This window comes from Impatiens glandulifera, chromosome 6 (assembly GCF_907164915.1).
Source record: "Impatiens glandulifera chromosome 6, dImpGla2.1, whole genome shotgun sequence".
In the NCBI taxonomy this organism is placed as follows: domain Eukaryota; kingdom Viridiplantae; phylum Streptophyta; class Magnoliopsida; order Ericales; family Balsaminaceae; genus Impatiens; species Impatiens glandulifera.
The window spans coordinates 23,585,698-23,644,996 of NC_061867.1; the positions used below are offsets into that span (position 1 = coordinate 23,585,698).

Sequence of the window (59,299 nt, forward strand, 5' to 3'; positions counted from 1 at the left end):
TATAGTAAGAAACTCATACAAAATGAATTGGCAAAAAGAATCTTCTGATCCTATGTGCATGATTGCCAAGAATGACCAGAAATGGTTATGGCATAAAATGTTAAATCATCTGAATTTCAAAACCATTAACAACATATGTTCAAACAACTTAGTTTTTGGATTACCTAAATTACAGTTTGCTAAGGATAAGGTATGTCCTGCTTTCCAGCTAGGCAAACAGGGCAGATCATCGTTTAAAAGTAAAGGGAAATCTCAATCCAGACGTTGCCTAAAACTGTTACATTTGGATCTATTTGGTCCAATTCCTGTAAAAAGTTTAGGAGGAATGAGATTTTCCCTAATTATTATTGATGACTTTTCTCGATTTACATGGGTTGCTATTTTGCCATCAAAAGATAAAACTGCTGAAAATTTGATTAGAATATTTAAAAGAATTCAGAATCAGAAATCTTTGAATATTGCATGCATTAGAAGTGATCAGGGAACTGAGTTCACTAACACATACTTAACATCTTATCTCGAGGAGACTAGAATTAGGCACGAGTTGTTTAGTGCCAGAACTCCACAGCAGAACGGAATTGCTGAGAGAAGAGTGAGGACTCTGAAGGAAGCAGCGAGATCTATGCTAGCTGAATCCGACGTGCCTCAGAGGTTCTGGGCAGAAGCCATAAGCACTGCTTGCTATACACAAAATCGGTCAATAATCAACAAACGTTTTGATAAAACTCCCTATGAATTGTATTATGAGAGAATTCCCACAGTTTCTTATTTTAAGATATTTGGGTGTAAATGTTTTATTCATAACAATGGAAAGCTTTATCTGAACGCTTTTGATGCTAAAGCATATGAGGGATTCATGTTGGGATATTCGCCATTAAGCAAGGCTTACAGAGTATACAACAAAAGAACACAGACCGTCGAGGAATCCCTCCATGTAGTTTTTGATGAGCCTGTTAAGAGAAAATCCATTGAACCCATTGATCTTGCTGACAGACTAAAAGTGACAAGTCAGGAGTCTGTGAGTGAAGAAGAAGAAACTTTGGATAAACAGATTGCATTGTCTGATCCAGTGGCTGATCCGGTTGAGGTTCAACCAGACGTACAAACTCCTGTTCAACAAGATGTTGAGAGTTTAGACGTCGCGGAGTCACCCGTTCAGATGACCAACCCCCTTGGATTCAACTTCAGATGGAACAGAAATCATCCACCAGAATTGATCATCGGAAATCCCTTCTCTCCTCGAAGGACAAGACGTCAACTGATGGATGAAATGACCAATTCTGCATTTATTTCTCAGATTGAACCCAAGAAAATTGGTGAAGCTGTAGTTGATCCAGATTGGATTAATGCTATGCAGGAGGAGTTAAACCAATTTATGAGAAATAAGGTGTGGCATCTTACTCCTAGACCAACTAATAAGTCAGTTATAGGAACAAGATGGGTCTTTAGAAACAAGCTTAGTGAAGATGGTTTAGTCATTTGAAACAAAGCTCGTTTAGTTGCTCAAGGATACAGACAGGAGGAAGGTATCGACTTTGATGAGTCTTTTGCACCTGTAGCAAGAATTGAGACAATTAGAATCTTCCTATCATATGCATCATTTAAGAACTTTAAGGTCTTTCAAATGGATGTGAAAAGTGCATTCTTAAATGGGAAATTGAGTGAAGAATTATATGTTGAGCAACCCCCTAGGTTTGTAGATCATGTGTCACCTAATCATGTTTATAAGCTTGATAAAGCATTGTATGGTCTGAAACAAGCTCCTAGAGCTTGGTATGACACTTTAACTGAATTTTTGTTTGATCATGATTTTTTTATTGGAACTGTGGATAAAACATTGTTTAGATTCACTAAAAACTCTCACATTCTAATTGTTCAAATATATGTTGATGACATTATTTTCGGTTCAACTAACCCCAAACTATGTGAGAAATTTTCTAAGCTGATACAGGACAGATTTGAAATGAGCATGATGGGAGAATTAACATTCTTCCTTGGGCTTCAAGTCTGTCAGTTAGAAGAAGGGACCCTCATCAATCAGGCCAAATACACCAAAGAACTGCTAAAGAAGTTTGGTATGGAGAACTGTTCTGCTGCATCCACTCCAATGAGCTCCTCTAGTAAACTGGATAAAGATGAAGGTGGCCAAAGTATCGATGTAACAGCATATAGAGGACTCATCGGATCCTTGTTATATGTTACTGCTAGCAGGCCAGACATTCAGTTTGTCGTTGGAGTTTGTGGCAGATTTTAGGCTAATCTTAAACTTTCTCACTTTACTGCTGCTAAATGTATTCTTAAATACTTAAAGGGAACTCAAAATGTGAGACTGTGGTATCCGAAAGATTCCAGTTTCAATTTGACTAGTCTCTCAGATGCAGATTATGCAGGGTACAAAATTGATATAAAAAGCACGAGTGGAACTTGCCAGTTCCTTGGAGATCGTTTATTCTCATGGTTCAGCAAGAAGTAGACGTCAGTTGCTACGTCTACAATAGAAGTAGAGTATCTTACAGCTGGTAGTTGTTGCTCTCAGCTCTTGTGGATTCAACAACAGCTCAGGGACTATGGGATTGAGGCTGAAAAATCTCCAATTTTCTGCGACAACACTAGTGCTATTGCAATCACCTACAATCCAGTTCTGCATTATCGGACAAAGCATATTGAAATCAGGCATCATTTTATCCGAGAACACGTCAATCAGAAGCAGATTGTCTTGAATATGTTCCCACAGATCAACAAACGACTGACATCTTCACGAAGCCTCTACCCGAAGCTAAGTTTTCTCATTCTAGAAATATGTTAGGTCTTGTTGATCTTGATTGATGTTATTACGTGCATAAATTGAGGGGAAAAGTATTGTTCAAAACGTAACTGAACAAACATGAAAAACAGAGGTCTAAATACGTCCTAAGGATTAGGGTTTGAGAAACACAATTATTTAGACGTACGTCTACTCTAGCAGTTTAATCTTCCTTTGGAATATTTGTCTTGGTTATTTAACCTGCATGGTTAGACGCATACGTCTAATAGACGTTAGACGTTCTTACGTCATGAGCAAGAGGATGCTCACGTCTAACCAGACACACGTGTTGCACATGTTGTTCTTGTATAGTTAGATGCATACGTCTAATAGACGGATTTCCAAGTAGAAGTTGAAAATGTGAAAAGTAGAATAAACGCCTAACTACTTGTGTAAATTGAACCTTCCATCTTCTGGCTATTTCGATTATGTATCCGTTCATGTACTTATTCCCGCCAAAAATTAAATCAGTCATTTCTTAAAAGGATTGAAGACACGTGTCTTTCAATACATGAAAAATGACTAATATTTCTAATAACTTTAATCTGTACGTTTAGTATTAACTGTGCATTTTCATGATTAATATTAAATGATGCGTCTCTTGGGAACAGATGTCTGAGCTTTTGACGGTAGGTATGATCATTGCAAATTAACTACATGATAGGTTTTTAATATTTAATGAGTGGGATTACTCAAATGGTTGAGTATTTCCAAATATGTGTCTCTCTCTGGAATTTGAACCGACTAGTTTCTCTTCACCTAGTCGAAATGTCATCCTTCTCTCCGTCTCCTAAATCTCTTCAAGTGGATTTCAGATCTGTATCCACGTTGAAATCTCTTGGAATGTATAAAATGTTCGAATCGTTGAAAGCCTTTGGGCTGCGAAAGTTCCTCACCCCTCATCCTATCTATCATGAACAGATAATCCATGAGTTCTTTGAAACGGAAAATTTCTATCAGGATAAGTATATTGTTGGGATCGTTATGGGCAGGATGATCTACTTTACTGAAAGCTCGTTCGGTATGTTCTTTCAACTTCCCAATGTAGGTATTCATGAGTTTTCACCCTCTCAGTCTGAAATCATGTTTACAATGATGAAAGTCTTCTCTGATTCTCCCCTTATGGACATTCACGGTAAGAAAAGCCTCATGAAAGATGAGTTTACTCTTCTAAGCGAAATCATTTCCAAATCTCTTCTCGCCAAAGAATCCTCCTACAAGTATTGTACGAAAGTTTTTGAGATAATGGTAGCCATCACCAGGGGCGTACATGTCAACTGGACTAGTTTTCTCTTCAAAAATCTGGTCAGAATGATTTGCGCTCGGAAGAGAATCTTTGGCTTTAACGATCCTCTTGGCGCCTTCCTTTGTTTCCTTCTCGATGATCCCGGAAAAGGATATCACCTTACTTCTAAAACTCTGAACAAACAGATGGTTTTTGAATATGTTCTTAGGTTGAAGAGGCTCAAGTCTAAGAAAAGAAAAAGAGATGTTTCCAACCCTCCTCTAACCGCAGTCTTAGAGAATTCCTAGGTTGAAGACTATCCTTTCCATAAAAATGATTAAGAAGAAGAAGAAGAAGATTATAATAGAATCTATTTTCATTTAAGATGAAGTTTTTGAAGATCTTTTGATGATGTTTTGTTATGAACTTATTTCGGTTATTTTTGGAACAATGTTTTGTGTGTTTCTTCTGAAAACACTCATATTTATGTGCTTATGAATTTGATATTTTGAATGTTGTGTGTTTGAAAATATATGCATGTAAACAGGGGTTTGTTTACATTTATATGATGGATACGCTAATCTGTTGTCTATGCAGGATTTCAATATCATCATCAAAAAGGGGGAAATTGTTGGGTCAAATTATTTTGACCAAGGGTTGAAATAGTTTGACTATTGGAATATTGATGATGAAATGATGAATGGATTATATATGCGTCTAATTGTTTTTGATGCAGGTGTATCGAAGTCAGATTTCATAAGACTTGGTTCAAATGAGGTTCATTAGACCGATTTGGTATTAGATGCATGATATGAGACGTGCAGTCTAATGGATCCGTAATTAGACGTGCAGTCTAACTCATGGAGTTAGACGTGCAGTCTAATGAATCCGTAATTATACGTGCAGTCTAACTCGTGGAGTTAGACGTGCAGTCTAATGGAATCGTAATTAGACGTGCAGTCTAACTCGTGGAGTTAGACGTATAGTCTAATAAATTGTGAAAGTTAGACGTGTAGTCTAACTCTTTCAGACTAGTCTGAAGTGGAACCGTAATTAGACGTGCAGTCTAACTCATGGAGTTAAACGTGCAGTCTAATAGAAAGAGAAAGTTAGACGTGCAGTCTAACTCGTGGAGTTAGACGTGCAGTCTAACTGGTGAAAGTTAGATGTGCAGTCTAATTGGTGAGAATTAGACGTGCAGTCTAACTCTTTCAGATTAGTCTGAAGTGATTGTAATTAGACGTAAGTATAATCCCATTAGACCAGGTGGTCTAATGGATTTTGTTATTAGACGGAGACGTTTGATTTCATTATACGAGATCATCTAATTGAAATACGTCTAATGCCTTACTTAAGCAGTTGCTTGAAACTAGCACCTGCCTACCCACGTGCTATAGTTGTACGTTACTCCTGCTCCATTTTCTAGTGAAGATCAGTACGACAGCCCGATGCAACCAATCAACCAATGACACGTAAGCGAATATCCTTCCCATTACTTGTTTTGCAGGTAAATCTCTGAAGAATATTCGGCACACTACCTGTTGTGTACGGTCACGATCCTTGTATTCAGAGTCTGTTGTGTACAATGGAGGCGTTCCTATATAAGAGTGTCACGTATCATTATGAAGATTCGACCGTTGGTACCTGCTCATATTTAAAGATTCTTAAGGACAATGGACGAACTGCCGGAATTGTAGAGAGAGAATTCAATCAATCATTTTGATATCCAGATTACTAAAACTGTTAGTTGCTTTCTTGTTTTACTGTTTGTTAGTCAAGAAAGAGTTAGAATCAAAAGCATTCTTTAGCTGAGTGATATTCTTCATCTTGTAAGTTGAACAGAGTGTGTTATGTTCAACAGTGAGCTAAGTGTGTGCAAACTGTATTTGATTCAAATCATATTATAGTGAATCCTTCCGGTGGTTGGAAGAAGGGGTGACGTAGGAGGGTTTGCTCTGAACATCCATAAACAAACTACTGTGTTTTTGAAAAGAATGTTACAGAGATCTCGTCTGAGAATGAGATGCTCCAAGAACAGATTTAAACTATTTCTGTTGAAAACAAGAGGCTAAACTGTGTTGTCAGTGCATGGACAAGGTCTGAAGAAGCTGTTAAATATCAGATCAGCATGTTAAAACCTGTTGGATCTAGATCCGGTTTAGGATTTGATGGCAATGACTCAAACCTGTCGTGCAAAAAGTCAAACTCATCGAATAACAAGCTTAAGCCAATAATCTTTGTTAAAGGAAGCTTGACTGATATTGAATCTGATCCCATTCAAGAAGAAGTAGCTGTTAAGAATGAAATAATTTATGTTTCGCCGACTGTTAGCTGGATGAAAAATAAGTTAGAAGCAGCTAACAAGTCTGGAAATCTGAAACCTGACTCAAAGTCAAGGAATTTTAAAAGAAAGTCCTCTTCAAAAATTAAGGGATCAGTGGCTAGCAGGAAATCGTCTGCTAAGTCAAAATCATACGCATTAATCACAAAACAAAATGGGAAATCCATTAGAATATCTCAGATATGGATTCCTAAGGAACTAATTGATCGAGGACCCAATTGAATATGGGTACCAAAGTTTGTAAATAGTTTCTTATGTAGGTGATGCAGGAGGGCTGCAGGAAGGAAGCATGGAGAATACTCTTTTGAGTATACATCTTAGAAGATCAACAATGGCCTTTGCCAATCCAGAAGACTAAATGTTTCTCTTTGTTTATGTATTAAAAATATTTTTGGTCCTAAGGACCTCAAAACATTTGTTTATTCATTTTGTACATGCACAAAATGAGAGGGAGAAATTATTTTGAAAATAAAGATACACTCAGACGAAAGGCCTTAATCGGTCTATTAGACGAGGTCGTCTAAAAGAAAAAGCGTGTACTTAGACGTATTTTTGCTCACACTCTATGCATCTAAGTCTATGTGTATTGATTTATAACCTGCGCGGTTAGACGTATACGTCTAATAGACGTTAGACGTTTTTACGTCAAGAGCAAGTGGATGCTCACGTCTAACCAAACACACATCTAATACGTGTTGTTCATGCGTAATTAGACGTACACATCTAATAGACATTAGACGTTTTTAAGACATGTTATTAGACGCTCGCGTCTAATAGACCCATGCGTCTAATAGGCGTTTAGATTTCATAGATCGGTGCAGTAAGAAAAACGTCTAACTACGTGTGTATTAGACCAATCAAGGACAGTTGTCCCACGTGAGGAGATATCTATTTTTCCCGCTCAAACATAAAAACAGTCATCTCCGAATAACATGAAGACACGTGTCTTTCAGAGTTAAGAGAGATTGACTAATATACCCTCAATATAATGATGACTCTTTGGAAAGGACGTCTAAAATTAATTAATGGGCCATACCCCTACGAAAAACGACGGTTATCATATATGACTCTTGGTAGTCTATATAAGGATGGTTTTGCATGAGATTGAAAACTTTTTCTCACTCAAGTGTTTTTTTTTAACCCTGGATTTCTTTGATCTTCTCTCTCAAAAATCTTTGTTCTCTGCGTGACTGTTCATAAACTTCTGAAAATGGGAAACAAGAGAATCACGCTCGGTCATTGTACTCTGCATGTGGATTTTCTTTCTGTGTACACGTTCGATCAGCAAGAGGTGGTCGAAGTGTTCAGATCCCTTGAATATTCATGTCTGGGAAAGTATCTTGGAGGGTCGTTCAGCTTCCACGAAAAAGAAGTTAGGGAGTTCTTCAAATCTGCAACAATGGTGGGGGATTCTATTGTAGCAATTGTGAATGGAACCGAAATCTCCTTCAACGAAGCGGTCCATGTGGAGTTCTTTGAACTTCCATCAGAAGGCATACTTTCAACCGGCATTTGCCATCGGAGGTGACGGAAGAAATGAAGAAGGTTTTCTCTGTTGACGGTTCGGCGATTCGACTGAGCAAGAAGGCTCTCAAACCACAATTAATTATGTTAAATAACATTGTGGCTAAAGATCTTCAAGGGAAGTCGGGGTCCTTCCACTTATATAGTCAAGATCGATTCGACTATATGTCTGCCATATCAAAAGGGATTTAGGTCAACTGGGTCTCAACGCTGTTCCAGAATCTCTGTTTTGCAATCAATTAGGAGAACAAGGAGAGCATAAACTTTGTTGCTCAGCTAAGTCAATTGTTGGAGCATTTGGAGGTCCCGATGGAGGATTCTGAACCTATCAACTCGACCAGGGTATATATTGTCTTCATAGTTTTTAACACCCTTGTCAGAATGAAGAACAACAAAGAGTCGCTCTCGGGAGCCTCAAGTCAACAGACAGCAAGAAGGTCTATGACCCGGTCCTAACATCCAGCGGCTTCTGTCCTGTCTATAGGAGCCAAACGAACCAAAACTGTCAACGAGTCTGAGGCTAGTTCTTCCAGTCTTAAGAGCTCCTCGAAGAAGGATTCTGGAATAGTTGATTCTAGAGTCAGGCAAGGTCATGTCGAACTTACCACCATTCTCATGTCTCCCCTGTCTCCGGATGCAAGTCTGTTGCGAAGATCATCAAGGTCCTCTGTTTCAAGAGGAGAAAAGTCAAAGGCGCGCGTCTAAATCGATGAAAGCGTCATCGAAGGTAACCTCTCCTCAATCTCTGTTCGGAGTGCCTAAATTCAATGTTCCTGAGATGGAACAAGATAAATCTGATCTTATTTCTGTTGAGGAATCTTCTGCTGGGACAACTGTTGAGCCAGTTGGTCCAGTCAATGAAAATTTTCACAGGGTTGCGTCTCCTGTTCGTCAACCTGATCTTGTAGTCGCGGGTGCTACAGAACGTGTTGAACTAGAGCAAGGTGCTGCTCCTACCTCTGTTGCTGGTGGTGAATCCGAAAAGGCTAATTCTATGTTAATAGAACTACCTCGTGTTCCGAATATTGTCCCAACGGAGTCTTTAGTGACAGGCAAGATTATTTCAGCCAAACCCTCGTCAGGACTCTTCGTCAAACCCCTGTTTGCCCATGAAATCATGTGTTCCACAAGAAAATCTGCTGGAATAGTTTTGGGGGAACTAAGACCCTTTCCAAAACCTGTCGAAGTGATCGGAAAAGGGAAGGATGTTGTTATTAATCATGATGAGGAAGTTTCTGAGGCAACGTGCATTGTTGACCTCATGATGGATCAGGCCAAGGCTACTGCTGCTGAAAAGATAGAGATCTTTGATACTTGGGTTCTGAATAGAATGTCTATCAAGTACATCAGGGTCATCAAAGGCAAAGGCATAACCAGTCAATGGTTGCAGCTCGTCAAAAATGAGAAAAGAGTCTTGAAGTGGGCCAAGACTTCAGAAGTGTATGAAGCTCTTAAGAGAAAAGATCTAGTGGAAGCACACTTGAGAGGAATAGTTCTTTTTCCTATTCTGCAGGCAAGAAGAGCAAATTTTAACCCTCTAGAGAAGAGTGCCAAAGCTGAAGAGAAAGCCTTGAAGAGATTGGACGAGATCATTGAGGATTACATTTCAGTTGTTACCCGATACGTTCATGGCGCAAGCTACTCAGAAGCTAGCCCATTTGGTAGTTCCTCAGATGAGGATGAACGAATGGTCATCTCATATGATTCTGCTGCAGATAAAGATGAGTAAGCTGCTGCTCATCTAATTGAACTTGGAAGTTTTTCTGCAGAAGAAAAACGTCTAATGGCCCAACCCTCTATTGAGCAAGCCGAGGAACCTATTCAATCGAACCCATCTATTGAAGAAGAAAAAGAAGTTATTCAAGAGCCTATTCAAGCTCTTATTTCGAAAGAAAAAGAAATTGTTGAAGAGCCTGTTCAAGCTCTTATTACCCATGAAGAAGAAGTGGTGGAATCCCCTGTTGTCAGAACAGAGGCATCTCAAGAAAAAGAGGCTGAAGTCAATCAGCCTAATGTTACCAGATCGGAGGGAGAACCCTCAAAAGACAAAGAAGTAGAGAAGAGTTCCTCATCTGAGGGGGAACGAGTTAATGCTAATTCATCCAAGCCTCTACCATTTCCAGATATAAATGCTGCAAACATTTATGATAATATTCTCCACCCTTATCACAATTCAGGAAATTTGTTAGAAAGAATTGACAGGGCATATGAAGAAATGGAGAATGAAGAAGAAGAAAAATCTGAAAGTAAGTCAGATGAACCGGAGAAGTCTATGCAAGTTCATGATCACATCAGTCCTATTCAGACCTTTGCAGCAGATTCGTAAGAGAACTCATCTAATAAAGGATCTTTGGCTGATGGTACAAAGCTCATAAAGTCCATGTCAACTTTGTTATCAACGCTTCAGAAGAATGTGTCAGTAATGCAATCTAATATGATGAAAATCATGAAGACCCAGAAGGAGGACAAGAAGAACTTTGTTGATCTTGTTAAAACTCATAAAGAGTTGGAGCAAACGTGGAAGAAGAACACGTACGAGGTTCAAGTCTCCAATACGAACTTTTCAAGATTTGAAAAGAAACTCTTCAATCGACAATCCGAAATGATGAACGTTGAAAGACAAATCTATGTTGATCTTCAACGTGAGGTTATGGAAGGAATAAGCTTGGTTCAAAATCATATGGTTGAAATTCAAGGCAGCATGAGAAGATCTAATACTGAAAGACTAGAGTATGCTGATTCCATTGCAAAGAAATTTCAAGCCGAAGAGAATGCTAATGCGGCTGCTGAGAAAGAGTAGAATCTCATTACTCAGGGCGAGGCAGAAAGAGATAGAAGAGGTGATTGTGTTTCAACCGGCACCAGATCCAAGGAAAAGCAAACCAGTGATGATAGCGGCAGACCGACTAAAAGAGGCAGAGGTCGCAGTAGTGATCGCGGTGGCAGAAGCACTAGCGGCGCTCATGGTGGCCGAAGTGATGGAGCCACTCGTGGTGACAGAAGTGATGGAGCCGCTCAGGGTGGTTGTTCTCTTCCTCCCCTTCACAATCTTCTAACTGGACAAGAGTTGACTGGTGAAGGGATGAGCGGTAAAGGTTTTACCTATCCAATTTATCCAAGCGTAAAAAGAGAAGGATAATAATCTCTTCTTTTGTTAGTTTATGAACTCTGTTTCTTGAAATTTTGTTTTTGAATATTGGTTTTGGAAAATGTTTGTGTAAGATGGATGAACAAGTTTAACTCTGCATTTTATATGATGGGTGTTTAATTTGTTACTTATGCTAAGTTTTAACATCATCATCAAAAAGGGGGAAATTGTTGGGTCAAATTATTTTAACTAAATGTCAAAGTACTTTGACTATTGGAATTTTGATGATGAATGTATATAAAACTCAATCTATGCCGTCTAATTATTTTTGGTGCAGGTGTATCGAAAACAGGTTATATTAGACTTATTCTTAATGAGGTTCATTAGACTGATTTGGCATTAGATGCATTGAGTTAGACGGAGTTAGACGTGCAGTCTAACAGACGTAGTTAGACGTGCAGTCTAACAGACGTAGTTAGACGTGCAGTCTAACAGACGTAGTTAGACGTGCAGTCTAACAAACGTAGTTAGACGTGCAGTCTAACAGACGTAGTTACACGTGCAGTCTAACAGACGAAGTTACACGTGCAGTCTAACAGACGTAGTTACACGTGCAGTCTAACAGACTTAGTTAAACGTGTAGTCTAACAGACGTAGTTAGACGTGCAGTCTAACACACGTAGTTAGACGTGCAGTCTAACTAATGGAAGTTAGACATGTAGTCTAACTCCTTCGGATTAGTCTGAAGGGATGTATAGTTAGACGTGCGGTCTAACTAATGGAAGTTAGACGTTCAGTCTAACTCCTTCAGATTAGTCTGAAGGGATGTGGTATTAGACGTGTTGTCTAATCCCATTAGACCAGGTGGTCTAATGGATTATGTTATTAGACGGGGGCGTCTAATTTCATTAGACGAGGTCGTCTAAGTGAAATACGTCTAATGTTAGGCTTAAGCAGTTGCTTGAAGCTAGCACATGTCTACCCACGATCAACTAGTTGTATGCTACACCTGCTCCACTTTCTAGTGAAGAACAGTACGACAGCAAGTTGCAACCAATTGATTAATGTCACGTAAGCAAATATTCTTCCCACTACTCGTTTTTGCAGGAATATTCTTGAAGAATATTTTGCGCACTACCAGATCGGTACGGCCACGATCCTAGTGCTTAGAGTCTGTTGTGTACTATGGAGGCATTCCAATGGAAGCTCGCCACGTGTCATTATGAAAGATTCAACCGTTGGTACCTGCTCCTTATTTAAAGATTCTGAAGGACAACGGAAGAACTGCCGGAACAAGAGAATTTGTTGAACACTACTGTAATTACAGAGTATTCAATCTAAGCATACAAACTGTCATATTGAGTGAGATGCTTTCTTGTTTTCTACTAAGTGTTCAATCAAGAGAGAGTTAGAATCAAAGTATTGTTTTAGCAAAGTGATATTCTTCATGTTGTAAGTTGAATATAGTCTGTTCTGTTCAACAGTGAGCTATTTCGTGCAACTATATTTGATTCGAAAGTATAGTGAATCATTCTGGTGGTTGGAAGAAGGGGTGACGTAGGAGATTTAGCTCCGAACATTCATAAACAAATTGCTGTGTTCTTTCGTTTTATCATATTTTCATTCTTGGTACTTTGCTTCAAACCCAAGCAAACACTTCCGCACTTGAATCGTTCAAGAGTTTGCAAGGGTTTGTGCAGAATAGAAAGTGATCTAAATCCTTAACATGATTTCTATCAAATCGTTTGTCCTAAGTCGTCATCAATTGTCAGACCCCCTGTCTCTATTGATTACGCTGATCCTATCAGTAAATATTAATGCGGGTTGTTTGACATCTTATTAGAAAGATGAAAGTATCCAATAAAACTTGGATGAGCTTACGTCGAGATCATCTTGAATATGAGGAAGGGGTTGAAAAATTCCTCGACTTTGTAGTGAGTCGTACAAGACGACAAACAGTGAAATGTCCTTGCATGAAATTCTTGAACATAACTTTTATGGAAATAGTCGATGTGAAGAATCACCTCATCATTTATGGAATAAATCTTAATTATGAATTCTGGTATTTTCATGGAGAAAATACACTTACTACTAACGTGGTTAATGAAGATGATGATGCCTATGACTTTGATGATGATGATGATGGTCAATCGAATGATGGCGTTCTAGAATTCAAAGATGCTAGAACGGAGTTTAATAATACATTCAATGAAGAGGTCAATGAAGAACATTATATGCAAAATTTTATACACAATATGTTCTCCAACGTTAATGATGGCCTGAACAAGCATGAACCAGTCGAAGATGTGCTGAGATTCTATAAATTTATTGATGATTCTAAACAACCATTGTATGAAGGTGCTCAAATAACGAAATCATTAGCACTACTAAAACTCCTTCACATAAAGAATGACGGTCAATGGACAAACGCTTCGTTCGATATGTTATTGCATCTACTTAAAGAAGACATATTATCGATGGACGCTCAATTTCCAAACTCATACTACGAATGTAAGAAATTCATTACAGATATTGTGCTTAAGTATGAGAAGATAGATGTATGTAAGAACAATTGTATGCTATTTTAGAAGGACGGCAAAAATTTGGAGTCTTACAGAGTTTGTGGCCTTTTTAGATGACCTTTTTGAGAGTTGACTGAACTGTGGCATAATAGTGTGAGAACGTTTAACGCACACACATTGTAATACTTTAACATGCGAGCGACGTTTCTATGGACCATTAACAACTTTCTAGCGTACGCGAATTTTTTAGGGTGGAGTACAAAAGGGAAATTTGTGTGTCCTTATTGTAACAATGATACCACATCTCTTCGATTAATTAATGGTTAGAAACAATATTACATGGGTCACAAGCGCTTTCTTAATCAAACCACAAATATAGAAGGGATAAAGAGTCGTTTAATGGTCAAACAGATTATAGAGAGACCTCAAAATTGTTAACAGGGCAAGAAATTTACGAGCAAGCATGAGACCTAGAAGGCGTAGTTCTTACAACGGATATAAGTAAGAAAACCAAGATATGTCATGAAACACAGGGAGACAATTGGAACAAACTTAACATTTTTTTATGTTTGCCTTATTGGAGATCACAATTATTGAGTCATAATTTGGATGTGATGCATATTGAGAAAAATATTTGTGATAGCGTGTTGGGAATAATTATGAAAGTGAAAGAGAAGACTAAGGATGGTCCTAAAGCACGTAAAGATTTACAACTCTTAGGCATAAAACACTAGTTACATCCTGTAAATGATGGAGGAGTGGTTCATTATCCAGAAGCGCCTTTCATTTTTTCCTTTAATCATAAAAAATGTGTTTGTAATTTCTTGAAGGATTTTAAGTTCCTTGATGGTTTTTACTCAAATATTGGAGTTTGTGTATATTTGGAAGAGAAGAGGATTACGGGATTAAAGAGTTATGATTGTCACATTTTTATTGGAATATCTTATTCCTTTAGAAACTCGTGGATTACTTCCAGATCATGTGTATGATGCTATAGTAAATTTGTCAGAGTTCTTTCATTTGTTGTGCTCCAAAGAGTTGACTACAGTGAATCTCGAACAATTGTACTTGGATATTATAATGACACTTTGCAAATTTGAAATGATTTTCCCACCATCAATCTTTGACATCATGATGCATCTCCCAGTTCACTTATCATTTAAGGCTTTGCTTGGGAGTTGTCCAGTATCGATGGATATATCCGATAGAACATTACATGGGTACAATGAAAAGATATTTGCAGAATAAAAATCACCTCGAAGCCTCAATAAGTGAGAGTTATCTTCTAATTGCGAGTATTAGCTTGTGTCAGGTATCTGGAGGAGGAAGACCAAGACAATCTCGGGTCTTTCAATATTTTTATCGTTGGAAGAACTATCCAACAGAAAAATATACAACTTGGATTATAGTGATCGAGTGACAACTCATTCATATATTTTGAAAATTTATCCTGAAGTAGAACCTTTTTACATGTAAGATTCAATATTTATTTGTTATAGTACGTCTTATTAATTAGCATTAAAGAGTATGTTATTTAATATTCAACCTATTTATAACGATTATATGCAAGATTGCAATAACAATGAGTCTCGTAGAGAAACGTATGTCACCTATTTTAAGCATAGAGTGTGTAGATTCAGAATCATATCTTATAACTTTATTTTGATTTTACAATTTACAAATAAATTTCTGGAAGGTATATATAGGTCGCCCAATTAGGAGAAGATAACGATATATCAAGAGACCTTAAGATCTTAGGCGAAGGTCCAACTATGTACTCATTATGTATGTTTGGTGTAAAATAAACTGATACAAATTCTGTACAGAAAAATACGACGAAGGTTTGAGCACTAAAAATAGAGGAGTGGTTGTTGAAAGGTACAACGGGTCAGATATTATGTCATACTACGGAGTTTTAACGAATATTATCTAAGTACAATACTTTTCTCACAAACATGTTATAGTATTCAAGTGAAAGTGGTTTGATACACATTCTGAGGAACGAGGAGTGAAAGTGGATAAATATGGCTTCATAAGTATCAATATAAACCGGATTTTGAAAACCCATTTCCAGGACCCATATATATTGGCGAGTAAAGAAAAACAAGTATTCTACGCCCCTGATATGACATCAAGACCCGGTTGGAAGATTATGACAAAAATAAATCAACGGTTTACAAATATTTAGTTAAAATTAATTAGATAGATTAATATTTTTATTTTAATTATTCTCCAATTTATTAATGATATGTGTTTGCAGGATGGATGGTGGTCGCAAAAAAATTGTTTAAGGGAGTATACGGAAAACATCGAAGAAACTAAACAAGTCATTCCAGAACCTGCTTGCACATGCATATCACCTTAAGTTCAGAGGAGACTCTTCCTCTTCTAGAGACATATTATATGTTATGGACCCGTTAGCTATTGCTGACCTAATAGGTGATACACATGAGGATGAGGATGAAGAGTTTATTGAGAGTATGTTTGCTAATCGGGAGTGTCATGAGGAGGATCATGAGAACCACTCAACTCATGACGCATCAACAGGTAATATTTTTACACATATTTATTACTTATATTGATTTACACATAATATTGAATTAGCTACTTTTGTAGAATCTTCTACTAGGAAGAGATGGGGGATGAACAAGAATATCTCTCTATTGAGGAGGCCACCGGGGTCGAAGGTTGCTCTGATTTTCAAATATGTAGATGGGAGGCCAATCGGCGAAGGTAGACGCATGTGGTCTAGACATTTGGGGTTGGTGGTGCGGGCCCCCTTAGCCATCTCGCACCGTCTGCTCAAGTGGAAGGCATTAAGTGCTGACTAATTGGATTCACTTTGGCTTGCTATGACTATGATAAATTAAATATGCATTTAACATTTAAATACAATTTTATAACATTTGAATGTTTTATATTTTATCCATTCAAGAGTACAGATGGTCCTATTAATCAATATCGAGCGACCGGATTGGCACACGCCAAACATATATGAGATAGGTGGTGCTCTGATTTGAAAGGGATTATATCTGGGTTCATCATGGAGATGAGAAAGTGGTACTTACTAATCCCCCATGAGACTATGATTCAACTGATTGGGAGTTCGTGTGTAGACATCATTATTTCACGGATAAATTTAAGGTACGGTTTCATAATTGAAATAAAAAATAAAACACTAATTCTAACTTATTTTTTATTTCAAATGTAGAGAAACAGTGGTATCAATGTTGAGAATATAATTAAAACACTACCATTTTTTATTTTCAAGTTACTTTAAATATAATTTTGTATTCCATGAACAACTCACTAAATAAAACATATCTTGTATATTATCATGGAGAGATTGCTCTTAAATTTTGCTATGGTATTAGCTATTCTAATTTTTCGTAAGTTTATTAAATATATTTTTATTAAAATTTAGTTAAAATACAACAATATAGTGAATAATTAAAATAAGTTTTCTAACCTATATTTGCATAGAATGGTAAAGTGATGTCAATATGTGAAGTTGGTAGTGGTACTTTTTAAAAAATTTGTTACTTTGGTTTCAAACAATACAATAATAAATGTATTAGTGAAGGCCATAAATTAGGTGGATCTTGCCAGACATTTAGATGTGTTTGTTGGGTACCATGCCCATCCTAAATTCATAATCTTCAAAGAAAAAGTTCCACCATTTTTTATTGTAATTGATTGTATTTGAAAAGGTAACAAAAATCAATTCTATATAAATGAAATATTTTTTCCTTACTTATTTTGTGATTATAATTTTTTTATAATATAGGATAAAATTATAACACAATTATCACATTAATTACATTAAAAGAAATGTTTTATAATAAAATTAATTAAGATCTCATTAAAATTAAAATTTTAAAATCTCATCTATTTAGAAAAAAAATAAAGTAAACTGAATATTTATTTAGTTGGTAAAATTATTATTCTTAATTGTTTTTCAAATATATAATCTACTAATAATTATTATTAATAAATATATATTTGTGTTATTATCTGAATCTAAATTAAAGCACACAAGAAATGAGTTTAGAATTAGTTATTGTCAAAAAAAAATGATACTCATTTTTGTGATTCAACTTTAGTTTTAATCCTAAACATAGTAATAGATTATCTATCTTCATCTAGTTTATTTTAATAAATATAAATTCCAATAATTTTAATTTTTGTTAGTTTAATTTTGCAAGAAAACTTCAACTTATCATATGCAAAGTGTATTAAAGGAAAGATTATTCACATACAAATTATTAAATTCAAATTATCAAATTAATTTTTTTATTTATTTATTAATAATCAAAACCATTGAAGAAAATATTATTTATTCTCACAAACCAATTTATTTTCTATATAAAAATTTCAATACATATAGAAATAAATAAATATAATTATTTGTTATTAAAAATTATATTAATGAATTGTTATTCAAAATTGTATGTTTAACCTTATAATATATACATATATATTCATATAAATATATAAATGTAAAATTAATAAGAATATATTTATTCACATTTTAATTATATAAAAGGAACAACAATTCAAAATTACAATGGTAAAAATTAAAATCTTTAATCAATAAAATAAAATAAATATATTTTATTTTATTATACACAAGAAAACTAAAATCAGTAATTAAATAAATAAGATTTATATTTATAAATTTGTAAGATCTAGTGTTTTCTTAAAACGGTAATATTATACTTTAAAATTTTATTCACTATATTATTATATAAAATATAAAAGCAAATTAAAGACTAATAATAAATAAATGACATTAAAAAAAGTAATGTTTTACAAAAATCAATTATATTATTTTATTTTATTTGAATAAGTAATTTGTTTTTATTAATATCACTTTATTTTCTAAAATCAATAAAATCGTGAAGTAAAATTATGATAATTTATAAATTACTAAGATCATAAAATCTAACGATTATAAATTAAAAATCTATGTTTTTACTTGTTAAAAATTTAACTAATATCATAATGGTTAAAATAATTAAAAAAATTATTAAATCGTTAAATTTGTACCGTTATATCATAGACTACTATAATTAAAATTAAAATTGACAATAATCTTTTATCAATTTCTTCTTTGATTTTTATTTCTTAATAGTTTTATTTTCACTCAAACACAAGTCAATTGTAGTATATCAAGAAAAAAAATTTTCTAAATCACACTTATTTTTAGTTAGATAAATTAACTAAATAGTAAATTAAACATATTAAAAGTGTATAAAATATTTTAATTTATTATTTAAATAATAAGATTACAAAACATTTGCCATTATGAAATAACAAATAAGATTTGAGGAAGTAAATTCAAAGTCTAAATTTTAATATATATATCTTCTTAAAACTAATTAATTACTATACACTATCTTATTAAAACCTATTTGCTTTCCATTTAAAGATAAGAGATGTGTATTGAAAAAATATTAAAATGTTTAATAACTAGATTATAGTATTATTATGAAAAAATCTTATTCATAAATAAAATTACATGATGTACCATTTTTTTCATTTTCAAGTTAGTTTAAATATAATATGAACAACTCATCAAGTAAAACATACTATCATGGACAAATTACTCTTAAATTTTACTTTGTTGTTAGCTCTTCTAATTTCTCATAAATTTATTCAATATATTTTTATTAAAATTTAATTAAAATATGATAATATAGTGAATAATTAAAATAATTTTTCCAACTTAGTAGAGAACGGTCAAGTGATGTTTATATCTAAAGTTGGTAGCGGTACTTTCAAAGGAATTTATTATTTTGCACTAAGCAATGCAATAATAAATGTGTTAGTGAAGGTCATGAATTAGGAGGAACTTGAATGTTGGGTACCATGCCCACCCTCAATTCATAATCTTTAAAGAAAAAAATTCCACCATTTGATATTATAATTGGTTGTATTTGAGAAAGTAACAAATATCAACTCTATATAAATGAAATATTTTTTCCTTAATTATTTTGTGTTTATGATTTTTTTACAATTTAAGATAAAATTATAACCTGATTATCACATTAATTACATAAAAAGAAATATTTTGTAATAAAATTAATTAAGGTCTGATTAAAAAACAAATTTTAAAATCTTCTCTATTTAGAAAAAAATAAAGTAAACTGAATATTTTATTTAATAAGTAAAATTATTATTCTTAATTAGTAAAATTATTATTCTTAATTTTTTTTCAAATATATAATCTATTAATAATTATTATTAATATATATGTTATCTTGTGAATCTAAATTAAAAGCACACAAGAAATGAATTTTAGATTTAGAATTAGTTATTATCAAAAGAAATGATGCTCATTTTTGTAATTCATCTTTTATTTTTATCCTAAACATAATAATAGATTATCTATCTTCTAGAGCTAGTTTATTTCAATAAATATAAATTTCAACAATTTTATTTTTTGTTAGTTTAATTTTACAAGAAAACTTCCAACTTTATCCTATGCAAAAGTGTAGGGAAAGAGTATTCACATACAAATTATTAAATTCAAATTATCAAATTAATATTTTTATTTATTTATTAATAATCTAAACCATTTAAGAAAATATTATTTTATTCTCACAAATCAATTTATTTTATATATAAAAAAATTAATAAATAAAAATAAATAAATATAATTAGTTTTTATTAAAAATTATATTAATGAATTGTTATTCAAAATTGTATGTTTAACCTTATAATGAATATATAAATGTAAAATTAATAAGAATATATTTATTCACATTTTAATTATATAATAGGAACAACAATCTAAAATTAAAATGGTAAAAATTAAAATCTTTTATCAATAAAATCAAATAAATATATTTTAATTTATTATAATAAAAAATTAAAATCAATAATTAATTAAAATAGTTTCATATTTATAAAATCATAAGATCTAGTGTTTTCTTAAAACTGTAATATTATACTTTAAAATTTTATTCACTATATTATTATATCAAATATAATATCAATTTAAAGACTAATAATAAATAAATGACATTAAAAAAAGTAATGTTTAACAAAATCAATTATATTATTTTATTTTATTTTAATGAGTAATTTGTTTTTATTAATATCACTTTATTTTCTAAAATCAATAACACCGTGAAGTAAAGTTATAATAATTTAAAAATTACTAACATCATAACATCTAACAATTATAAATTAAAAATCTATGTTTTACTTGTTAAAAAATTAACTAATATCAGAATCGTTAAAATAATTAAAAATTATTAAATCATTAAATTTGTACCGTTATATCATAATTTTGACTACTATAATTAAAATTAGAATTGACAATAATCTTTCATCAATTTCTTCTTCCATTTTTATTTCTTAATAATTTAATTTTCATTCAAACACAAGTCAATTATAGTATATCAAGAAAATCTTTTTCTAAATCACACTTATTTTTAGTTAGATAAATTAATTAAATAGTAAAATAAACATATTAAAAATGTATGAAATATTTTAATTTATTATTTAAATAATAAGATTACAAAACATTTGCTATTATGAAATAACAAATAAGATTTCAGGAAGTAAATTCAAATTCTAAATTTTAATATATATCTTCTTAAAACTAATTGATTACTATACACTATCTTATTAAAACCTATTTGCTTTCCCTTTCTATTTAAAGATAAGAGATGTGTATTGAAAAAATATTAAAATGTTTAATAACTAGATTATAATATTATTATGAAAAAATCTTATTCATAAATACAATTACATGATCTACCATTTTTTTATTTTCAAGTTAGTTTAAATATAATATGAACAACTCATCAAGTAAAACATATCATCATTATATATTATCATGGACAAATTACTCTTAAATTTTGTTTTGGTGTTAGCTCTTCTAATTTCTCGTAAGTTTATTTAATATATTTTTATTAAAATTTAATTAAAATATGTTAATATAGTGAATAATTATAATAATTTTTCTAACTTATGTTTGTAGAGAATGGTCAAGTGATGTCCATATGTGAAGTTGGTAGCGGTACTTTCAAAGGAATTTGTTATTTTGCGATTAAACAATGCAATAATAAATGTATTAGTGAAGGTCATGAATTAGGAGGAACTTGTAACACATTCAAATGTGTTTGTTGGGTACCATGCCCACCCTCAATTCATAATCTTTAAAGAAAAAATTCCACCATTTGATATTACAACTGATTGTATTTGAGAAAGTAACAAAAATCAGTTCTATATAAATGAAATATTTTTCTTTAATTATTTTGTGATTATGATTTTTTTACAATTTAAGATAAAATTGTAACCCAATTATCACATTAATTCATAAAAAGAAACGTTTCTTAATAAAATTAATTAAGGTCTCATTAAAAACCAAACTTTAAAATCTCCTCTATTTAGAAAAAAATAAAATAAACTGAATATTTTATTTAATTAGTAAAATTATTATTCTTATATAATAAAATTATTATTATTATTATTATTTCAAATATATAATCTATTAATAATTATTATTAATATATATGTTATCTTCTGAATCTAAAATAAAAGCACACAAGAAATTAATTTTAGAATTAGGCCTCGTTTGATCTTTGGGTTTTTGGGATAAAACCCAGGTTTTATCCCAAAACCCAACAATCCCATCATCAATCAAATCAACACTTTTATTAATTAAAATACCCATATTACCCTTACTTAAATATTTTATTTTATATTTATAAATATATATATATATATTATTTTATTACATTATAAAATTTATTTTTATATAAATTAAATTAATAAATTATTTTATTTTAAAAAATTATATTAAATATAAATAAATTTAAAATATAAATAAAATTATAACAATCTATATTATTTAATATACCATTTAAATTTTAAATAGTGTAAATAAATAATTATATTAGAAAATAAAGTGACATATATTTAAATAAAAATATTTATAACATTAATTTTATGTAAAAAATTATATTAATTATATTAAATAAAAATAAATACACAATATAAATAAAATTATAATCTATTATATTATTTTATGTAATATTTGAATTATAATAACAGTTATTTATAAGTATTTATAAAAAAATTATTTATATATTAATAAAAGTTAATATTAATATATATATATATATAGTTTTTTAATATTTATTTTATTATATTTAAAATTTTATTTAATATAATATTATTTTATTTTATATATATATATATATATATAGGAAGAGAGGAAGAGAGGGAGAGAGGGAGAGAGAGAGGGAGAGAGGGAGAGAGGGAGGGGTATAATAGGAATAAAATTTAAAAAACCTGATTTTTTATCCTTTTCATCACACAAGGGTTATTTGGAAAAAACACAGACTTTATCCAAATAACCCATACATCAAACAAGGCCTTAGTTATTGTCAAGAGAGATGATGCTCATTTTTGTGATTAAACTTTTATTTTTATCCTAAACATAATAATAAACTTTTATCTTCTAGAGCTAGTTTATTTCAATGAATACAAATTCCAACAATTTTAATTTTTGTTAATTTAATTTTACAAGAAAACTTCCAACTTATTCTATGCAAAGTGTATGGAAAGAGTATTCACATACAAATTATTAAATTCAAATTATCAAATTAATTTTTTTATTTATTTATTAATAATCGAAATCATTGAAGAAAATATTATTTTATTCTCACAAATCAATTTATTTTATATATAAAAATTTTAATAAATAAAAATAAATAAATATAATTATTTTTTATTAAAAATTATATTAATGAATTGTTATTCAAAATTGTATGTTTAACCTTATAATGAATATATAAATGTAAAATTAATAAGAATATATTTATTCACATTTTAATTATATAAAAGGAACAACAATCTAAAATTAAAATGATAAAAATTAAAATCTTTCATCAATAAAATAAAATTAATATATTTTAATTTATTATAATAAAAAATTAAAATCAATAATTAAATAAAATAGTTTCATATTTATAAAATCGTAATATTTTACTTTAAAAAATTATTCACTATATATTATTATATAAAATATAAAAGCAATTTAAAGACGAATAATAAATAAATGACATTAAAAAAAAAATACTATTTTACATAATTGATTATATTATTTTATTCTCTTAATAAGTAATCGGTTTTATTTAATATCACTTTATTTTCTAAAATCTATAAAATCATGAAATAAAGATATAATAATTTAAGAAAGGGCTAGATGAGAAGTTCGATCAATTCAAATGGAATGATATTCAATTTCTTTCAAAGAAGCTATAGATAATCATTTGAAGAATTGGTGAAGACAATTGAAGAGATAGTGAATCTTGAAATAATATTCTTGGATTACTAGTCGTTTTGGATTCAAGAAACTAGTAAATTGTAAGTTAATTTGTTAAAGGAGAATTATGAGGTTCAAGTTCGTTGAGCAACGTTCAAGGCAAGATGGGTGATAAATATTTTGTCAGATCTTGAGCTTGAGAAAAGAGATGTCGTGATAAACTAATTTATTTGTTATGAAGTAGACGATAAAAGTTTGTCTTGGGTTTTTCGCTTTCAATCAATATCTTATTTGAGAAAGTAAACGATAGAAGTTCTTTTTAGGTGTTCTCAGTTTTCGATATATATCTGATTTTGAAATAATAGACGATAAAAGTTCGTCTCGGGTCTAATCGGTATTTTGGTTTCAGTCGATTGTTAGACTTGAAAAATAAGACACTCATTTTGTGGCAAACAAATGTAAAAATTATTTTTGACATAATAAAGAATTGTTAATTCTAGTTTCCGCATATATATCAACGGGTATGAACAAAGATTGGGAAGAGTTGTTGAATGTCTATCGTCGTTGAAATAACGTGGTTACCCAAATTTACGTAGTGTTATAAACTCTATGATTTTATCTTATAAGGGCTTTTGAGCGGAAATGGAGGTATAATGATTTATCTCATGAATGGCTCGAGCAATGAAGATTGATGTGTGACTCATAACCTTTTGATGGCGCAATATACGTGATGGTGGAGATTGTTATTCTTCTAAGGGCTCTTGAGTGGAAGTGGTGGTACGAAAAGTTATATCATGAATGGCTCGAGCAAAGGTGAAGATTGAAGTGTTGAACCCACTTATTTCTTGATAGCTTGACTTTTGTCAAAGTGGAGATTAATGGGTACAACTCGTGTATTTCTTAAGGGATGTAAAATTCGTCAACGTGGAGATTGTTGAATTTGTAATTTATTCATCAAATCTCAATAAGTATTAGCCCAAGGTGGAGATTGTTAGGTTTTAGGCTCATATTTTATTAGAGTTTATATATTGTGATGGGCTTTAACCTTTTATTGGGCTTACGAGTAATAGTTTAGTCTTTTGATGTACTCATATACATAGAGACATTGTAATATAGGGTTACTTGAACTATTATTCCATGGAAAATGAATAGACGACTCCTCGAGGTTGTAGGCATTGTTGGCCGAACCTCGTTATATCTTGTGTTTTTTATTATTTTTTACCACTTTATCTTTATATTTTTTTATCAATTGTTCAGATTAATTTTTTTCTCAACACGATTAACTATTTTAAATAACAGTGTTATTACTGAAAATAAACTTAACTTAATAATAAATTTTATGTAAAAATTATAAAATGAGCCCTTGAAAGTTATGTAGACTTTTTATATGATACCTCATTATTCCAAATCAAGTTATTGAATAATTTACATCCTGAATATGATAAAATACGATGAATTGAGACGGTATTTTATAAATACGTAATTATCTTGAATATATTAACTATTTATTTCTTTTCCGAGTAATGATTCATAAACTTCCTACTTTTTATGAAACACAAACGGGAAAATTTATCCTGGAAGCGGAAGAACTGCTGAAACTATGAGATCAAAACTATTATTCAATATCAACTTCATTATTCAATATCAACTTCATTATTCAATATCAAGTTATTAAATATTTCGAATAAATCCTGAAATTCCAAAACCCCTTTTTCTTTTTTATCGCAATTTTTAGATTATTATATGATGATTTTTGAATTTCCATATATAAAGAATAGTCAAGCGTGTAACAATATAATTTTCATTCTTTTGCTTAAATTATAGCATATGATTAACCATCTATACAATTATCATGAGAGGCTTATGACTAATAACAAATTATTGTTTCTTTCTTATGTCCCAGACAAAATTTAAAAACCAAACAAACAAAAATATACGCCGAACCAAGACTAAAAATCGGATATCTTGAAAATAACTTTCGAAATTTCAACCAATTTGCACAAACCCTTTATTATATATCTCTCTTAATCTAGTGTCCAAGATCAACCCTCGAACTCGTCTCATCAGAACTACTCAACCTCTCCTTATTAGCTTCCATTCCCCTCTCCGCGCTCGCCTTCTTCCGAGCAGTATACTCCTCCGCACTAGCACTCGCATCCTTTGCCGCCGCAGCTTTCTCTTTAACATAATCCGCAACCGTACCCCAATTCCCCGCCGCCGCCTTCCCTTCGATAAACCCCGCCGCACCCCCAGCCACCTCAACTGTGTAATGCGCCACGCCCCATCCCGCCACCACCGCTCTGTCTTTAGCCTCAACAGTCACTTTCTCCGAGAACACAACCGCGTTTATTCCTGCCTCAACCGCCACTTCTTTCGCCACCACTGCCTTTTCTCCGACGTAACTTCCGACTTTCTTAGCCTCAACCGCCGCCTTCTCGCTGTATTCTGCTGCCACGATGGTTTTTTCTTCGACGAAGGTGCCAACTTTCTTTGCGGTGTCTACCGTTGTGTCCTTCACGCACTCGGCTGCTGATGATATTAGTTCGCAAGCTTCCGAGTTTTGTGTGGCGTAATTGGTAGATGATTGTGCCTTCATTTGTAGATTTCAAAATTAACAAATGCTTTGTTTACTCAATTAATATTCACGAGAAAGAAAAACATGCTTTATTATGGGAGATTTCATTTCACCTGCTCATCTGCTACAATAGTATTTGCTGCAATGGTGTTGGTGAGTGTTTCTATGACAGGCTTTGCTTTCTCGGAGAGTGTTTCAATAACGGGTTTTGCTTTCTCGGAGAGTGTTTCTATGACAGGTTTTGCTCTCTCCGATAAGTATTGCGATGTCCTTCCGACTGCGTCGGCCAATTTCTGATACGTCGGGCTGCTGACAGCTTCTGTTATCTCCTTCTTTCCTGCTGCTTCTTCATCCACAAGATGATTATTATTATTATTAGCGTTGCCTTTAAAGGAGGATGAGGTCGTGAGCTGATTGGTGGGGCTGAACGGAAAGTCGGAGCCTTGGTTCTCATCATGTAAGGACTCAAAATGGGTTGCAATTCGGGTAACTACTCCGGTGTGGGCTTCGACGGAGTTCTTCTCCAACGATTGGTCGTGTTTTTCAACCACGTCTTCTCTCCTAAGCTGTTCGGAAGCCATGTCTCTATCTTGGTGTCGGATAAATTTTCCTAATTCTTCTTTATGCAGATGATTTAGGGAAGGGAAGGGTATAGGCTATATCAAACCAACAAGAGAAAAGGAGAGAAAGAAGGGGAAGCCTGTCGTTTTCTTGCTCAAATAATCAGATTTTGATTCTGAGGTTGTCCATTTAACTTAGAATAATAATTGTTTAATATTAGTGGATTTTTTTTTTTGCATTATTAAATCAGCCAATTAAAAGGCTAATCATGATTTATGCATTCCTTGTTTTTAGCAGTAAACACCTTCTTTGGAATTGGTTACAAATGTTTTTATATTATTCTCAAACTGGTCCTCAAATGTAGCATAACAACACTAGTTCAACTGGCTCAAGAACAGAATGTTTTAGGGTTTTTTTTGTCATTTTTGATTAATTATGTTAACTTATTACTATGAACTTTATAAATGAAAGAATACAATAGTCAATTAGAATTAAGGTGTTGCAACAATTGTATAGAGATTAATTATAAAAAAATAATTCAATGGGGTTAAACAATTAAAAGACAATAGTAACAAATGTTGGTGATCTATTTTGATGTCTCATTGTATTCTAATTAATTTATATCATAACTTACTTTACATTGATTTTCATTCATATGTTACAAGCAATTTCAAGTGCATCAATTAAAAAAGTCACATTATTAAAAAATAAATTGGCACTTCTAACAATCAATGAAGTAAAACAATTGCTTGAATTGAAAAAGCAAAATAAACATTTGATTCAACTTAAGAAATCCATAATTATTTTCATGTGAAAGGATTTTGGAGCCTAGTTGTCAACCACATGAGTGTAAAGTTATAATAATAGCCAAATGTTGAATTAATTTAACAAAATTTAACTTAAGAACATTATTTTTTTAATCAGATTTATTTCCGAGGTGGCTATCATGATCCCAGTCACGCCCATCATATAATCAAAATTTTATGAGCGAGAATCGAGCATGAAACCTATAGTTTTTGTAAGTAAGACATTTTGTCACTTGAAGTTAAAGAACATGTTATAAAAAAGAAAACTAAAATCATGTGCTTAGTAAAGTTAAGGTTAATAGATTGATATGATGGAAAATATACCTAATTGTAAAATCCTATCATCCATGGAAAAGTGGCATACTGTTTTGTGAGTCAAAAACACTTCCCATCTAGTTAGGGTATGCCCTCCAGGGTAACATTATGTGAGTCATAAGTTGGTTTAATGGGCAGCTCTCCTAGGGTTCCCCTCATATGAGATCATTGAGGAAGAAGATCTAAGTGCCCTATTTATTTGAGGTATTTCTCAACTGTCTACCATATAAACCAAATTGACTGTTAATTACTCAATTATGCCTAAGAAAAAATCAAATCAATAAATAGTTGAAATTAAACCACCAATAAAAGGACAGGCGAGAAAATCATGCAAGGCACCATCCACAAGCGAGAATAAGGAAGCAAGTCAAACTTCTCACTGTTCTAAAATTACACACTATATCATAATAAAGGCAGGCTGAGGAACAAGTACATATAAAGTTCAATGATATGAAATCAAACACAATCACTAATCATATGCCAACTGAAAAAAAAAATCACAGAAGAAAACAGTACCCGCCCTTCGTGCAAATGTTCAAATGGGCTCGACCTGTTGCTATCAGATTCACTGCAAATAAACGTTTGGAAATTTTCATTAATATAAGAAGGGGAATGCTATGAAAACAATTTCATGTGTGAGTAGGTGTGGGATAGGAATGCTTACTTCATCATCAACATTTCCAGCTTTAGAAGCAGCAGCTTCATACCTCGTTTCTTCTGCCGGTTAAAGAAAACATTATTAAGAAAACGAAGCTACATATAGCAAGCAAGCTTTAAAGAACATGAATCTCATCTAAGGAACATATGCAAGCAAAAGATGCACAATTTAGGCCTTGTTTGATGAAGGGTTTAACCCATTATCCCATCAATGGTAAAATGATAGTTGAGATGTAACTGCCAGGAGTATGACCAATGAGAAAATTGATGATCCGTCATTCCAATTTATATTTTCTAATCAAAATTGCTACTGTTTGAAAAACAAATTTGAACACAAAGCAAAGTTTTCAGTTTTTTTGCTTTCCTTTTGTAGAAACCGGAATTTTTTTGGAGGAAGCTAGCACAAGCCACCAAGGTGTTTACAGTGGGAATCGAACTTAAAACTTCAAGATTTTGAAGTTCAAGATTCCTCCACACAAAGCAAAGTTTTCACCATTTTTTTTACTGAGACAAGGGTTTTTTCGCACAATCATGACCATCATCACTTCAATCAAGGGGTTTTCAGTGTGAATCAAACTTAAAACTTCAACTTTTTGAAGTTCAAGATTCCTACACACAAAGCAAAGTTTTCACCATTTTTTTACTGAGACAAGGGTTTTTTCGCACAATCATGACCATCATCACTTCAATCAAGGGGTTTTCAGTGTGAATTGAACTTAGACATCAACCTCCTAAGTTTGATAATCTTACCACTTGAACTACCCTGGTGGGTAACCTTTCAAAGTCTTACTTAAATGAAACAATGATATCTTGACATGATCCCGTAAATTTAAAGAAAGCAAAAAGTTGATTTCTCAATAAATTATCTAAGCACAATGGAATCATCTACTATCATTGCTCACCTCCATCCTCATTGATGTCAGAGGTCCATAGTGTTAGGTTGTCCCTTAGAAGCTGCATAATTAAGGTACTATCCTTGTAGGAGTCTTCATTTAGAGAGTCAAGTTCAGAGATGGCTTCATCAAAAGCTTGCTTTGCAAGATGACAAGCCCTGGAGAATATAGGTTAACCCCAGCATAAATACATTTACCATTAAATTGTTCAAGCAAAATATAATATATATATCTAACCTTTCAGGAGAATTCATAATCTCATAGTAGAAAACTGAGAAATTCAACGCTAACCCCAATCGGATGGGATGTGTGGGAGGCAAATCAGACTCAGCAGTAGTAGTGGCTGCCTGCGGATAGAATGAGAGAGATAAAGGAAAAAAATATAAATAAGAGTTCAGAAGAAGCAAAAGCAATCTTGATAAATAGAAAACCTAAGGAGAAAATACCTCATATGCTTTCAGAGAAAGATCAGCCACTTCTTTCTTATCATTGCTCATCTTAAACTCAGCCAAGTATCGATAGTAATCACCTTTCCTACACCATAATAAGTAGAAGAATATGAGGAAACTTGAACATCCAACCAAATTTCTCAAAAAGTCGAGCAAACTGATCTTAAAAAGTTTATTATCTCTCACATTTTATAGAAAAATACAGTGGATTCTCCCCCGGTGCAAGAGGGAATTAGATGATCATCAATCACAGTCATGATATCATTGCAAATGCTTGACAACTCAGATTCAACCTTCTGTCTATACTCTTTGATCCGTTTTGCATTCACCTCATTCCCTCTCGACTCTTCCTTCTGCTCAATGGATGATAGAATCCTCCATGAAGCTCTTCGAGCACCAACCACGTTCTTGTATCCAACAGAAAGCAAATTTCGCTCCTCTATTGTCAATTCAACATCAAGCTCTGCTACTTTCTTCATAGATTCCACCATTTCTGTCATGATGAAAGAGAAGATCAGTTGAAATCCAGGTTGAAAATGCTAGAACTAGATGATCCAAATATACAGAATCATAAGAAGTTACTAAACAAAAACTGGAAATTGAAGATCCAAGCATACACAAACACAAAGAACTGCTAAACAAAACCTAGAAATAGAGGATCCATATACATGTGAACACACACAATAGAGGATTCAAGTACATATGAACAAAAAAGGATCTTCTAAACAAAACATGAAACTGGAGGATTCAAGTACGTGTGAAGAAAAAGGAGTATCTAAACAAAAGATAGAGTGAGAGATTCCAGTTAAAAGATGAATTATTAAGAGAAGTTGGAGATAGGAAGGAATTTAACCATCATAACGTTCAGCTTGTTCGGCAACCTTGGCGATGTATACGAACGTCTCCCGTTCTTTGGTGGAAGCCATGGCCGATCTGAGACTTGCTGGCTATAGGGTTTTGAGTCTCTCTCTCTCTTCCTCTCGTTGACGATTTTGGAGATAGAAGAAACGCTTTAGACAACACAAATGAATGAAAATATTATATTTACGGAAATGCCCTCCAAAAGTTTGGTAATTATGATTTTTGCACTTTTTTTTCTTTATGCCTTTTTTGTTTGTTTATTTGAATAACTATAAAAAAAAAAATATATATATATATATCACTCATTTTTTCTCTATCACATCATTCAATTTATTAATCTTAAAAATTATTTATATAAAATATATATATATATATATAAAAGTTTTATTAGTGGGTTATACTTGTTATTTCCTCTTCTAGACTAGCGAAAATAAATTTTGTGTCTGGTTAAATGATTAAGTGTGTTTGCGAACGTGCTTAATCCGTTGTCACATTTATTTTATATTTATATATATTAATACTCTTTAAGTCTTTTTTATCAAAAATGATATATTTTCAAAATCAATCACATCATTATTTTTTAAATAATCAGGTTTTCTTAATTGAATTTTTAAACAAATGAGTCGGTTTAAGAGTCCAAAAGGTTACGGATTCGACTTCATTTAGAAGCGCTTTGAATTTAAGCGAGGGCTTGATTGTAAATTGTCATTCAAGTTTTCCTTCATTCCAAAAAATAAATTTGTAAGCACATGAGTGTGAGCCATGGGTACCTAGTAGACGACTTTAGATAGAAGCCTATAGTGCTACATTTACGACCCACAAATACATGTATTCCCTATTTAGACATTCATCGTGTGCTTACAAGCCTAAGCTAAAGTATTAAATGACCAATAATAAACCAAAGAGTAAGAATTTCAGCAAATATGTCGGGCTATTGGATCATCAACGCACTAATCAACTACAGCTGGAGGATTTTATACACTCTTAACATAGACGAGAAATGTCAAATACAATCAAAGAGACCCAAGTTATTAATTCTATGGATTTGCAACATTAATAATTGTACTAATCTTCTCCCCCGTTCTGATAGATTCTTTGCTTTCAAATCATATTGTATTCATAAATACAAACAACCACCTAAATCTAAATCCCTTCAGAGTATATTTTTTACAATTACACCCGACTCTATTTTAATTTAAGATGTGTTTAGGGTTTAATTTCTTAGATGAATATCACAATATTTTATTGTTATTTTTTCTATTTAATAAGTGTGTTTTTATTGCGAATCAAATATGAGACTTCTAATTTGTAAAGTTAAATTTATAGTATGAACTACCTTATTAGATTATATTTGTAATATAAATTGAATTTGAAACTTATCACTTATTAATCACGAATAAAATATATTTGTCAAATTTATACTCTTTTTTTTAATATAATGTTTGAAGTTGATCTTCTAAGTAAAGACAACATCATCAAATTTTTTAGCTTGTAATTTTATTTACAAAGTACTCACACAACATCTCATATGCATCAATTTTCACTTAAGTTAATCCATTTAATTGAGAATTACTTATTGACAAAACTTTGTTTGGGGTTTTATTTTATTGTTTATTTTGAGTTCATTAAGATTATAAATTACTTATAATGTCGATTTCATTGAAAACACATATATTTTTTATAAAAAAAATTGAAATTGCACAATTCCTCAAATTGTTTTCTATTTTTTTTCCAGTCACATTAAAGCAATGCATGACTATTGGATCATATCGTAATTTTATGTTTATTTTTTCAATACTTTTGTTATTATATGTATGAAAATTAAGAGTTTACCTAAAATTGAATAGTTATAAAGTCATACAATTTATAGTTAATTTAAAATCATAAAAAAATTATTTTATAATATTATTAGTTATATATTATTATTATTATTATTACTATTATTTATATATATAATTAAGTATCTTATTAATGAATTATTATTTTAATATATAATTAAATATAAAATTAATTAAGAAAATAATAATAAGTAAATGAAACTATTGGTTATATTTATAAAATTAATTACATTTATTTATTTAAATAAATAATAACCTTTTTTAATTTATAGATATGAATTCACTCTTTTTTTCCTTATAAAATTGTAAAATCAAAATTATTTATAAAATTATAAAATCGTAAAATATTAATATCATAAATTTAAAATTGTAAGATTTTGACTAGGTTAAGAATTGACCTAAATCAAACTTGTTTATCTACTCTATAATTGTAAAATCGTAAAATTTTAAAAATCAACTCGATTTTAACAACGTTCTTCTTAATATTCTTCCATTATTAAAACAATGGCATTGATTTACAATAAGAAAGCTTAATTTATTCTTCTTCTAACATGATCATTGTGGTAATAAATAAGTAAATACTGAATTAAATTAAGAAATTAACAAACTAATCAACAAACCCATCTATATTTTCCCAAGAAGGTTGAACCATTTGTGCACTTTGGTCAGGATGAATCCATTGCTTTTGTTGATGGGCCCATTGAATAGCTAATTGGGCTTGAACTTGGGCCAACTCAGATTGGGCCATAATTAATTGGTTTTGTAATTGGGTAATAAGCCCAGTACAACCATAAACCGGGTCAGCTATCCGCCAACTTGCTTCAATAGTCATGCAGTCCGCAGCCACTGCTCTTGAATACATAGGAAGATCCTGCCATTGTATTTTTTATTATTAATTTTTAGGATGAAACTATTTTATTAATTTTATTTTTAAAATAGTTTGAATTTTAAATTACTAATTATGTGCTAGATTACTAAACTATAAATTTAAACTAGTAAATTCTACAAAATTACATTATTTGGGAAGAAACTAGAGAAAATAAGTAAATAAATTCTACAAAATTACATTGTTTTGAAAGAAAAACTAGAGAAAATAAGTAAACATATATAAAAAACAATCATTGTATTAATTTTCTTAATATTTCGAATTTGAAGACTAGAATAAATAATCGTGTTTATTGTGAGCGTTTAATTATTTGTCTTTTATTTCATTTAAATTAAGGCAAATGTTTATTTTAACGGTGTTTTTTTTTCCTCTTTTTCGAGTTTTTAAGAAAACGACGTTACGTTGTTTTTCAAACAAAACAAAAGTTTATATGCTTTGTTACTAAACTATATATTTAAACTAGTAAATTCTACCAAATTATATCGTTTTGAAAAAACTAGAGAAAATAAGGAAAAAATTCTACAAAATTACATTATTTTGAAAGAAAAATTAGAGAAAAAAGTAAATAAATATAAAAAACAAGCATCTTCTTCTTCATCTTCATGTTCTAGGGAAAACAATTTAAGTAGAGATCTTCAAGGGGTTCATTAAAAATTCAAAATAGTAAAATTATAACAAATGATTGTTCTTTCTAAAGTCATCATGTAAATTAAGTAAATGAAAGTAGATATGATAATATAAATATATATATACCTTCAACGCTTTGGAAACATTGTTTGCTCCAAAGATTTTATGAACAGAATCATATCTCTGAGAATTATTTGCAGGAAAATATGGTGCAAAAATGCAATCTTTGGCACATCTTCTTCTCAAATATTTGCAAGCTGCACATCTAGTAGATTTAGACATTGATCTCCAATATTTTCTAGATTTTTCGGATTCTCGCAATAAAATATTCACAATGATACTCATACAAGATTTGGGTTTTATATTAATATTGTGTTTAGGTTCTTAAGAGAGTTTAAGGGATTTAATTTGAGTATAACGGCTAGTTTTTTAGTGTAAATGGAAAGGATGTAAGTGATGAAGTAGAGATGGTAATTTGTGGGAGATTGACTTTTAAATTCTATTAAAGGGTAGTTTTAATTAATTAATTATTAATTATTCATTCTCCCAAATGAATACATATAAATTAGATTTTTTTATGAAAAAAATAATTATTCACCTTGATTGGATTTAGTGTTTTATATCTTATACATATATAAAAACTATAACGAAATAGATATCACCATTGAATATTCTTTTAGGCTTTTATGGTATATTTTAATTTATAGCATTATAAAATGAAAATAAAAAATATACTGTAATATGCTTTTGTTTCAAATATTTAAGTTCATTAATTAAACAACAATTTAAAAGCATTCAAACACACATATAGTCATATTTCTATAGATCATGATGTACATGTCATTTGAATGAAACATGTTTATTAATCTTTCAAAAAATTATTATATGCTTCTTAGTTTCACAATTAAAGAGATTGGAATGTACATAGTCCCGACCCCATTTTGCTACTCTTCAATTTAGCATAATCTTTAAGATGTGAATATTTTTTAGAAAAATCTTTTTTTTTTAGTGAATTTTATGTTTTTGTATAATCCGATGAACCTTCCGAAAAAGTAAGAGAATATGTTATATGTTACGACTTCATCTTCAAATATTGATTTTTGTTGGTCATGTAGTATAAGAAATTAAAAAGTTTTTAAAATATCTTATTTAGTTTATGTCCATTAGTATCATGTCTATTAAGCATGAAAATAGTTGTTTTTCAATTTAAGACTTGTGTTTACATTCTATTGATTATATATGTCACAGTTAAAATAAGAACTTACAATTATTTGATTAGTAGATTTGATTATTTCAAAATTGATCTTGCAAGTTAGATGTATATGTTTTCTTTTCACAACTTCATGTTGTTGTGGAGAGTATACACACTAAATTATTTAAAAAAAATTACATTTTGAATTAACAAGTTTAGTTCTATTATGGTGTCTAAAAGTTGAATATTACATTTTGAATTAACAAGTTTAGTTCTATTATGGTGTCTAAAATTTGAATATTATTAACGTATTGAGTTTTGACCCATAGAAATTTTAAATTTTGTCAAAATAAATATTTTATTATGAATTAAGAAAATCTCGAACATATAATCCATAATTGTAAGTATACAGGGTATGATATTTAATGTATGATTCTTAGTTACATCTCCCTAAACATCAATATCAACGAGATCAAATTTATTTTGGAAGGAGAAATATTATATGGAAAAAAATAAGCAATGTGACGATATAATTTGCTAACTTGTCACGTTACATAATCCTCCATTTTATCTTCTTTAACTTAGAAATCCTATTATAAGAACTTCATTGTAAGGATGTCCACACATCTTAACCCTTTTAGTTAAAGAATGAAAAGTAATATAGCCTCCACATACTTGTTTGGAAGTTAATTTCAGTAAGAACTCAGAATTCATTCTCTTGTTCTTCATCTAAATTGTGATGATTAATATCATTAGACCAAAGACTCGGCTGATAGGTAGTTGTCAAAATATTTGTCCGATGATAATGGGATGATCATGAGGCGTGATGAAGCTTCAAATTTGAGTTTATTATATTCCTTTGCTAGTAATTAATGCGATATGTACACGTCCTTCACAACAATGATCAATTCAGGTCTTATCTTATAATACATTCTGCTCATTTGACAAAAGTGTGTGAATCCTCCTCTAATATATTCAACATCGTCATTAGTGTTATTTCAAATTCTGCAAGAGTGCCGTGGAACCCTGGAAACAGTTGTTGTTGTGACTATGAAATCACTCATAGTAAAAAGATGAATAAAATGAACTTTCATATTTTTCTTCAAAACTTGAAATAATTTCTATTAAACTTTCTTCTTAAATCTTAAAAATTAAATTTTGAAATTTTAATTAATTATTGTAGAGAAGATAAACAAAATTATTATTCTTAAAAATCGAATGAGCCATCGTTGAACATTTTTTTTTTCAATTGAATTGTGTCATGCTTTGATCCCATGTGAAAAAATAAGAAAATAAAAAATTATAAGAATAAAAAGAACCTACATATTTTTCTTTAAAGCTGAAATAATTTCTATTAAACTTTCTCTTAAATCTTAAATTTTGAAACTTAAATTAATTATTGTAGAGAGAAATAAACAAAATTATTATTTTTAAAAATCGAATGAGGCATCATTGAACCAATTTTTTTCCAATTGAATTGTGTCATGCTTTCGATCCCATGCGAAAAATAAAATAAAAAAAATTGTAAGAATAAATTGTACAAGAACTGTAAAAAAAAAAGAAAGAAAAAAAAAGCCTTGAGCCATTTTTTTAATATAAACATGTGTAAGAACATAATATTTGTGATTTGTGAAAACTAGCCTTCAATCTATTAAAATAAAATATAAATATTATAAAAAATGTTAAATTTAATCTAAAAAATATAAAAAAAAGTAAAAACTAATTAGTAAAAAATTTATAATTAAAATGAAATAAGTATATACTTATATCAATAATATCACAAAACTGACCGAGGACAGTATTGTCATTTACTACTGATGCAGATGAAAACCCTACTTATATAATTTTGCTCCAATCTTATCGTTCATTTTTTGGTCGACGGCGGTGGTGCAGCTAAACTACAGCCATGGTCTCTCTTTCTTTCTCTATCTCTATGAGTTATTGTGCATTTCATATGTAGAAAATGCATTTCTTATTTGTGTTTTTGATGGTTGAATTGAGCGCAGGCATCAGAGAAGAAGCTGTCGAATCCAATGAGAGAGATCAAGGTCCAGAAGCTTGTTCTCAACATCTCCGTTGGTGAAAGTGGAGATCGTCTCACAAGAGCTGCTAAGGTATTGTTAATTCTTTGTCAGTTTAGGGTTTAGGGTTTGATGCATATGTTGAACTTATCATTATCATAAGTTGATCTCACTTGTTTGCAGGTGTTGGAGCAACTCAGTGGCCAAACCCCTGTTTTCTCTAAGGGTAAATTCTCTTCCTTTTTGTTATCAAAGATTTTAAATTTATCTGATTCCGTGTAAGAAATCTGTAAGAAACATCAATTAATTGTGACTATATTTTGATTGAAATCATTTTCCTTTGTTTTAGAGTTGATTTAATGAGATTATGGTTGGCTATTCTCTTTTGGGTTCTTCTGGTTTACAGCTAGGTACACTGTGCGGTCTTTTGGAATCAGACGTAATGAGAAGATTGCTTGCTATGTTACTGTTAGAGGTGAGAAAGCAACTCAGCTCTTAGAGAGTGGTCTGAAGGTGAAGGAGTATGAATTGCTAAGGAGGAACTTCAGTGACACTGGCTGCTTTGGTTTTGGAATTCAAGAACATATTGATCTTGGAATCAAGTAAGCTAAAGTTTATTATACTAGTACTTGTTGGTTTCTATTCTAAGAACTTGATGATTATACAGCTTAAATGGATTGACTTTGTCTTGATTGTTTTATCTAAACAAATGTCTACTGCTGTTATGCTTGAGTAGCGTATGTTGTCCTTGTTTGATGCAGGGTATTTAGGATTATATCATTAAAATCACTCAGAATAATCCCAAATAACCTGTTTTTTTTGTAAAATAAAATAGATTATTCAAATAACCCAGATCAAACTAATTCTTAGGCACACAATATTAATAGTTTTTGGTTTGATTGTTCATATGTTGGTGTTTGATGCAGGGCAACTAAGATTATATCATTCAAATCACAAGAGTAATCCCGAATAACCTGATTTTTTGTAGAATAAAATAGGTTATTCAAATAACCCATATCTAACTAATTCTTAAGCACACAATATTAATAGTTTCTGGTTTGATTGTTCATATGTTGTGTTTGATGCAGGGTATTTATGATTATATCATTCAAATCACTGAGTAATCCCAAATAACCTGAGTTTTGTAAAATAAAATAGGTTATTCAAATAACCCAGATCAAACTAATTCTTAGGCACACAATATTAATAATTTCTGGTTTGATTGTTTATATGTTGGTGTTTGATGCAGGTATTTAGGATTATATCATTAAAATCACTCGAGTAATCCCAAATAACCTGATTTTTTTGTAAAATAAAATAGGCTATTCAAATAATCCAGATCAAACTAATTCTTAGGCACAAAATATTAATAGTTTCTGGTTTGATTGTGTTCATATGTTGGTGTTTGATGTAGGGTATTTATGTTATATCATTCAAATTACTTGAATAATCTCAATTAACCTGATTTTTTTTTGTAAAATAAAACAGGTTATTCAAATAACCCAGTTCAAACTAATTCTTAGGCACACAATATTAATAGTTTCTGGTTTGACTGTGTTCATATGTTGGTGTTTGATGCAGGGTATTTATGATTATATCATTCAAATCACTCGAATAATCTCAAATAACCTGTTTTTTTTGTAAAATAAAACAGGTTAATCAAATAACCCAGATCCAACTAATTGATAGGCAAACAGTATTAATAATTTTTGGTTTGATTGTTCAGATAGAGGTATATAATAAATTGTCATTTTTAGGTATGATCCTTCAACTGGTATCTATGGTATGGATTTCTATGTGGTGTTGGAACGCCCGGGGTATCGTGTAGGGCGAAGGAGAAGATGCAAAACTCGCGTGGGGATTCAACACAGGGTCACAAAGGAGGATTCAATGAAGTGGTTTCAGGTCAAGTATGAAGGTGTTATTCTGAACAAGGCTCACTTAGTTAGTTAGATTGTGTGAGATTTTGTGTTTCTGCAGAATTTTAATATTGTTTCTTCTGGTTTTCTGGATTTAAACATTGTTTCTAGACCAGGTTTTGTCTTATTTTTACTTTTCAGAATAATTCTAATTATTCTAAGATTGTTTTAACTATTTTTAAAGAGAATTTTGTTTTCAATTATAATCTCATTCTACAGATTACCATTAGGAACAATGGTGGTTAAAATGACTTTAAAATCTGTTAAATTCTTACGATTCTACATTATTTAAAAAATGATTTTGATTTTATTGAAATAATATTTACAAAGTTCAATATAAATATCATTTATTCAAATTAAAATAAATAGAAACTAATGTATGTCTTTTGTAATCATATCCTATATATATAATATTGAAATATAAACATTGTTTTGTTGTTGATATACATTCTTTTCACACCATTTTTTTTTTTTATCAATTTTAATATAATTAGGGTTTTAAAAGTATTTATTATTTAAATTTAAACATATATATTTTTTTTAAAATTCAAATTCAAATATATATGTATAGTAAAAGGTAAATTGACCAATTATTATTTGTTGTAGGTGTTTAATCAGTTTTATTTTATATTTTACAAATAGATTAACAGTCGGTTTTAATAAATGGTTAATCGGGTTTAACCAATAATTCAATTTTTAAAATTAAATATAAAATTTATTAAATGATTTTTTTTAAATCCTTGTGCGTCAATCTATTATAATATTTTTTATTTTTTTTTTCATTTTATAATATATTTTTTTAGATATATTTAGAAATATGTTATAATATAATATATTAGATTAGTGTAACAATATAAGAGTTTTTATTTTTAAATTAATAACTATGTAAATTAATTTAAAAAAAAATATTTTTAATAAAATTTATTTTAAAATTAAAAATAACTAATATACCTATATATTATTCAATACTATTTATAATATATATAAATATTATATTAAATTATTACCCACACGGTCACACCAACTAACATAACTTTGTTTCCAAATAATGGCAAAATCAAGACAAATCAAAACTTTATTTCAAATCTGGAAAGTTTTTTTTTAAAAAACATCATTATTTGCAAACACTTAAAATTGAGGATTTATTTTAAAAAATATTATTTCAAAATATATTAAGAGTTTATTTAAAAAATATTAATTATATATTATATTTATTTATATATATAATTAAAAATAATAATAAACAAATAACACTAAAGAACATATTTACAAAATTAATTACATAAATTCATTTATTTAATAAATAATAACATTTTTTTAAAATATAAATTCACTTTTTGTTTTCTCCAAAATTCAAGACAGTAAACCTAAAAAAATTATAGAGAAAATGATGATGTCAGTCATGCAAGAAATTCTGTAAAATATATATAATTATAATACTTCTGATGAAGTGCCCTTCTTTCTCTTTTTGGTTCAATAGTAACTAACTAAGAAAACATTGAAATATTAATTTTAAAAAATAAATGAATAATATGTTTGAGTCCTAACACATGCAAAAGAGAGACTAACTAACAAATGAACAAATTAGCACAACTTTGAGGTTCCAAAGAGGGAATTGTGAAAAAAAAAAGAAAGATAAAATTTGAAGATGGAAGGGATATTCTAATTCTCAGAGTAGCTTGTCAAATTCTACATGAAGATGTGTCATAGAAACCATGTTGATGATGCCTTCTATATCTTCAGGTCCATAGGTTTGGTTATTTACAGAAACAAGTCATTAAGGATGAAGAAAATAAGGTATAAATAGTTAAGAGGTTATACCTTCTGAACGAGTTTTGCGACTTTATCTAGTGTGGCAAAAGCCTGTTCCTTTAGTGTTTTAGCCATAACAAAGTCAAGTTTTTGATTTCGACTGCTGGTGGACAATGCAACTTTAACAACTGTTATCTGTAAAAACCATAGCTATAGTCAAACTGTTTACAAACACAACTCAAAGAACAAAGAAATAGAAGCAATCCGCTCCCCCATTTGGAAACTCTTTTTCTAGGATCACATTTGAAAACAGAAGTTAGTTAAAAACACAAGTTCAAAATTTTATTGGCAATTTCTCATCTGGATCATCCGGAACCAAAAACAAAAAGTATTTCAAATTAGGTCCTTCATCTCAGTCGAAAACAAGTTGATCATTAGAGTTTGAACAATTGTGTACTTCCATAGCTTGATAACCCAACTTTTGTCCAGAAGGTTATCCTATTCTATCAAAGCAGTTAAGATAAATATGAAAAGTAAGGTAAAACAGACCTTAGTAATAAAGGAAAACATTGGATCTACAACAAGTTTGTGGACTGAGAAAATAAATTCTAGATTTAAAACTTTTCTCCAGCTCCTGTAAACAAGAGAGTCTTGTTTCAACCATTAAAATTTTTACACCCCGAAATTAAAATAAATATTCCCGGTCTAGTATGATGATCATACTTTATTATTGGATAATAGGTGTAATAATCAGAAATAATTTTAAAAATTGGCTTAGAACGACCCTTCAATAGTGGTCCAAACACCTATATCCAAAAATACTTGAACTTCAGATATTTTCATACCTTTAGAATAACTGGTTTGAAAAATCATGAACATGAAATATAATAATGATGTTGGACAAAACATACCCCAAAACCAGCTTGAGGCTTGTTTGTGCATTTAAACGCCATTTTTCATAAAAAGTCTGAATTTGAGAGAACTGGTACGTTCAGATTGTCCGCTTCGAAAAATTATGAATTTTGAGTATAATATTGTCGTTTGTAATTCTGTACAAGGGATGTATTTAGCGCTTTGATTCATTGAAGAAATCCTACAAGGATCACCAACATTAAAAATTCACCTAGATCGCTATACTCAATAGAAATAGATGATCTTGGGTGATTTAGAAAGCTTGAAAAGTCCTTTACAAGATCTGTTTGTATCCAAAATTGATTCAAATTTAACCTCTCGAAATCAGCGGTACAAAACAATGTGACCAAGACGGGATCAAAACAAAAATGCTTGCAATGTAAAATGAATAACTGAAGTTATAAAGCTTCAAATTCGGAATGTGACATATAAATGGAAATTTAAGACACAACCTATTAGAATAACACTAATCCCGTGTCTCCATTCGAAAACTAAGGTGGTCAATTCATCATGACAACCCGATGCAAGCTAACCCACTTCGGTCTTAAAGCGAATTGAAGCATGGTGTGATTTTGAAAAATCATATCTTTGTACTCACTTGACCATATCGTGCAAGTGAGCTACCATTGGAAATATATTTGAATTGTCTTTCATTTTATAGCAAGTAACACTCGTGGCTTGACTTACAACCCACTCTAGGTTGCCCGTACACTAGACTATTCCTTTCAAGACCCACAAAGCTCCATCAAGAATTGCATGTACCTACGATTTGTGTCGTATTTTTTTGGACAAAATGAATTATTTAGCCAACCTAAATACATTTCCAATTCACCATGGCTTAGCCTCAAAGTTATCCTGAGTCAAATGTTATGGATATTTGAAGTTTTGGTTGATCCATGTTGGCTGAAACTAGAAACTCAAAAGAAGCCTGACTTTGAAATTGTGTAACTTGGGTCACACTCCTTCATTTTGATCTATTTCAAGTTGGTGAATGAAGGTGGACGGATTACCCACACATAAGATTTGGTCTTAGTCGAAATAAGTCTGGGATGATCCGCTGAGTGAGTTATTGGTTGAGTCAACTCCATAAATAAAATATCCCAAATATACCCTTGACTAAGAGGTATATAAGGACATTACTTCATTCAATTGATGCACGATTTATTATTTGTATGGTTTACACTCATCCTTAGAGAGAGAGAGCGAGCTTGACTTGAGAAGTAAGTAACCAATTCATGAACACTTGAAGGTCATTCCATCCAGGAGAACAACTTCTCCGACAAGTCAATTCCTTCTATTGTTCTTTTCGTACTTTAGTTCTTTAGTTAGGTTTCTCTAGCCTTATATGTTGTAATTTATTTGAGATGTCGGTTCTGTACAACGACGTCGACGTTATGTTGATTCATATAATTCAATGATTAATTTATAGTTTGTTATTAATTAATGAATTGATGTTTGAATGCTTAATTTACATTAGTTGCTAGAGTCCTATGTAGATTAAGTATAGTTCTAAGAAGAGGCTGGGTCTTGGATATACTCGTTTCTCAAATTTCTTCTCGCCAAAATTGTCATAGCTAGGTCATCGGAGGAAGAACTTCCGCTAGTTGTTCGGAAGAGTTGCAGGCCATCTCCTCATTGTAGCGAAGGCACTATCGAAGCTCTAGAAGACGAGGAGAGCACACGTTCCATTCGTGGAGATAATGCGTTGACAAATAGGAGATCGTAGACAATAATCATTTCTAGTTTTTAGATATGTATAGGAATCCATTTCGATTCCTTTGTTCTTCATTATGGTGAGCTAAAATCATTGTCCGAAGTCTTCATTGCATTGGAAAGCCTCCGAAGCGACGAGATCCAATCCTCCGTGGCCATGAAGAGGCAGAATGAAGATTCATATGGAAAACTAGAAGTACAGATCAGAAGAATAGAGTGCGCCTCTATTCTTCGACGTTGGATTCTAATCGCGAATCAGGAGGTATCTAGACGACGAAGGCAAAGCTGTTTCCGAGGCGACTTCTATTGTCTAGTATCTAGGCGAATCTCCCTGAATAGTTGTGGTGTCGGGAACCAGGAAGGTGGAAGAGAACAACAAGGAAGACGATGAAGGTTGCATGTTCCGTTTTCCTCTTTTGTTATTTTCGAATTCCTAAACTTTTGCAAGACGTGCAAAGAGGCTCATGCACTCTCAATACCTTTAAATTTGTCTAGCAACTTTAATTATGAATTAATTTATTAATTTGAAATTATTTTGGCCTTCCGACTATCTAAATTTGGATTATTTTCAATAAATTCGAATTAATTCGACCCATGGACTATTGTTTACGTCCAATTCAGCCCTCAAACTTTATATTTGTCCAATTTTAGATATAAAGTTTCATTTTCCATATTTTTGGAAAATTTCTTATGACATGTTTGGTTCCTTTACACCAAACAACCTTGTTTCTTCAATTGTATCCTCTAAATTATTTTAGAAAAAAAATCAAAAATCCAAGGATGGTCAAAAATATTATTTTCAACAATAATAATATTTCCCATAATTTTTAGGGATCGTTTGAAAAACATATCATTTTAAAACGCTTATATATTGAGCTCCATATCTCAAAAAATTATGAAAATTTTGCAATAGATTCAACAAATTATTTTTGACCTTTCTAAATTTTTTAGAATTTTTAGAATACTTTGGGAAAAATACCCATTTTAGCGGAGTCATATCGGGAGTCTAGTAACCCCGAAAAGTTCCGAATTCGAGTGCGAAGTGTTTCTAAAAATATGTTGACATGCACAAAAACTCTCTAGATTTCCCAACCTATTGGGAAAATTCTTGATTTCGATTGTGGCATACTTCGGGGCTCCAATTCCCCTCTCCGATCTTTAATCCACTTCCCAATACACTCATGAAACCTTTTTGTATAACTATTCATAGTTTAGATCAACAAGAAAACTTCAATGTAAATATGCAAAGAGTTGAGTTCACATGTGTGCTCGGGGAGAGTATTCAAGGTTCTATTATATATTCTTTTGTCTAGGAAAACCTAATGAGAGTTCAGAGTCATCTCTAGACTAAATATAGGGCATCTTGTTAAATAGACTTAAGACATGATACTGAAAACCAAAAGAATTCTAATGGTTTGATGTGAACCTTTATCAAATATAATCAAAGCTATGATTACTCCTTTTAGATTAGATAAAAGGTTAGGATATACACAATTAAACGAATTTTAAACTCATAATGTAAACGTGTAACGTACCTACATAAAAAATGACCAACTACATTCGAGTAGAGACTATCCCACGGGATAGGCGCATATGAAATAATTGTTACGAACATTTCCTCATGTGTAACCAAGCACCGAACTCTTAATCGTTGAATACTCTTATTTTTTTTCCTGTAGTTTCTTTGTAAAGTAAACTAAAGTGGTGAATCTTAATGTTAGCCGGATTACTACATTTTTTTACACATACTAAAATGGAACATGTACGGGCCAAGAAAGAGAGATATATGATATAGAAATCCACTTTGGCTCCTAATATAAAATATATAAGACAACATCCTATATGAATAGTCTTCTTATCTAATTTTTGTGGGATTCAAGAGGAAAGTAAACCACGAGATTCTATAGTATAGTTTTCATAGAATTTTTTTTTCTAAAAGTGCACGGGTCTTTTTTACCATTCAAGTCCTTTATTGTGTCCCTTCCATGGACGGAACGCTCGAAAGGATAGGTAAGGAATGTGACCGACCAATTTCGGATCGCACAAACCGCTTTTTAAAATATAGCATTGAACGAATAAATCTACTATTAGAAACATATCGTTTTATGCTCTAAAAGAAAAGACGTTAAGTGAACCCTAAAATTGGTAGACACATAAAGAAACCCGCTTACCAAAAAATATCTTGGACATTAGGGAGACGAAATAAACGCGTATGATTTTCCTGAATTAAGAATATTTTATTATTTTTTAATATGTCATTTTATGTATATTTTACTATTATTTTGAGAAATATTAGGATAACTTGAAAATGTTAATTAGAATATTAGATGAAGAAATTGTCAATAACTATTGTATTTGCATTCCTTTTGAAATTTACTATTTATTTTTTATGACTGGAGTTAGAAAAAAAAGAAAAGAAAAAAGATATAGAGTTCTTCGTAAGCATTGTTTTTCCTTAATTAAATACATTTTATCATATTTTAATATTTCATTGTATGCATGTTTTACTATTAGAATGATAAATGTGTAGAATAATTTCAAAAATTCAATTAGAATGAGTAAAATATATACACATCCAAAAAGAGGTAAGTTAATGTTTACATATTTTAAATTTTGGTATGCTTATCTTGTCTAACAAAATAATATAATTAATATCAATATTTAGTCAATTTTACTGGAATTAAAATTTTTTGGGTTGTTTTCACTATTATGTTTTAATTGTGTAATTTTTTCTTAGTTTTTCATGTTAATTTTAAATAGTAAGATTAAAAAATAAATATTATAAATGCATCCAAAATTAGATAAAATACTTGTTTATTTACTATAAAATTTGACATATTTATTATCTTATTCACTAAAATAAATATACTTTTAATTTATCTATATATTTTTTGTCTATTCATTTCTAACTGTATAGTATTTATTAATTTAATTAAATATTTATTAAATGAATTTTGAAACATGTAAAAAATATAAGTTTTCAAATTATAATATAAAATATTGATATTTTACAAATTAATTGATTTAAATATTTTTTTCCCAAATATCTTTCCTTTTCAACTTTGGTTGAATATTTTCAACTTTTTACTTTTCCATAATCAATAAAATGTAATATATAATTAAATATTTATTAAATGAATTTTGAAACATGTATCTTGATTATTAATTTCACATAAAAAAAAAAGTCTAAGTTTTCAAATTATAATATAAAATATTGTTATTTTACAAATTAATTGATTTAAATATTTTTTCCCAGATATCTTTCCTTTTCAACTTTGGTTAAATATTTTTAACTTTTAACTTTTCCATAATCAATAAAATGTAATAAATAATTAAATAAAATGATATTTCTTACCATTCTTGTAAGATAAAGTAACAATAGAGATTACACTGATCTTTTTCACTATCTATGTATTTTTTTTTTTTTTTTTTAATCTTTTCTCAATCAAGAACATCTATAAAATGGGGCATTAGTAAAATATAGATAGAGGAAAAAAAAGATATTACTTTATGGCTCTATCTCATTTTTTCAATTTAGGTTCTTTTATACTCTTTTTGTCACTATTCCTTACCCTCTCATCTACCTACATCAATGCAAACCCTTTGATTTCTGAAATATGTGCCAAAACTATACACCCTTCTCAATGCATTCTAGTTTTGGGCTCTGCCCCAGGAGCGTCAACTGCAGATCTCAAGGGTCTGGGATATAATATCAATCAATATAGCTCTAACTAATGCCAAACAAACATTGTCATACATTGAGTCTTTCATCAAGCAGGCCATCGATAAAAAGCTCAAGAACAGATATCAAGCGTGCGTTGAGAATTATGCATCCACCATTAATTCCCTAAAGAAAAGCAAGACGTTTTTGAATAATGGAGATTTTCCTAGTCTTGAAACTTCCGCAGAGGCCGCATTTGATGGGCCCGAAACCTGCAATGACAGTTTTGAAGGACCACCACACGAACCGTGCAAATTAGTAGATGACAACAACAAGCTCGTAGATCTTGTTGAAATTCTTTTATCGATTGTAGACCGTTTGAGAGAAAAAAATAAATAATTTGTGAAATTTGAAACAATTAAAATGTTACCCAATAAAAAAATATTCTGTTCTTTATACAAGACATTAGTAATATATTTGGAAGAAATTAAAGAAATAAATAGTTTGCCAAATTTAAAGTAATTAAAATATTATCCAATAAAAAAAAATGATTCTCTTGGTTGGTACAAGATATTAGTAACATATATTGAACATTATATTCCAATATTAACTATCCTTTTACAAATATATATCCATTTGAAATAAATATTATACTTGTCAAAATAGGCTCTAAAACATAAAAAAAATACAACATTACATATTTTAACAATTGGATCTAGGATATAAAAGTCTAATGGTAAAGGGAATGACATAACCAATTTAATGTAATTTTATATTAGATATATTGGTATCGTTTAATATATAACTTTGGTATATACATGTAATTATAAATATAATTAATAAATGGTATGTATAAGTACATTTAAAAATTATGTTTGGATTGAAAACAAATAGAGAGTTTGGATTTGATTTATTTAAATTATCGAATTTAAAAACATAATTTCATTAATCCATTCTTGTTCCTCACCTCATTAAATTAGTTAACTAAAATACTAAGATATATTTTATTTTAAATTTTTATTTTTTATTTTATAATTATATATTAATACATTTTAAAATTTTTTATCTAAAAAAAAATCTCCACCGAAAATCATACCCATAATTATTTTCCAAATAATTAGTTTTTTTTAGATAACTCAAATCTGAACCAGACCAGGGATTGATCATATAAAACAATTGAACTCCTAATTACTATAATCTGTTCACGATTTTTTTTTTTTTAATTAAGGTGACAATTTCTCCGATTTGAAAGTTAATTAACTAAGAATAGAACGAAAATACTATTTATATCCCTAACCAAACACTAATAAATACAATTAAATATATAATTGATCCACATATATATTTATTATTCATATTGTATAGGATTTTATGTTCTTTTATTAATATGAATTTTTAATATATTATATAAAAACTCAATTTCATTGTAATTTTTATTTATAAAAATTAAACAATGTCTTGTTATGATTTTTTGAAACCAATCAAAGTGCGACTCATTAATATGTACAATGAGTTGATGCGAATCGTTTGAGGTAAATAACGTTATACTTATAAGTGTTTATAATTATAGTAAAGTGTAACTCAAACAAACTTTATTTTGTTGTGTCGTTAATTTCCGACAAAATACAGGTTTAGTACAAGTTTACACTACAAAAGACTGATTTGCAACGAGTGTTTCGGCGACCTTATTTATATTAAAAACTAACTTTATCAATTTTTTTAACATTATTTAAGAACTTCGTAAATAAATTTGGAATCAGACCTAAACATTGCAAAAAGTCCATTTGTAAATTTGCATTAGTATTTACAATAATTATTTCTACAGCATTTGCATTAAATTTAGATTTAATGCAAAATATCATTTCTTTGAAACTCTAACTAACCATGACTTAATATAAATTTGCAATAAGTTTTGGAATATTTTTTTAAGAAACCCAATTTTTTAAAATAAAAATTGCAATATGATAATCTATTAACTAATAAAACATATTCAACATAAATTGTGACACGTTAGTTCTCTGATATTTATTGAATGGTGTCACTCAAATGGTTGAGTACTCCTAAATCCTTGTCTCTCTCTAGAATTCGAATCGTCAAGTTCTTGTGTTTATCTTGCTAAAATGACTTCTTTCACTCCAAAATCCCTGCAAGTAGAGTTTAAGTTCGTTTTTACTCTAACGATTCCAGAAATGGTTCAAATGTTTGAATCATTGAAAGCTTCTCGGCTGAAGAAGTTCCTTCGCCCTCACTACATCTATCACAAAAAAGTTGTTCGTGAGTTCTTCGAAACTGCTAGCTTTTACCACAATAAATACATTTGTGCGAATGTACTTGGCAAAGACATTTGCTTCACTGAAGAAACATTCGACTTGTTCTTCAGACTCCCAAACGAAGGAATCCATGAGTTTCCTTCTTCCTCAAATGAGATTCTGTCTAAAATGATGAATGTCTTTTCAGATCAAACCTCCGAAGAGGAAATCCTTCTAGTTGAGTATCACGGGAAGAGTAACTACTTGAAAGTTGAGCATGCCCTACTCAACGACATTATCTCCAAATCACTCCTTGCAAAAAATTCCTCCTACATCTACTGTACGAATGTCTTTAAAATAATGGTGGCCATCACAAGGGGTGTATCCATCAACTGATCGAAATTCCTCTTTAACAACCTGGTAAAATGATCTGCTCACGGAAGAAGATCTTCGGTTATGACACTCCTCTTTGTGCATTCCTTTGCTGTCTTCTTGATGAACCTGGTCATGGGTTTCATGCCTCCTCTTCCAAAATCTTGAACAACCAGAAGGTTGTCGACTATGTTCTTAGGGTGAATAGGCTCAGATCGAAGAAGAGAAACAGGGACGAGCTCAACTCGTCTCTAACTTTAGCCCTAGAGTCAACTGTTGATTCCCTTCCCAGATGATGTTAAAAAGGGGGAAGAAAGAAAGGAAGAAAGGGAAAAAGATTAGCCTTAGACTTAGGGGGAAGGAAGAATCTTTTGATATTGTTTTGATATTTTGATGTTTAAGGGTTGTTGTTTTTGAAAGGCGTTTTTATATTTTCATTTGAAAAATATTCATGACATTTCAAGTTAAGTTATGTGTTTATCTGATTATGGAATATGAATAGTCTGCTGCTATCTACTACATTACTCATATAATCTTTTATCTATGCAAAGTTTTAACATCATCATCAAAAATGGGGAAATTATTAGGTCAAATTATTTTGAATGAGGGTCAAAGTATTTTGACTTATGAAATTTTGATGATGTGTTGGTATAAAACTTAAACTAAGCCGTCTAATCGTTTTTGGTGCGGGTGTATCGAAAACATGTTATATTAGACTAAGTCTGAATGAGGTACATTAGACTGATTGGCCAATAGATGCATTGACTTAGACGTGTAGTCTAACAGACGTAGTTAGACGTGCAATCTACAATAGTAGAAAATAGGTTATTATGGAGGGCAGAATCTCTCGGCGAAAGGCTTCGGTGAAGTAGCTCACCGAGAGCGATAAACTCCCTCGGCGCGTCTCAGTGAAACAACTGTCGGAGAAAAAAAAAGCGCATTTGCGAGGGCAGAGGAAGTCCTCGGAGATAAATTATAACCGAGGGCATGGAAAGTCCTCGAAAATAAAGCAGATTTTAATTCCGAAGCAGATCTAACGCTCTCGAAAATTTCTTTTATTTATTAATAAAAGAATTTTAAATAAACCTGAATTACCACCTTGGATTGAATTGGGTATCCATTTAATATTATTTTCACTAAAAGTTTCTAAGCCCATATATTGTAAGTGAATTATAATCCATTATATACATAACAATATCTTCTTAATATAGCGATGTGGGAAAACACATAGTTTTACATAAAAAAAAGTAGGTTGAACTAACTAAGTCAAAGTTCATACAGAACTGAAAAGAATCCCTAACAAGCTGTAAATATCCATGCCAATCCACTGGTAACCATTCTCAGACAATGTATCTCCACTAAGTCCTGAACCACAACCTACAACAATACAAGAACATTCTAACTGTTATTCCAATTTGCAAAAGCATTATCTAAATGTTAATAATACTTACAATCTTCAGCACAAATTTATAAGGAGACATGATTCAGATACATCTAAATGGAGATAGGGATAATGCATTCTCACCGAAATCAAACAGCAAACTAGCAATAATAAAGACAAATTAGCATGTGATGATTGTTAATTCTAATCTACACTATTACATTTATAATTCTTATAGGGCTCAAAAGGTCTAAAGGCATGACAAAAAGACATAAAATTATGAGGCATAGAAGGAATGAACACGATATAGAATCCACAAGCAAATAAAAATGTTCTGGAAATATAACATTTCAATAATTTCAATAAGTTGAAAGTATAACATTGAAATATAAACCTGACACAAGATTTCTGCAAGAAGATACTTCCAGTTCTCCTGTAGAAGGTTGATCTTTGTAGTGATTTCTGCACAAACTCTCTTCCATAGCTACTTGAATGAAGAAGTAGAACCTTAACAACAATCATAACATCAGATCAATAAAAAAAATATAGAACAGCTGATTACTAAAAAAATATATGATTACAAATATTTTCACATGATCTAAAAAAATATATAATTGTGTATATCCTATCATAAATCAGACATTTAACCATGAAAGTTCTAAATCAAAACTAACACCAAACAGTGAAAAATATAAGCTTGAACATCATAACAGAAACTATTTAATGAATCAAAACAAAAAACAGATTCTCTATATAAACCAATTCGACTACTTTATAAATATGCAGATTATTCTCAACACACAATCATTCTCAACACATAGTTAGAATAAAATAACCTAACACAAAGACAAATATTACATTAGACAATCTAAAGTCTAAGTCCCCAACACTAAATGATACTACAATATTCCAACTTATTATGCAAATAATTTGACTTCATTGACCTACACAACCAATTATTCTCTTAAAGATTTAGAAAAAGTAATATAAAACAATAGAAATCAGACTGTAAAATGACCAAGAATAAGTATTATGTCCCATTTCAATACTAAGTAGTGTCATAACACTAGTATAGGGTCAAGGAAACATGTGGAAGTATAGCTCATTGAGTTTATTTATTAATAAAGACACCCATGGTATAGTGGTATGAAAAGTGGATGACCGCTGATTCAAATCCAAACATCATAGCACATAAAATCCAAACATCAAAATAAAATAAATCTTAGCACATACAATCCAAACATCATCATTAGTCTAAGAAAAACCTGCACCAAACTCAACATGTTGTAACACAAGTTCAAAGGAAAACCTACACCAAACTGAGTTCTAAGGAACATTTCAAAACATGTTTTTTCATTATCAGTCTATCTAGAACAAACCAGCTTCACATCATAAAAATTCCAAAACCAATTGGATCTTCTAAAATTCATATTTGGTTGTGTAGACTAATTACTGAGTAATGTGATACCACTATAAACATATTGAGACAAACAAAACAATAAAAATTCAGAAATCAGTCTGTAAATCGACGTTCTATGTATAAGCCAAATACTCACTCCTCTATAGATCAATGATACGTGAGAGTCGAAATGGTACCTTCAAGCTGGACGACGACTGGACCTCATAAATCAGTCTGTAAATCGACGTTCTATGTATAATAGCACCCAAATCCTCACTCCTCTATAGATCAATGATACGTGAGAGTCGAAATGGTACCTTCAAGCTTGACGACGGCTGGACCTCAGAAATTAGTCTGTAAATCGATGTTCTATGTATAATAACGCCCAAATACTCATTCCTCTATAGATTAATGATACGTGAGAGTCGAAATGGTACCTTCAAGCTGGACGACGGCTGGACCGCTGGACGAAGATGTGCCGATGTATAAAATCGATGTTGTCGTTCTTGTGCAATGTATAAAATCGATGTTGCTGTTCTTGTGCAATGGATCGGAATCGGAAGAGTATCGGGCGATTATCGGAATCGGGCCGACAATGAAAGGAAGAACAAAGAAAGAGGAATTGCGTGGAATGTCAAAATTTAAAACTATCTACGAGAGCATTAACTAACAACTCTGGGTAAAAATACTTAACTCCGAGAGAAATTAAATGCCCTCGCCTAATATTTTATTATAAACGAAAGCTATTGAACGCCCTCGGTAATTTAAATATTTCTGAGAGCCTAACTAAGCTCTTGGTGTGTTCTCTCGGTAAATACTAGTGCTAATAGATACGTAATTAGACGTGCAGTCTAACAAACGTAGTTAGATGTGTAGTCTAACAAATACGTAGTTAGACGTGCAGTTTAATAGACGTAGTTAGACGTGCAGTCTAACAAATACGTAGTTAGACGTGCAGTCTAACAGACGTAGTTAGACGTGCAGTCTAACAGATACGTAGTTAGACGTGCAGTCTAATAGACATAGTTAGATGTGCGGTCTAACAGATACATAGTTAGACGTGCAGTCTAACAGACGTAGTTAGACGTACAATCTAACAAATATGTAGTTAGACGTGTAGTCTAATAGACGTAGTTAGACGTGTTGTCTAACAGATACGTAGTTAGATGTGCAATCTAACAGATACGTAGTTAGACGTGCAGTCTAATGGGTACGTAGTTAGATGTACAGTATAACAGATACATAGTTAGACGTGTAGTCTAACAGACGTAGTTAGACATGCAATCTAATAGAATGAGAGTTATACGTGCAGTCTAACTCCTTCAGATTAGTCTGAAGGGAACCGTAGTTAGACGTGCCATCTAACAGATGAAAGTTAGACGTGCAGTCTAACTCCTTCAGATTAGTCTGAAGGGAACCGTAGTTAGACGTGCTGTCTAACAGATGAGAGTTAGACGTGTAGTCTAACTTCTTCAAATTAGTCTAGAGGGAACCGTAGTTAGACGTACCGTCTAACAGATAAAAGTTAGACGTACAGTCTAACTCCTTCAGATTAGTCTGAAAGGAACCGTAGTTAGACGTGTCGTCTAACAGATGAGAGTTAGATGTGCAGTCTAACTCCTTCAGATTAGTCTGAAGGGAACCATAGTTAGACGTGCCATCTAACAGATGAGAGTTAGACGTGCAGTCTAAATCCTTCAAATTAGTCTGAAGGGAACCATAGTTAGACGTGCCGTATAACAGATGAGAGTTAGACGTGTGTCTAACTCCTTCAGATTAGTCTGAAGGGAACCGTAATTAGACGTGTCGTCTAATCCCATTAGACCAGGTGGTCTAATGGATCCTACTATTAGACGGGGGTGTCTAATTTCATTAGACTTGTCAGTCTAAGTGAAAAACGTCTAATGCCATGATTAAGCAGTTGCTTGAAGCTAGCATCCGTCTACCCACAATCAACTAGCTGTATGCTAATCTTGCTCCACTTTCCAATGCAGATTAGTACAATAGCCAGTTGTAACCAATTAACTAATATAACGTAAGCAAATATTCTTCCTACTACTTGTTTATTGCAGGAATATCCTAAAAGAATATTTGGCGCACTACTAGATTGGTACAACCACGATCCTGGTGCTCAGAGTCTGCTGTGTACTATGGAGGCATTCCAATGGAAGTTTTCCATGTGTCATTATAGAAGATTCGACCGTTGGTACCTTCTCTCTATTTAAAGATTCTCAAGGGCGAGGGATAAAAAGCCAGAATTCGAGTAAACAATCCTAAATAAAAGAGAGATCGATCTATCGATAGCCAGAGAATCATACGCGAACATACAAGCTGATACATGAAAGAAATGCTTTATTGCTTTATTGTGTGTACATCAAGAGCGAGTTAGAATTAAAGTATTGTCTAGCTGAGTGATATTCTTCAATATACTGTAAGTTGAACAGAGGCTATTCTGTTCAACTGTGAGCTAGCCTTACAACTGTATTTGATTCTAAGAAACTATAGTGAATCCTTCCGGTGATTGGAAGAAGGGGTGACATAGGAGAGTTTTGCTCCGAACATTCATAAACAAACTGTTGTGTCATTTACATTCTGTCATCTTCTCATTCTTTGGTTCTTAGCTTCAAACCTGAGCAAACGTTTCCGCACTTGAATCGTTCAAGAGTTTGCAAGGGTTTGTGTAGAATAGAAAGCGATATAAATCCATAACATGATTTCTATCAAATCGTTTATCCGAAGCCGTCATCAATAGCAAGACCCCCGTCTCTATCGATTACGCCGATCCTATCAATGTCTCTGATTTTCGCCATTACACAGTCCCTTCTGATGCGAGTATTTTTGAACTCCTCCTTATGAATGATTGATTGGTTTTCGAATCTGGGATCGTGCCAGAACATAGTGCCTTTCCCGTCCCCTAGCTGAATGTCGTAAAGATCTGCATAATCGTTTCTCAGTTTAAGAATTTTCTTTAGAGACCAGCTCATTCCTTCGTTGATTTTGCAAGTCCAGATACTAATATCCTATTTCATATATCTCGTGTGTACCCATTTGTTCCATAGTGATTCCTAGTTGCATTCCAATGCCCACAAATACTTGAAGGTTAAATATTTGTTCCACTCAACACAGTTCTTAAGGTCGATGCCTCCCTCCTCCTTCGGTTTGCAGAGAGCGGACCATTTGACTTTCTTTCCTCCTCTTCTGCTACTTTCCCAGATGAAGTTCCTCATTAGCGTATCAAACTCCTTCATTACCTTCTTCAGAATGACCATCTGTTACGCCCAATAGCTAACTATGCCCATGACTACACTCTTGATTAGCTCAATCCTCCCTGCATAAGAAAGTTTCTTCACTGCCTAGTCACATATAATGTTTTTTACCTTTTCAATCAGAGGCTTGCAATGTGAGATCTCAATATGTTTTGCGGTTAACGGAATCCCTAAATACCTTACGGGGAAGTTGCCTTCTCCTATACCAATGATGTTGAAGATGTCATTCTTTGTTTCATCGTTCACGCCTCCATAAAATGCCACACTTTTGTTTTCTTTAATTGTAAGACATGTAACCGTAGATAAAATGTTAGTGTATGTTGTTTTTGGCACAATTAGAATCCCACATCGGAAGATGATGGGAGTGAAAGAAGTTTCTTAGTATATAAAAGAAACTATATTCACAATTAGAATAAATCCCACATCGGAAGATGATGGGAGTTGGGGAAGTTTCTTAGTGTATAAAAGAAACTCTCCCCTCTTTGGTTTATGACACCCAATATTTGTATCTCTTCTTCCTTATTAATTGATAGCCTTAGTGCTCGGAGACGTAGGCAACATTTTGGCCGAACTCCGTTATCAAATTTTGTTAGTGTTCTTTCATTTGTTTTTTTCTTCTTTTGTGTTTCTATCAAGGGTTTTTCCCAACAAGTGGTATCAGAGCCGAAGGTTCGTCCTTGGCATGAGTCTTCAAAAGGGGCGTCAACTCCTTCGTCATCTTGGACGAGGACACCGATGTCGAATTTGAGGTTTGTAGTGGAAATCTTTGATGGAACTGGGCATTTCGGCATGTGGCAAGGTGAGGTTCTAAATTGTCTTTTTCAGTAGGGTCTAGATGTTGCTATTGAGGTCGGAAAGTCAGATGGTATAGAAGAAAAAGAATGAAGTATCATGAATCGGTTGGCATGCGGAACAATTCGATCATGCCTATCCAGAGAGCAGAAGTATGCTGTGAAGAATGAAAATTCTGCACTAAAAATGTGGCAAGAATTGGAGGACAAATTTCTGAAGAAGAGTGGTCAGAATAAACTCCTTATGAAGAAGCGACTGTTCCGGTTTGATTACCAATCAGGTACTACTATGAATTAGCATATAACTAAGTTTAATCAATTAGTAGCGGATTTGTTTAACCTTAATGTTAAGTTTGAGGATGAAAATTTGGCTTTGATGTTGCTATCGTCCCTTCCTGATGAATTTGAACACTTAGAAACAACGTTACTTCATGGGAAGGGAAATGTTTCTTTTGATGCTGGAACATCTGCTTTATATAGTCATGAATTGAGAAAGCAAGACAAAAAGAAAAACAAAATAGGTACAACAGATGAAGCATTGATGGCCAGGAGCCGTCAACAAAGCAAATTAAAAAGGAGAGGAGGAAGATCCAAAAGCAGAGTTGCCAAAGATGAATGTGTTTTCTATCGTGGGAAAGGACATTGGAAGAAAAATTGTCCAAAGTTGAAGAAGAGAGGGAATGGTTCTGAAGATGCAAATTTTGCAGAAAATAAAAACGATGCAGATTCAGACTTCTTTTTGACGATGTCACACACAACATCACATCCTAATGCGTTTATATTGGTCTCAACCTGCACTTATCATATGACACCAGTTCGAAAGTGGTTGTTTAACTTCAAAGAACTAGATGGTGGAGTTGTTTACATGAGAAATGATCATACGTGTAAAATAAAAGGGATAGGTTCAATCAAGCTGAGAAATGAGGATGGATCCACCATAATTGTCAGAGATGTTCGGTATATACCGAATATGAAAAAGAGTCTCAGTTCATTGGGGTCTTTGGAGTCAAAAGGCTTACATGTGAGAATAGAAAATGGAATTCTTAAAGTAATCTCTAGAGCACGAGTGATGTTGAAAGGCATGAGGAAAAGTAATAATTTGTACTACTACCAAGGTTGTACAATTAATGGGATAGCAACAGCGGTATCAACTTTGGGCAGCAGTAAGGAATCAGAGGCAACAAAGCTATGGCATATGCGATTGGGGCATGCTGGTGAGAAATCTATGCAAACTCTTGTCAAGCAAGGATTGCTGAAAGGTACAAAAGTTTGTAAATTATATTTCTGTGAACATTGTATTCTAGGAAAACAATGGCGAGTAAAATTTGGTACTGCTATCCATAACACCAAGGATATTTTGGATTATGTGCACTCAGATTTCTGGGGACCTGCCAAGACTCCTTCTCTTGGAGGTAGACATTACTTTGTTACTTTTATTGACGATTTTTCCAGATGAGTATGGGTGTTTACGATGAAGAACAAAGGTGAAGTGTTTGAGATTTTTCTTAAATGGAAAACTCAAGTTAAAAACCAGACAGGAAGAAAGATCAAAGTTTTCCGGACTGATAACGGTGGAGAATACAAGAATGATCCATTCCAGAAGTTATGCCAAGAGTGTGGCATAGTTCGACACTTCACAATCAGAAAAATACCACAGCAGAATGGAGTATCGGAACGTATGAACAGGACATTGATGGAGAAAGTTCGATGTATGTTGTCTAATGTTGGGTTAGACAGAAAATTTTGGGCAGAAGTTGTGTCATACGCTCAACATTTGGTAAATTGCCTACTATCATCTGCACTTGGTGGCAAGACTCCATTAGAGGTATGGTTTGGAAAACCTGCTACTAATTATGATTCTTTACATATTTTTGGTTCCACAGCATATTATCATGTAGTTGAATCGAAGTTAGATCCACAAGCAAAGAAGGCTTTGTTTATGGGATTTACTACTAGAGTTAAAGGTTATCGCCTCTGGTGTTTGGATGCAAAGAAAACCATTATCAGTAGAGATTTTACTTTTGATGATTATTCAATGTTGAATAAGGTAACACCAGACAAGATTGATTGTACTCCGCAAGAGGTGGAGTTTGAGCAGATAAAGATAAGCTCAACTGTAAGTGACTCTCCGACGATAGACGAAGAGTCAAATGAGGAAGAGGTTCCGACCCATGAACCTTCACAACAACGTGAATCAATTGCTGTGAACAGAACAAGACATGTTACTCAAAAACCATCTCGGTTTGTTGACATGGAAGCCTATGCACTTCCAGTCTAAGATAATGTTCCATCCACTTTTTCAGATGCCATTAGAAGTACTGAAAATGGAAAATGGAAAGGTGCTATGGAAGATGAGATGCATTCTCTTCTGAAGAATGAGACATGGAAGTTGACGCAACTACCGAAAGGAAAGAA

The 59,299-nt window shown here is 31.6% G+C and overlaps 3 protein-coding genes across 3 annotated transcripts; 1 reads left to right on the forward strand and 2 right to left on the reverse strand.

The window, feature by feature from the left end:
• Nucleotides 1–25,817: 25,817 nt before the first annotated feature.
• On the reverse strand, nt 25,818–26,944 carry LOC124943384 (seed biotin-containing protein SBP65-like). The gene is made up of 2 exons (XM_047483895.1): nt 26,477–26,944; nt 25,818–26,378 (listed from the first exon to the last, which is right to left on the reverse strand). Exons 1-2 carry the CDS (start codon nt 26,942–26,944, stop codon nt 25,818–25,820), a joined length of 1,029 nt encoding a protein of 342 aa, XP_047339851.1.
• A 1,430-nt stretch (nt 26,945–28,374) lies between these two features.
• Nucleotides 28,375–31,059, reverse strand: LOC124941770 (14-3-3 protein 9-like). The gene is made up of 7 exons (XM_047482123.1): nt 30,898–31,059; nt 30,231–30,537; nt 30,042–30,129; nt 29,833–29,942; nt 29,605–29,753; nt 28,710–28,762; nt 28,375–28,613 (listed from the first exon to the last, which is right to left on the reverse strand). The coding sequence occupies exons 1-7, from the start codon at nt 30,968–30,970 to the stop codon at nt 28,611–28,613; spliced, it is 783 nt and encodes a 260-aa protein (XP_047338079.1). The 5' UTR covers nt 30,971–31,059; the 3' UTR covers nt 28,375–28,610.
• A 6,182-nt stretch (nt 31,060–37,241) lies between these two features.
• On the forward strand, nt 37,242–39,588 carry LOC124941555 (60S ribosomal protein L11-like). The gene is made up of 5 exons (XM_047481895.1): nt 37,242–37,357; nt 37,455–37,562; nt 37,653–37,695; nt 37,876–38,071; nt 39,227–39,588. Exons 1-5 carry the CDS (start codon nt 37,355–37,357, stop codon nt 39,420–39,422), a joined length of 546 nt encoding a protein of 181 aa, XP_047337851.1. The 5' UTR covers nt 37,242–37,354; the 3' UTR covers nt 39,423–39,588.
• The last annotated feature ends 19,711 nt before the right edge of the window (nt 39,589–59,299 follow it).

Coding starts and splice junctions, on each gene's coding strand:
- LOC124943384 (XM_047483895.1), bottom strand. CDS start 26,944: ATGGCTTCCGAACAGCTTAGGAGAGAAGACGTGGTTGAAAAACACGAC. Junction 26,379..26,476: donor CTATTGTAGCAGATGAGCAG/GTGAAATGAAAT, acceptor CTACAAATGAAG/GCACAATCATCTACCAATTA.
- LOC124941770 (XM_047482123.1), bottom strand. CDS start 30,970: ATGGCTTCCACCAAAGAACGGGAGACGTTCGTATACATCGCCAAGGTT. Junction 29,943..30,041: donor TTTCTCTGAAAGCATATGAG/GTATTTTCTCCT, acceptor TTCTATCCGCAG/GCAGCCACTACTACTGCTGA. Junction 28,763..29,604: donor TGACATCAATGAGGATGGAG/GTGAGCAATGAT, acceptor TTTAACCGGCAG/AAGAAACGAGGTATGAAGCT.
- LOC124941555 (XM_047481895.1), top strand. Junction 37,563..37,652: donor GTCTCACAAGAGCTGCTAAG/GTATTGTTAATT, acceptor ACTTGTTTGCAG/GTGTTGGAGCAACTCAGTGG. Junction 38,072..39,226: donor CATATTGATCTTGGAATCAA/GTAAGCTAAAGT, acceptor TGTCATTTTTAG/GTATGATCCTTCAACTGGTA.